The 72089-nt window shown below is 40.9% G+C and overlaps 2 protein-coding genes across 2 annotated transcripts in view; both read right to left on the bottom strand.

The window, feature by feature from the left end:
- Positions 1-16280: 16280 nt before the first annotated feature.
- LOC308700867 (E3 ubiquitin-protein ligase TRIM35-like) lies at positions 16281-44926 on the bottom strand. The gene is made up of 15 exons (XM_081382724.1): positions 44313-44926; positions 43591-43686; positions 43249-43479; positions 43109-43131; positions 42909-43027; positions 42345-42612; positions 41321-41486; positions 30140-30228; positions 29825-29888; positions 29406-29542; positions 29254-29325; positions 22603-22696; positions 21963-22006; positions 19921-20117; positions 16281-17316 (listed from the first exon to the last, which is right to left on the bottom strand). Exons 1-15 carry the CDS (start codon positions 44706-44708, stop codon positions 17189-17191), a joined length of 2124 nt encoding a protein of 707 aa, XP_081238850.1. The 5' UTR covers positions 44709-44926; the 3' UTR covers positions 16281-17188.
- A 26482-nt stretch (positions 44927-71408) lies between these two features.
- The window catches only part of LOC308700872 (E3 ubiquitin-protein ligase TRIM35-like), a 5828-nt gene continuing 5147 nt past the window's right edge, over positions 71409-72089 (bottom strand). The window contains exon 6 of the mRNA XM_081382731.1: positions 71409-72089. This exon is cut by the window's right edge and continues 1725 nt beyond it. The gene's annotated coding sequence lies outside the window, so the exon portion shown is untranslated.

Below are 72089 nucleotides of genomic sequence, written 5' to 3'. Positions count from 1 at the left end.
AGTGCCAAAACACTCCAGCCCGAAGTGCCTTAATGACTACCGCCCTGTAGCACTCACACCCATCGTAATGAAGTGCTTTGAGCGGCTGGTCCTGGCACACCTAAAAGACTCTCTACCATCCACACTGGACTCACACCAGTTTGCCTACCGTAGCAATAGGAGCACAGAGGATGCAGTCTCCATGGCACTGCACTCTGTGCTCACACATCTGGACAATAAGAACACTTATGCACGCATGCTGTTTGTTGACTTCAGCTCAGCATTCAACACTGTCATCCCAACTAAGTTAATAGCCAAACTTGGAGACCTGGGCTTCAACACCTCCATGTGCAACTGGATTTTGGACTTCTTGACCAACAGACCCCAGAATGTTCGATCAGGCTCCAACTGCTCCACATCCATCACACTCAACACTGGTGTACCACAGGGCTGTGTGCTAAGCCCGTTCCTCTACTCCCTCTTCACCTCCGACTGCAAGCCTGTGTACGGATCTAATTCCATCGTCAAGTTTGCGGACGACACTACGGTGATTGGTCTCATCAGCAACAACGATGAGACTGCCTATAGGGAGGAGATCAAGCACCTGGCCACATGGTGCACCGAAAATAACCAGCTCCTCAACACCACCAAAACGAAGGAGCTCATCGTGGACTTCAGGAAAGTGTCAAGAGGCACACACGACACCATCCACATCAATGGAATGGCTGTTGAGCGTGTCTCCAGTTTCAAGTTCCTGGGGATCCACATCTCGGCGGACATGACCTGGACAACCAACACCTCCAGCCTGGTCAAGAAGGCTCACCAGCGCCTTTTCTTCCTGAGGACACTGAGGAAGAATCAGCTTTCCTCCACTATCCTGGTGAACTTCTATCGCTGTGCAATAGAAAGCATCCTGACCAACTGTGCTACAGTGTGGTATGGGAGCTGTTCTGTTGCAGAGCGCAAGGCACTGCAGCGGGTGGTGAAAACCGCCCAGCGCATCACTGGGACTCCACTACCTGCCATCGAGCACATCCAGAGGAAACGCTGTCTGCATCGAGCTCGCAGCATCCTTAAGGACTCCTCTCACCCAGCCCACAGACTGTTTTCTCTCCTGCCCTCCGGCAGGCGTTTCAGGTGCCTCCGGACCAGGACCAGCAGACTAAAGAACAGTTTTTTCCCCAGAGCTGTCTCTTTATTAAACTCTAACCCTCATTGATCCCACTCCCCTCATATACTGATTGACTCTCCTCTCCCTCCTCACACCTGCCTCCATTTTGTTATTGCAATACTATAATGTTCATTTGCACTGCTGACTGTTATTACAGTAACAACTGTTTACATATGCATCTTGCACTACTACCTTGACTGGAATATGCTCAATTTGCACTGCCGACTGTTTATTTACAGTACCGACTGTTTATATATACATTGCAATATCGTACCTTAACTGTAATATGCAATTACTTTCCACTGCACTTTCACTCGGATAGCTTCTGTCCAAACTTTATTTGCACTACTTTAAATCCATTGTTATACTGCTCATTAGCCTAACTTATACATATATCTATTTGTTAAATTCTGTTTATAGTAATAGCCATCTGTATATTATGCTCACATTCTGTTTATAGTAACAGCCATCTGTATATATATTCATAGTACATATCTATCTGTAAAATTCTGTTTATAGTAACAGCCATCTGTATATTATATTCAGTACATATCTATCTGTAAACATTCTGTTTATAGTAATAGCCATCTGTATATTATTATATTCAGTACATATCTAGCTGTAAACTCTGTTCACAGTAATAGTTATCTGTATATTATATTCATAGGACAATCTATCTGTAAATTTTTGTTTATAATAGTATTCAACTCTATATTTATTCAGTACATATCCATGTTCTGCACTTATGGAACCACTGTATATCCTGCACTTGCTGCTATTGCACTTCTGGTTAGACCTAAACTGCATTTCGTTGCCTTGTACCTGTACTTGTGTAATGACAATAAAGTTGAATCTAATCTAATCTAATACGCATGTGCACGCCATCAGCGTTCTCACAGGTTTGCGTTTTTGAAGTTTGTGCTGAAATAACTTAAGAATTTTCGGTAACGCTTTAGATTACAGCCCGGAAAGTACTGCGTAATTAAAATGAAAGTACAGTGTAACTTTCGGTAATTACAGTGTACCTATAAAGTACTTACGTGTAAGTATAGGGGAATAATATGTAAAGTCTTGGGAATAAAGGTGTAACAACCAGGAAAATACTGCGTAATTAAAACGAAATTACAGTGTAACTTTCGGTAATTACAGTGTACCTATAAAGTACTTACGTGTAAGTATAGGGGAATAATTTGTAAAGTCTTGGGAATAAAGGTGTAACAACCAGGAAAATACTGCGTAATTAAAACGAAATTACAGTGTAACTTTCGGTAATTACAGTGTACCTATAAAGTGCGTACGTGTAAGTATAGGGGAATAATATGTAAAGTTTTGGGAATAAAGGGGTAACAACCAGGAAAATAACTAATTATTTAGGCAAATTATTTAGACTGTAAGTATTCCATGTAGTTACAGGGTAAGTATGACATTGCGGGCTGTAAATTAAAGTGGTGTTTCTTACCCTCTTGTTTCATGTAGTTACAGGGTAAGTATGACATTGCGGGCTGTAAATTAAAGTGGTGCTTCTTACCCTCTTGTTTCATGTAGTTACGGGGTAAGTATGACATTGCGGGCTGTAAATTAAAGTGGTGCTTCTTACCCTCTTGTTTCATGTAGTTACGGGGTAAGTATGACATTGCGGGCTGTAAATTAAAGTGGTGCTTCTTACCCTCTTGTTCCATGTAGTTACGGGGTAAGTATGACATTGCGGGCTGTAAATTAAAGTGGTGCTTCTTACCCTCTTGTTTCATGTAGTTACAGGGTAAGTTTGACATTGCGGGCTGTAAATTAAAGTGGTGCTTCTTACCCTCTTGTTTCATGTAGTTACGGGGTAAGTATGACATTGCGGGCTGTAGCCTAAATTAAAGTGGTGCTTCTTACCCTCTTGTTTCATGTAGTTACAGGGTAAGTACAATAAAAACACATACACAATCTGATATCACTCGGAAAACTTTATTTGAAAAACAACTTATTTCAAAACGAATTTACAGCACTTTGTTTCTCTTGCTTGGTTTCCTCCTCCTCTTGTTCCTCTTCTTCTTTTTCTTTCTTTCCACTGATGAATCTTAAGAAGGAATCCCATGACATGTCTCTTGCTATTCTGTATTATGTGTTAAAAGAAAATACAGTACAGAAATGTCCTCACCATTTACTCATCTTTTACCCTCATGTCATCCGAGATGTATACGAATTTCCTTCTTCAGATTAACACAAACAAAAGTTTTTAGAAAAATAAATAATCTCTGTAAATGCATATAATGCAAGCTCATGTGTTCCTAAAAGTTGACAACAGCACATACAACAATAACTAGAGTAATCCATACGACCCCAATAGATGAATCAATGTCTTCTGAAGTGAAACAATAAGCGTTTGTAAGAAAAATACCAAATATTTTAAATTTTTAAACTGTAGACTATCGCTTCCGACCAACTGTCACCTGCGCGTTCATGAGAGGGTTGAGTAAGTTTACGCTTGACAATTTAAAGCGTGACGTAAGCGCACCGAAAAACCGAATGTCGAATTATTATTATTTTTTTAATGTTTTCATTATTGCTCACAACAAAATACAAACAATAACAGATAATAATAATGAAAAACAAACCATGCAGAAGAACAGACACCAGTTCTCGCGCAAGTTTCACATCATACTCCCGCGAGAATGCAATGAACGCTTAAATTCAAGCCGGCCATTCAAGCCGACCCTATGAAGCCGACTCTCATGCACTCGCTGGTGATAGTTGGTCGGTAGCGAAAAGATGAGTAAATTATGAGAACATTTCTGGGTGCACTGTATTTTCTTTTAATACATAATACATCATAGAAAAAGACTCCTTCTTAAGATTAGACTAATCAGTGGAACGATAGAAAAAGAAGAGGAGGACCAAGAGGGACAAAAAAGGACAAAACATGCTACTTTCTGTCAGGACTTTAGTATTTGAAATGAAAAGTTGATTTTAAAAAAATAATAAAGAATAAGAAGTGTAATAATTATGTTGTAAATCTGTTTTGAAATAAGTTGTTTTTCAAATAAAGGTTTTCCAAGTGATGTCAGATTGTGTGTGTACATGTGTTTTTATTGTACTTACCCTGTAACTACATGAAACAAGAGGGTAAGAAGCACCACTTTAATTTACAGCCCGCAATGTCATACTTACCCTGTAACTACATGAAACAAGAGGGTAAGAAGCACTACTTTAATTTACAGCCCGCAATGTCATACTTACCCTGTAACTACATGGAACAAGAGTATATTTTCCCAGCATTTAAAAAAAAAAAAAAGTTGCAATAGTTTTACTTGCCTTGAAACTTAATCAGTGCACCTTTGCAATAATAACAAATTAGCCTACTTTATAAATGCACTGATATGTACCCCGTAATTTAAAAAAAGCCTTTATGTATTTTTATACACTATTATTACAAAAAGGTGCAGTGTATGTACTCGCTAAATTGCTCCCAAAAGTAAGATTCTAAAATACTTAGTCTAAATAATTTGCCTAAATAATTTGTTATTTTCCTGGTTGTTACCCCTTTATTCACAAAACTTAACATATTATTCCCCTATACTTACACGTACATACTTTATAGGTACACTGTAATTACCGAAAGTTACACTGTAATTTCGTTTTAATTACGCAGTATTTTCCTGGTTGTTACACCTTTATTCCCAAGACTTTACATATTGTTCCCCTATACTTACACGTAAGTACTTTATAGGTACACTGTAATTACCGAAAGTTATACTGTACTTTCATTTTAATTACGCAGTACTTTCCGGGCTGTAATCTAAAGCGTTACCGAATTTTCTGTTAAAACGGTGTCGTGTTAGCGACTAAGTAAATAACTAATGATCGTTGCGACGGAAGTGAATCAATCAAAACTAACTTTAGCTGGACAATAACTTTATTCTAGAGCTGCTATAAAGCCAAAACAATCTCTGTTACTTTAACTGTAAAGCCACTTTGGAACAATCTACATTGTTAAAAGCGCTATATAAATGAAGATGACTTAACTTGACTAGTTGATCTGTCAATGCCACATTAAGAGTGGCAAAACAGTAAGGCCTATTTATTTAATTTCTTAATAAAACTTACAAAATCTGTTGTTAACAAGAAATATGGATTTTGTTTTTTGATTTCCAGTTCATGAAAATGGTTTTCATGGCGAAAGCAAGCGCGACTAGCAGAGTTTTACTGTTAAGGTGATTCAGGTTGATTGTGGAGGTGTCTCCAAGCAGACAGAGAGATGGGGACATTGGGATGCAGCAGCCAAAGAAGGTAGAGAGGGTCCCAGTAATCTTTTCCCAGAACTGTTTTATAGGAGTACAGTGCCAAAGTGCATGAATATATGTGTCCGGGCAGTTCTGAGTGCAGTGGGGACAGATGTCTGAAGTGGAGTCCATATGAAATAATTTGCGTCCAGTAAGGTGAGTCCTGTGGATAGTTTTGTATTGTATTAGCTGCAGGTTAGTGTTTTTGGTCATGAGAAATGTATTTTTGCAGACTTGGGTCCAGAAATTGGCATCGATGGGAATAGATAGATCCGATTCCCATTTGTCAATGGGAAGACTTATGGTGATGTCTGTTTGCGTCACAGTTCTGTAGATTTTGGATAGTAGTTTTTTTGAGGATGGTATACTGATTAGCTGCGAGATAGGTGTGGCAAGTTCTAAGTTGACCATTGGAGTGTTGGTGGTTGTTCTAATTGCTGATGTAATTGCTGATTTAATCTGTAGGTAATGTAGGAAGTGTTGGTGTGCCAAATTTCTGGACCAAGTCCGCAAATGTGGAGAAAATGCCATTGAGAAAAATATGTTGCAGATGAGTAATGCCTCTGTCTTTCCAGGTGTGAAAGTTGACTGTTTTGTTGTTGCAAGTGAAATCGGGGTTATTCCAAATTGGGGTGAGTTACGAAGGTGAAAGCTTTGTGTTAGTAATGTTGTGGAATTTCCACCAGGCTGTCAGACTAGAGCTAATTTGTAGTCACTTTGAAACAGGGATGTTTTTTAATTGTCGGGGTAAGGAAGGGCAGGTCTGAGATCTGGAAGTTATTGCAGATATTTTGTTCTAAGTCTAACCAGGTGATATCAGTCCATCTTTGTACATACTGAAGATGATTTGCCAAACAGTATAAAGCGAAATTTGGTGGTTCTTTGGTTTTTAAAGGGTGGATAATTTTTCCAGTAGAATTTTGTGATTGCTGAGTTTTGAGATTTAAACCAAGAAGTGGTTGGTTGTATTGGGGTCATTGAGAAGAGATAGTTTACTTTGGGTAATATTGTCTTTCTTTGCAAATAGTAAGTTTCCTTCATTAAGGCACAAACATCCCCCCTGTCAGCTCCACTTTTTCCATATTGCTGGTACAAAGTCTCTAAAGTTAGTCTTTTTTCCTCAAGTACATCATCAGAATTTGCAAGCGGAGGCTCAGGCTGCCATTGTGCACATCCGTATGTGGCTGTTGGCTCTCTGCATTGCATTCTCTCAGGTGTGTCAGATACTCCCCTGATCCGCCGCCTGCGTGTTAAAGTATTATCTCTATTGATGTGTTCTACACAGGTTTTTATTTGTTTCAAGAGGGAGTAGTACCGTATTTCATTTTTTTCTTGAGCATCATCAAAATCAGAAAAGCTCTGTGGATACTGTTTGACAATTTTGAGAGCAACAGCAAGGCACTGTGCTTTGCTTGGATTCTTTTCATGTTTCCTAATTTCATCAACAATGATGCGAATCATTTTGCGGCGATCAGGGGGGAGTGGTCTCTTTCCATTTGTTACTGCAATGCGTAATTCGCTCGGCATTTGGTTCCAAGGAACCTGATATGACTCAGGCCAAGTAACTGCTGTGGTCGAAGAAAGGCTTGGTGGGCTAATTGTGTCTAAGGTGACAGTGGAGGAAGGCGGAGTTGTTGTTGGAGGGACATCACTAGATATATTGTGTTCTCCAGCTAATAGAAAAAGAAAATACATCATCAACAAGTCAGTTTTATGTAACTGTGCTAATATATCTGTTATCAGAAAAATAACTATTTACAGTGTAACAAAAAATATACTTTATACATATACAGAATGTCAAAATAACCTCTGTTAAAGCTGTCTAGCAGTTTGCGAATCTGGATGGGCGGGAGTAAATCAGACAGGTCCACTCCAGGCGCCCCCTCTACATACTTTAGATCATCTGTGCTCTCCACACCCCAGCTAATAAGTCTCTGCATCAACTGTTCCTTCTTTTCTTCAAGAAGACCAGGAAGCGCTTTGGAAATTACGTTTTTTACTTCCTCCCCGACAGTTGCAGACATCATTCTAGAGAAGGGAAAGAGTGGTGAAGAGCAAGCACTGACAGGCCACACAATTTGTACATGGGCAAGGGATAATAGTCTAATAGGTTTTCTTGGCTGACACAACACAGCCTTTTTGCAGGTTTCTCGGAAATGCAATGAAGGCCCTGATCAATGAGAGTTGAAGAGTTATATATTTCTGTGATGAAGTTGACGTAATCTCCTTGAATGAGAATGGCTTTTATTTTGCCAAATACAATTCCATCATCAATTTGATCCAGCACAAGAAACTTTTTTTTTTTTTTTTTGTATTTAGTCCCTTTCACTTTTGCCTCATGTGAAATTAGTGTGTTTGCCTGACAGTTAAGGTGTGAAACAGCTTCTCTAATATCGTCATTATAATCGGATGGGCAAAAAATCTGTTCCTTTTTCAACAACAACATGGGGTGGGAACAGACTACCAGCACTTAAGTAAGCTTGAAATAGCTGATGCCTTTCAGCAAGAGTAGAGCAAATTTTCTTGAAATTGTGCAACTTTCTTGAACACTGCTTAAAATATGTGTTTGCTTTCAAATCTGAGGGTCCAGAGACGAATGAGTAGCACAAACTGGACTGTTAGTTCTGGATAATGGGTAACATAATGGTGTTTTGGCCTCAGAGGATGGTCAGGAAATAGTTTCTTTCGAAAATACATCTTTTGTAGTCCTCAATCATTACCTTTAAGTAGGTGATCTAGTAGAGGTCCAGAAGTAATGGCAGGTGCACAGATGAACTCTACCATCTGTCGGAGCTGCAAAACAAGTTTCCACACATCATTGTCAGCTGGGTCCCTTATTTTATCTCCTATTAACACCGGTAGCAATCTCAGGAAACACCAGTTCTGAACAGCATGCCCTCCAAGTTTCTCACTCCCACAATTTATCTCACATGGCTTATCATGTGCATCATTGCCTAGGTATCTAAATTGATTTACCCTTCTATTCAGTTCCACATATGTAAACTGTTTCTCAACTCTGATCAGATGTTTAATGCACAGAGCCAAATCATAGGACAACACCTTCAAAAAGATCATGTCCAATGCATGGAGGCAACCCATACACAAAAGAAATATATTTGAAATATATTCCTTTTGTGTATGGGAAGCCAGGCTGGCACACATGGTAATGTGATAAGTCATTGAACAGTGAGTCAAATTTGACCCCTTTTTTAAGATGCAAATCTTCTGCTTGGATATTACCTTTATATGAATGCACAGTCCTGCTTGGCCCCTTGGCCAGTGGGTCTGCCACAAATGTTGGTCGATCGATTTCACAAAATCTGCAAAAGAAGGAACTGGTGCTGAAATTTTCAACAAAACCTCCAATACCATGTGAGCCAAGATTATCTCCAGCAATGGCACACACAATTGCTTTCCTGATCTCACCACTGGGCATTTGGATGCCACTCACCTCAAGGTCTTTAAGATCCTTTACCAACTGCCCCATCACCAAATCATGTCCGAAAAACTTGAAATCTTGCTCTCTGCAAAGAAGAACAAGTTGCATATGGTCAGTGTTTGACCGATTATGAGGCAAAATGTCTCCTAAAGTGAGATAGACTGCCAGCACTTTGTGTTTTTTCTTTCCTGAACCTAATGGATTAACTACTTCAAATGAATCCTGATAGAGAATCAAGCCCAAGGACATGGGATCTGACTTAAACAAAGCATTTTCTGCAACTACGTTTCCAACCCAAATGTCCTTAAAAACATTGCTGTTGTGAACTTGCAAATGGGTGTTGCTGTGTTGCTCTTGCATGGACTCACTCTTGAAAAGACTAGCAAGTGTTTTTTTTATTGGAATGTATTGGGCAAAACATTAATTTCCTGCTTCATTGTTCCCTAAACAAATGGGAACTGGCTCAATGTACTGTAGTTGAAGCTCTCTTTAAACACGGTTTTCCTCCTCTGATCTGTTTTCAATATCCGAGTGTTGCAAGGGTGGAGAAGATCACCCACTTTAATCTCATCTACCACTCTTTCTATGTCCGTCTCAGCGACTCCAGGTAGAATCAATTTTTCTTTTAGTTTATTCAGCAAATTTGACAGGTTCATGTCATGTGTCTCCTGGAATCCTTCAATGACCGTTTGAATAACAGACGCAGGAAGCAATAACTTTGCCTGCAACTTAAGGTAAAATAGGGCCAGATTTTTTAGAAACATCTCATCATCTACATGTTCTGGGCAAATCTCATCTACAGGCATTTGATTTGAGTTAGCAGCCTCACACCTGTCCTCAGAATGGACCATGGACTCCAGAGAGCTTCCTTGGCTTGCACCTGTTATCTGATCAATGGTTTCAATTAGACTGTGCTCTGTCTTTCTTTTACGACATCTTGATAAATGAGATGTAAACATTGACAAGACAGTATATGTCTTTTTGCACGGTTTAAATGAACAAGTTACTGCTGTGCCCTCTTTCAAATGGGTTTTTAGATGTGAAAAAAAAAAAAAAAACAGTCAAATCCTCACAATGCACAGAACAGCATTCAATGTGACAGGTCAAATAAGTAGCGTTACTGCAGAGTTGCCACAGCTACAGGTTGTCTCTCATTATGATACCGGTATGATTGTGATTTAAATGCATTAAAGCTTTTGAACACCAAACTGCAGTTAGCTATTCCACACTTAAAAGTTGCATTTGGCAAATATCTGTGTAATTTCATGTGCCTTACATAAGACATAACGGTCTCAAATTCATGTGAGCAAAACTGACAGATCATCTTGAAACTTATTATTTTGGATGCTAACTATCCTTAATTTCCACACTCAGAAAACAATGCTATCTGGAGTCAGACATTAAAATGCAATGGATAGAAGGAGCAAGGTGTGAAAAAAGTGCGCGCAAGCGCTCAAAAAAAGTGCGCGAAAAAAAATGTGTGGGACTTTAAATGCATTTTAAACAGTTAAATGCTCTACACAACATGCATCCTTGCTTATTATGTCTAAACATTACACTAAAATGTGTTTTACATGCTAATTGGCACTATACCTGATATAATTTCCAACTGACGCACACAAAAACAAATCTCACACTTAAGTCAAAGACTAAATTACTGTTTCAAGTCACTACAGCCAAAAATGCAACATGTACATTTTACATTTTAAATTCCTTGCTGAATGTAAGACAGGGCGGGATCAGCCAGCGGCGGCTTCACGCACATGATGCGCGATTCATTTGCAGTCAGGACACAGAGCGGTGAACATCTCCGCGCTCTGGAGTAAGAACAATGTGCGGTTTCACGTCAAAAAGTCTCTAAAAGTCTCCAATAACACCAGTAAAAGTCGTTAGATTTGTCGCTAGTCGCTTTTTTGAAAATGTGTCGCTAGAGGGGTCTGAATACTCGCTAAATATAGCGACAAAGGCGCTAAGTTGGCAACACTGCAACTGAGACCAGATTAGACATTAGAGCCAGATTCAGAAGCGCAATAAAAAAATAATGAAAAGAAAAACATTCTACAATGACAATAAGTCAATAAGTCAAGTTATAAGCATGATCAGTTCATTTGTTCATGTGTCACCACTGGTAAAATGCCTTGTGCACCCTGTGCAAAAAAAAAAAAAAACATTTGCCAGACGATAAAACAAACACAAATATCTGTAAATCTAAAAAGCATATTATATTATAAATCAACTAACGTTATACAATACACTAACATTACCTGGCTGAAGATAACAAAGGCATACAAATCCACACCTAGCTGGTTAAGTAAACCGCTTGGAACAGCGCCATTCTCCGCATTTTCATTTCTGAGCCCATGTTAACAGACAACTGTCTGCCATAAAATAATCACGACGAACTGTGCTAATCAACACGAAGTTCCTGTGAATACCCACTAGCATGGCCGTAGCCAGCTATGAGGTCACCGAGGTCCGGACCTCGGTCATTTTTTTATATTCAAAAATAAAATTTCAAGCTCTCTGAATGATTAATTAGCCGTTTAAACCGCGTCATATGTGTGTTTGCAATTTATGTCGCTGCGAGAAGGTAGATCAGTGAACGGGGCTTGAGAGCGTGTTGTGAGCATAGACTGTAAAAAATGCGGCAGAGCGCTTTATGTCACTTTATTATAATTTATAAATAAAGCGCAAAAGAAACTACAAGCATGATGCAACAGCATCGTAGTTGATGTCAATTTGAAAGTCATGAAATGACCAAAAAGTGCCAATAAACTTTTTTTTCTTTTACATTTCCGATAATGGCGCGTATAATTTGCACTAAGTGCCTGTCTTTTTAGCAAAAAAGGCATCCACAACTAAATAGCTACAGTTGCACGGGTCGTTGGGCGTGCGTGAGGTGCTTGAAACTAAGTAGCTTTTGACGCGTTCGACTCGAGTTCGAATCCGCCTTTTGCCGAACTCGCTCTTCTCCCTCTTCTCCCTTTTCCCAATACACATGAGATGTAAAATGTATAGCCTAACATAAAGGTCTCTAGCGTTATATTTTGCCAACGAACTAATATCGAAACCGTGATATGGTTTTGTGCTTTATAAAACAGCACAAGACTTTAAGTATCCTATATAGGCATTATGTTTGTGCTGCGTGATTTAAAGAAAAGTGCGCACTTTGCTCACGCGATCAAAGGGTTTATTTCTTGCAAGTGAAGACATTAGGACAAAAGTATTGTAATTTTCCTATAGTGTAATGTAAAATATACTTTTGAAATATTCATTTTCATTTATTAGGCTATATGGATTTTATGTCATAGGAATAATTATAGAAATCATTATTATATTATTATACTAATTGTTTGGCATACTAAAACACCAGTTATAATGTAATGTAGACTGAAACTCTATATCATAACTAAAAAATATGTTTGAGCCCCCTTTAATGTCCAGGTACAAGTCAATGTTTTTTATTTGTGCACAGTTCATGGGTTGAAGCCCGTTGAAGCTCTTAATTTTGAGCTCTCAAAGAGCACCAGATTGATGCATTTAACCTTAAAATGTACAAAATTACATTACAGCTTTTTTTTAAATATGATACTATCTTTCTTGCTGGCAAATGAAATTAATAAAGAAAACGAACAAAAGTATTAATTCGGAATATTTCATATTTATTTTAATCTGAATGATGTGATGATATTGGGGGGGTTATAGTAGCTGGATCTGATTTTTGAGGGGGTCATGACCCCGTAACCCCCGTGCAAATTACGCGCATGATCACAGACATTCGCATTCGGACGGGATTAGATTTCTCTGAGGACCGCCGAGTTTGACGAAAAACAGTAGGTAATTTGCTCTGGAATTTTTACAGAGGTCGTGTGTGAAAAAGACAGACATGGCAGATTCGGACAGGATTAAAATCTTAAAGTACGTCTGTGAAACAGAAATTTCTCTAACGTCCCCCTGTGAAACTAGTCCCGTCCGAATAGGGCTTAAGCCATATTAATGAAAAATGCTAAATCCCTGTGTAAAAAGCAGTAAGCAAAACCTTGTTTTTGGACTTTTGACCACAGCAAGTCCCATTGTAGAGTTTGATGAAATGCTCCTTAGTTGCACTGTCATCTTCTCAAGCCATGCAGCTCTGAAAATGTTGAGAAGCACTTCAACAACATCCAGACTTTGTTGACCACCATTGGGGAATCAGCTGTTGATGACAGCAGCATTGCTCCTGAGGACCTTGAGGTACACAATAAACATGACAAATGTCTTTAAATTATGTCTTCTGCTAACCTGATTAAAATCACTCATGTAAACATGTAAAATTTCATATTTTAGGACACCTTCAGTCAGACGTTTTTTCACAGACATTTCATGGAGATCATAGGCACTGCACCCCTTGATAAAAAAGAGGATCCAAATGTGTCCTACAGTGAGACATTCATCTCCACTTTGGCTGCCTACTTCTTGCCTCATGCAGCTCTTTGGACAGCATGATGCTGGGTCAGTTACACTTTTTTGTAATTGAACGAGTCACTCAGAGAAAGACTTAAACATATCTTTGGTTACTACAATAATGTAGGTGTAAAGTTGTACTTGACATGATTATATTAATAAGAATGTTTGTCAGATGTCTGTAGTACTTTTGGCCCATAGCCAGGCATGGACATAGTCAGCCCATCAAATGCTTGCTCCAAGGCAAATATGAAAATCTACTAATCACGGTCACAGTAAATTTGTTATGCAAATGAATTTTTCAAGGGGTGTGGATCTTGTCAGTTTTGGTCTCATTACCTTTCCTCTTCACCATCAGGATAAATTTCAGCTTTGTACAGAATGTATCTATCCAGTGTTACCCATTGTGCGGCAAACTTTTAGCCATCACAGATGCACAGTGGCAATACTGTAGGGGTGTAACAATTAATTGTGCAATTATTATGCTCAGTTTCTCAATAAATTACGGTCAAATGCTGCCACATCCAAAAGCCAGAGGGCGCTCTCATGCATAAACTCAAAATATGCAGTTGTTTTTCTACAAATTTTCAGACAAAATTAAAAGCACAGGTTTTAAATGTGTGAATTATGTTATACCTATGCCACCTTTAGTTAAGATGGGTAGCACTTATCATCAGTTTAATTTTTCATCCGAAAAACGAAAAGTTGGACATTGAAAAATTGGATTCAGTTTTTCTGTTTTCCTGCTGTTGCAGCTCACTTGAAAAGAATGGTGAGGAGGATCACTGAGCCACTAGATGGTTACCCATGCTTATTTAAAAAGTTAATTACTTTGTGGATTTACAGTACATGTACAAGTGATGCTTGCTGAAAAATGTATGCTGTATTTTAATGTCTTAAAATGAATGCTAATTGTGGCTTTATATTCATTAAGGTGCTGCACAGCAGTCAAAACTTTCTGCGTCAGAGGCCGAAATAAAGAAATACATGGGCAGCTATCTCCGGTCTGCTCCTGATAGATATGGGGGTATGGGACGGCAAAAGGGGAAATCGGCCATTGAGGTCTGTTCAGACTCTGAATATGTAGAATGCACCTATTGTTTATCTATGTTTCTGTTCATTAATTTGTTTATCTACGAAACAAATTACAAAACTGGTTTTATTTTAATTTAACTTGCTCTTTGTTTTTAAAGGTCTTGAGAGCTTTGATGTAAAAACCTGTAATATGTAAAATGTTGTCGTGATGACACAATGTAATGCAATTATTTTCATCAATTAAGATTTATATCAGATTAAAATTGATATATAAAATTCTGATATAAACCAGTGGATTTAATAAAACACATCTTGCATTTAATACTGTTTTGTCATTATTCTTGTGGTCTAGAATAGGACATCAATGTGTTAAAAAATCTTTTAAAAAATGCAAATCAAATGAATGTCAAAACTTGACGTCAATTTAATGTCAAGTTTTGACATCGATTTGATTTGCATTTTTGACCAATTCTTTGATGACTGTGTTTGACATCAATTTTATATCTATTTGACATCAATTGCCCGCCGGCGCTGGGCATGCTCGGGAGATTTTTCAGCCTTTTAAAAGAACCAATTCTGAGGTGTGGTCATATTTTGGCTTTAACAAAAGTCCTGAGGGAAACTTAATCGAGGATGGTCACCCTGTCTGCAGAACATGCAAAAGAAAAAGTCGCTGCAATAGGGGGAAACTGCATAGTTGTCTTGTGTGACAAATGTCTCTCCCAGAAGTCCTCAGTTGGAATGTTCGAGTACTGTCATACCACAAGCGATTTATAAATTATGCTAACCCATACTGGAATCTATCCAGTCTATCATAGGATGAGAAGATATTTTAATCGACCAGGGTACTCCATAGGCTTTCAGCGCAGATCTCAATCTTAGATTCAAAAAGAAGGAAAATCCTGGAAGAGAGAATTCATCCTTTAGAATCTGAAAGGACTTAAGTCCATAATCACTGTACAGATCTTTCAGGGTATAAACCCCAAATTTAACCCAGCATTTGGAAACAAAGGGTTTGTTACCCGTACAGAGATTACTATTATACCAAATGGGGTTAGAGTCACAGTAGGAATCTAAAGCTCCCATGATCTTTTCTGCCACTCTCCAGGTTTTGATAGAATGGCATATAATTGGACCAAACTTTTCCAGAACTTTCTTAGGTATTCCAGTAAAAGGTAAATCCTGTAGACGCAATGGGTTAATAATTTTAGTTTCTAAGGCCCGCCATGGCAAAGGGGAGTCAACATCAATCCAAGTCCTAAGTGGTCTCATTTGGTATGGCAAATAATAGGACCAAAAATCTGGTAGCGATAAGCCTCCATGAGGTTTTAGCCTGCATGGGCATAGATTTGAGACGAATTCTAGGCTGTTTATAATTCCATAAGAATTTTATTACTGCTGTACGAAGCTCGATCTTTAAAGTAACCAATAGGTGGTGCCAGAGGTAAAGTTTAAAATAAAAAGCTCAGCCTCGGAAGAAGTTCCCATGCCAGACTCTTGTTGCTGCATTTCTTTCAATATCTAGCCCACCTTATGCATGAAATTCATAGTGTTTATAATAAAACACTAAAATTAATACTCAAAAACACTTTTACAAGTAGTGCTGTCAAATCGATTAATCGCATTAGACACAAACTTTTATGTTAGATGCGATTAATCACTATTAATCAATTTGACAGCACTAATGTGTGTATATATAGGCCTACACACATACATATATACACATATTTACAAACTTATGTTAGATGCGATTAATCACGATTAATCGATTTTACAGCACTGTGTGAGTGTATGTATATATAGTACACTAATGTGAGTCTGTAGGCTATATACAGTATGTATACATAAACACACACACACATATTTACAAACTTATGATTTGTAAATTAATGATTAATCGATTTGACAGCACTATTTCAAAGTAATGCAAAACAGGTAAAACATTTTAATCATTTTAATCAATCGTTTTATTTAATATTTTCATACACAATAGAAATACGTCTCTCATCTCGTATTGCAACCCTGTATCCATGCCTGAAAATCCAAGAGTGAAATCCAAGTTGTTAATATCTAAATAAAATGTATTTAAGGCACAGGCGGTACACCAACGGTAATAAAATACTCCTGCGTTTAATACCAGAAAACCCACAACGGTGAGATGCAAGCATTACATTTTTCGTATAAAAAATAAAATCTGGGCCTGGGTATTTGCAATAGTGACCCAACGGGCTAGAACTGACTTACTCTGATGTGTGCATGAGCCAGCCCGAACAGAAACAAAACACAACACATTAGTAATAATGCCTTGATATAATGCCTAACAGTCTTTTGGTCTGGTATGCAAGAATCAGTTGAGATGCCACTCTTTTATATGTTCTTTCTGCTTCTCGTTTACGTGCCACACCTCGCACCTTAACCTTTTCAGATGTGTAGTTCAAGAACTTGTCTCTTAGTTTCCTGTATTTCAAAAACAAGGCACAATAAAATGATAAAAGGAGGAATTGTAAAGCACCTTTGGTTAAAGGGAGGTACTTTTGTTAAAATTAAAAAGCTAAACATCCAATTATTATTCATGTTTGCTTACAGCTAGCAAAACAACAGCAAAAAAAAAAAAAAAAAAAACATTAGTCCAAGTCAGTAAAAAAAGAGCCTTTTTTTTCTTCTTCCGGAAACGAGCCAATGATATGAGCAGGACGATGCAGTGTGTGAAGGCTCTGCAGATGAACATGCAACCTCCTCTATTATAGGGTCTGTGGTGGAGTGTGTACTATTTTCGTTTTCGGCAAGCTGGTGAAGAAACAAACACAGTGTCACAGATGTCTGAGGCAGATCGAGTGTGCGAGTGTTTGGGACGGTCTACTGGACGAGCTTAGCGTCAAGCCGGAGCCAGTGCAGGCCTTGCCGTGTGAAGCACACCAGTTCAGTCATGCTACTGGTGTTGAAGATCAGCGCGCCCATCGCCTTGTCCAGGTCACAGAAGAACTCTGTGCAGAATACCAAACACAAGAGAAGAAGAACACACAATTATGTGATCTTCTCGTTACAATTTTATGTAGCCAATAAAACAGGCTTGCGCTGCACATGTTGCACTGAACTGTATTTTCCTTTTTTGAAGTAATTACAATCATATTTCAAGCAATTCAAAACCATCATGGTGAACAGTGCGAATCTGAAGTGTCTCAGCTGAAGGAAATAATACATTATTTATCGTCTTCAATATATTGGCTAAACTTTCTTATCGGGTTGATAATGATAAAATTAAAAATGAACATACTGTATATCAGTCTTGTAGGGCCATTAAAAACAAATATTCCATCCGGACATTGCTTTTGCCCACTTCTGCATGTGAATTAATTTGGATATAGTCAGGGGTGCACATAACTTTCTGGTCTGGTTCTCGCAGGAGCTCCTGGAGATGCTGCTTGGACTCACACTTCACACTTATCCTACAAGATGTAGTTATCACTTTCCTCCTAACTGCTCACCTCTTATTTTCTCTCCAACATTATTTTGTCACGTGTTCAACAATTTTTTTTTACATTTGATTAACATTAATGACACAGGCAGCAGCAGGAATATTAGGCTGTTGTCACTTTAAGAGCGAATGCATCCGTTTTTTTTCCCAACTGTTCACTTATGACATAACCGAGAGAATACTTGCCGATACCGGTATTTAGATGGGTATTTTGACATGATTTTCTGTGTATGTGTCAATTTAAAACAACTTTGATGAAAGGTTTTGATCCACTTCAAATGTTGACTACAGTGTATATATGTGTATATATATATCAATCACTTTACATGAATATAAAACATGTACAGTAGTGTAAAAAAAGGATGTCCGGCCTAGGAACGGTAATGAAATGGCTCATTCTAAGGTAATAAAAACATAACGGTCGATTATGTAAGGTCTTTACACCACTGAAAACATAGTTATGTACTGTATATGATATTGCATTTCTGTCAACAGATCCTCCTAAATATTACACAATGCACCTTTAACTCTGCACAGCTTTTCTGCAGTCGTTCTGTTTCCAGCTTTTGAAATAGTACATTTAGTACTTTTTCTTGTACTAGGATGTATAGTACATCCTACTTTACCCCCATGCATGCAGTACACTCAAAAGCACACACGTCTGTGTGCACATCCGGTATTTAGACGGCTATTTTGACATCATTTTGTGTGTATGTGTCCGTTTAAGCACAAGGAAACGCAAAAGAGGAATCAATTTGGTGTTCGAGCTCTATCTGAAACACGCCTCTCTCTTTCGTTTGAGAGAGAATCGTTTGAATGTGTAAATTGCCATGACAAAACATGTCCAAATGATACATTTTCACTCTATGATGGTTAAATTTAGCAGTTAATCTGCGAATCACATGTGTGCCGAACCGTGGGGCAGCTGGTTCGTACGGATCACGGATCAACTGCAATCTGTTGCATCTCTGATAATTAATGAGAACACACCTGTTATGTGCACCCCTGGATATAATATACATTTTCAACTTTATATAGATAGCTGTGCAGTAATACAGTTAACATTTTTGCAATGATAAAAATTAGATTTGCTATATAGTATTTGCTATATTGCTTTTAGTGAGTGTACTGCATGTATGGGGGTAAAGTAGGATGTACTATACATCCTAGTACTAGAAAAAGTACTAAATGTACTATTTCAAAAGCTTGAAACAGAACGACTGCAGAAAAGCTGTGCAGAGTTAAAGGTGCATTGTGTAATATTTAGGAGGATCTGTTGACAGAAATGCAATATCATATACAGTACATAACTATGTTTTCAGTGCTGTATAAAGACCTTACATAATGAACCGTTATGTTTTTATTACCTTAGAATGAGCCATTTCTATCTACACACACCGCGGGTCTCCTTACATCGACATTTTTCTACAGTGGCCCTAAATGGACAAACGCGTTTCATCACTATGTTGTTCTTCATGTTAAGAAGCTAGCTAAAGTCAGAGAATAAAACACTGACACAATGATGTACAAGTAACAATACTATTCGTAATAACATATCGTTTTACTGAATAATTAAGTAAACCTAATTTCTTACTTTATCTTTGTAAAGAAACCTCATTGCTTAACTGGCTACTCTCTGCTGTCTCAGACGACGACATCACTTCCTGTTGGACATCGTAACTTCTGTTGGGTGCAATTCGTAACCTCACCACTAGATGCTGCTAAAAATTACACACTGCACCTTTAACTCACTCATTTCTCACTAAGGGTTCATGCGTTTATCTTGACTTCTTCTCTACAGTGTGCTTTGTATTAATATTGTGCATTTCCAAAACAGCAACATAGTGTCGTCCCAGATCCGGCCCACATCTGGTACACGTTGAATCCACACAGATCTGGGCCGACACTATGTTGCTGTCTGTGTTGTTTCGCATACTCATTGTGCAGTATTTCTCATGCTCTCTTTATTAGCGTCTGGCAGCTGAAGAGTCAGTATTGCGGTTCAAGCAGTTGACATGGGAATATCAGGCTCTTCAGAGAGCATATGCCCTGTTACAGGAGCAGAAAGGAGGGCTTGAGTTTGAGGCAGGTGTTTGGAGAAGGGCATCAGTACCTCTCTGATCTTTGGCAAGCTCCTCAGCCTGGTCCCACACCTCGGTAGCGTAGAGGAAGTTTGAGGTGACCTGCACGTAGCTGGCGGCCATCTGGTGTATGCGTTGAGGGATGGTGACGGAGGAGCTGGAGGAGAAGCTGCCCGCGCTGCCCGAAGAGAGCCTGTGGGAGACCGGAGAAGGCATGCCTGCGCTCTTACTGGAGGACACACACACACACACACACACACACACACACACACACACACACACACACACACACACACACACACACACACACACACACACACATACACACACACACACACACACACACACACACAGAGAGAGTTTAGAGTTTTCACATTATTTAGTAAATGTTTTTTTAGTAAATTTTTAAGTTACGGGCCATTCAGAACTAGCCAAAAAAAGAAGAAGCAATAAACCAGATTAACTAAATCACAGCTATATATATATATATATATATATATATATATATATATATATATATATATATATATAAAATGTTAAATATAAAATACATTAATTTCTTATTCTAACAAAATCCTGTCATCCAGCATCTCCTCCCTTCCTCTTTCATCCTCATCCTTTTCACTAAAAATGTGTTTTAGGTGGACAGATCAATACAGTACAAACAACATGTAGGATGTTGGAAAATAACAATGTATTTTCTGTTAACCAAATGCTTTTTAATCTTCGCTATTGCTTCAATGCAAATAAACGAGCGCACCATTATTTGTTGCGTAGTGACGTGTGTTCAAGTGAGCCAGATATAAGCAGATTTGTCTTACACAAACTTCCAGCAAAGTGAGTAAACATAATAAGTAACACGCCAAATTGGCTAGTGATTTGACAGCGTTACCCTCCACAGTTAATATGTACCTGCATTTGGTGGGTGTTAATTTCAAACCCTGTGTGCATGTATTCTTATCGGATGAAAAAAAGTTATGATGCACATTTTTAGAATTGATGCATATCTTGTCGTTTCAATCCAGAGTAGTGACCATAAGTAGTGACAGGTTGTAAAAACACATCATCGGGGAAGAGAAGAAATGTAATTTGATTAAAGATTATGAACTTTGCTTTGATTTTTATCAACCCGTTGACATTATTTTGTCTTGTTTTGAGAATAAAATGCTAAACAAACAAACAACAACAACAACAACAAAAACATTTACATTTAAAAAAAAATTAAAGGATGTTTACATATTTTACTGGAAAATGTTTTGAATTTTTAACCATCTTTTTGCCATCACTGGATTATTTAAATGCTCCATCAGTGTAAAATTTTAAAAGCAATCCATGTAGTAATTCAATTAATACGAGGTCATTACACTGAGTTGTAGAGTATAGTTTGAGATGAAGTATACCATTTCAAACCACCAAACCATGTCAACTACCATATCATTTCATAAACTTCATTAATAGTCAAAACAAAAATTATTCAGACACCTTCAACATTTCTCACATTATCACAGTTTATTCGCTATAGTTTAGAAAATGGTAATAAAATATGATTATTTTGTCCATCCACTGGTTTTGTCCATCCTTCTGTTAGACTGTCTCACAGATGAATTATGTTGAATATCTGTCAGCTGTTAAATTTAACTACTCAATTAGATAATACCAATTTAGGTCAACCAATTACCAAGCAATGCTTCATTTTGTTCAGTCTGTGGTGTAAAAAAGTCACGTTAGCAATTAAAGAAAAAACACTTTAGCAAAACATGGTCAGGTCAAAGTGTCTGAATAATTTTTGGTCCCAATTTTTTTTATACATTTTATTGGTAGTCACTGTATGAAGAATCTTCTGGTATAATATGTCATAGTTTACTGAACCCACTAGTCAAAAAATATCAAAAATTATATCTGGTGTCTGAATAATTTTAGGTTTGACTGTATGTGTGATCCAGTATATAAAAAATGGAGAGATGTAACCTATTGGTGCATTTTTGTAACTAGAATGGTTTTAAACATGCGGTTGTCAGGGTGTTTCTCCAATGTTTCTCCATTTACAATATATAAAACAATAAAAGGAACTTACTTTGCTACTCCAGGAGACGGAGCTTGGGTATAACTCAACGAATTCTGGAAAAAACAGAGTAATAGAGTAATGAATACTTTTGTATATGTTACGTTCTTCTGTTTAAAGAAACATTAACATGAATTTGGCATCTCCAAAATAAACTACATCTTTCCTGTGTTTTTGTAATTGAGTCATACTGGTAATTTCAAACCTACACAACAGTCAAAAAGTTTGGGGTCAGTAAGATTGTTTTATGAAAAAAATGAATGCTTTTATTCAGCAAGGACACATTAGATTGATCAGTAAGTGACAGGTTAAGACATTCATTATGATTTCTATTTCAAATAAATGCTTTCTATTCATTGAAGAATCCTACTTTTTTTCAATCACAGTTTCCACAAAAATATGAAGCAGCACAACTGTTTTCAACATTGATAATAATCATAAATTTGTCAGGATATTACAAATAATTTCTGAAGGAAAATGTGACACTGAAGACTGGAGTAATGATGCTGAAAATTCAGCTTTGATCACAGGAATAAATGACAGTTTAAAATATATATAAAAAGCAAACTTACTTTAAACTGTATTTTCAATATTACTGTTTTATTGTTTTTCATGGAATAAACACATAAGAAAGAACAGAAAATCATGTTACCTTCAAGTGTTCAGTGAGTGTTTTAGAGTATTTCAGTGCACTTTCTTTCCGTAGCTTGAAAAGCCTCAAATACAGGAGCGCTTGGCACCTCAGACTGCAGAGACACACACAGATCCATCGGTTACATTAGCCACAGCTTTACCAAATACTGAGTACACAGTAACAGCTTTAACACCATTGACCTTACTGATGAAGATAGAGTCAAATAATGGTTGATATCAAACACTCATAATACATTTAACACCATTCTGCTGGAAATAGAACATTTTATTTATTGTGAAAGATTGCATTGATTGTTTTCAGAGCCATTAAGTTTAATAATGATTGTTAAAGTACACTAGCAGTGTTGGGGGTAACACATTAAGAAGTAACTCATTACTTGTAATGTACGACAAACTATCTGAGCTACTTTTTCAAATTAGTAACACAAGTTACTTTGTTTCCCCGTGTATTGACTGACAGCTCTCCTGTCCTAATGTTGAGAGAAAGCGTAAGTGCAGAGGCGTTGAGTTTGTGTGTGTGAACATTATGATTACTGTAGATCTAGACTAAATGTGAATATGCATTTACTCATCTCACTTGCACAAAAACCATAGGCGTAAGTTGCGGGTGGGACATGTCCCCACCACTTTTTGCTAAGGTCGATATTGTCCCCACCACTTTTGAAACATCTCGTGAAACGAATGTACCAATACAAATAAATAAAACATCTCCAGTTAACAAGCAGAGTATTAATTTCGTTCGAGGCATTCATAAGAGGCGATCTAGCGCTGAAATGTGTTGTTTTTGAAATCAAGTGATCAAAGTGCTCGTTGCCTCTGCGATCAGTGGCACGTATACTGTGTTCCCTTTCAATCGTTCACATTCGACGTAGTCGATGTTGACTGAATGGGATAACGCTAGGGAACCTGTCATCTTCGAGTACTATTGAACGAGCCAATGCAATTGGCATGCGTGATTCGCATCACACACTCCGCCCCTCGGCGCGGGTATAAATACGGAAGTGGATGCACGCACTAGTTGCTTTTGCTTCGGAGCCGATCATCTCAGAAAAGTATTGTTGTATACAAGTCTTCTAGGAAGACTCTCCCAGTCGCTGGTGGTTCTACAGCGCTAGTGCAGCGGCAATCGCGAGCTTTGAGCTCTCAACAGCTGTTTTAACAGCATCAAATTTCTGTGTTTGTTGATGGCTGGTTAGAGGGCGGAAAAATTAGTGGTTCACTGTTTCAGTTCACTGTTCAGTGTTGGCGCTGTCATTCCCCTGTGTGCTCCGGCACTGGTGATGGGTCCCATTTCCTGAAAGAGAAACACGGGTGCGTTTACGTATTTTTCAAGATGCCATTCCACCCGTGCGTATCTGGATGCGATCGTTCCCTGTCCCCCCAAATGGACGGTCACAATAGTATTATCACGTGTTTGTAGAATGTATATGTATATATGTGTGTATATATATGTATAATATATATGTGTATATAATGTATGTGTATATATGCAGCACGTTGAAGCAGCTTTTCTGGATAGTTTGTGTTCTCATTGCGAGGATATGACTATCGCGGTGTTGAGATCGAGACTCGCCTTCATGCGTGAAGGTGAAGTCCCCATTACCACGCCCCGCTATGGCGCCGTGTGGGATGGGTGATAAGAGGATCATAGTGAGGCTTCCCCGTCCGGTAACCAATCCCTGTGGGCCCCTCACTCCTCTATCACATCACAGCCGGTGGAGCCCCCCGTTGAGCATGCTGGTCCCTCTGTAATGGACCGATCAGCCGTTTCATTCGGGGCCTCTCCAGAGGATAGGATGCCGATTGCAGCATCGGAGGGTGAGCTGACCTCTGAAATGATGACTTGGCTGCGTTATCTCCTTCTGGGAGTGTAATGTTGCCCAAGCCAGATCCAGAAACATCAGCTATGCTGAATCGGGCCGCCTAGGCTGTCAGGCTTGAGTGCAATCCTCCAACGTGTCCTGAACAGTCTCGGTTGGATGATTGGTATGTCGGAATGGGCCGCGCTGGTTCTCAGCTCGCCGCCCCAGTGCATTTCTTTCCCAAAGTGCATGGAGAGGTTACCAGGTCGTAGACGGCACCTTTCTCTGCCAGAAACTGCCTGAATAAGCTTTTCCCCCCTCACTACCCTTGACGGAGGAGCGGTGAAGGGTTGCGAGGCTGTCCCTCCAATAGAGCGGTCTGGCGCGACACAGGTGCACCTGTGTCCAGCAGCCGCAGCTTTTTGGACGGGGCTCCTCGTTTCACCACTAAAGCCTGTGAGTTCTCACCAATTGTGATGGGCAGAGCTTACAAGGCCTGTGGGCAGCATAGAGCCGGCCGCAGGAGGGACGCAAGCCAGCCATTCCCTCCAGCCGATATGAAGTCTGGCTTCCATGAGCTCGTACTTTATTGTACCCTAAATGTGTGGTGGGTTATGACCATCTTGTCAACTGATCTGATCTGTGTCAACTGAAACGGGCCCTTTTCGAAAGTCTCCGTTTACTTGCTAAACACAGAGATTCATTTTCAAAAATGCCCCGTCCCCAAGCTTGGTCTGCAGTATTTGACCTGAAAGACATGTACTTCAGATCTCTATCCTTCCGCTCCACAGGCCTCTTGTGTTCTTGCGTTCGAAGGTACAAAGTATCAGTACATGGTCCTACCCTTCGAGTGCTCCATAGCCAGTTGGGTCTTCAGGTCAACTGGGAAAGAGTAAACTCACCCAAGGGTTGAGGACCTCTTTTCTAGTATGGAGATGGTCTCGGTCCAGCGTATCTCACAGATAGAGGTGTGTCAGCTCAGTGCTATTCAAGAAGTGAGAAAGGGTCCCACTGAAACTTTTTCAGAGGCTCCTGGGGCATATGGCAGACGCAGCCACACGACTTCCTCCATATGAAGACCGCTTCAGCACTGGCTTCACGGCCGAGTCCCGAGGTGACCATGGCAGAGCGACATGCTCCATGTGATAAACACCCTGGCCTGTTGCCAAACCCTCAGCCCGTAAAAAGACCTTTCGTTTCTCCAGGCCAGTGGCTCCTAGAATGAGTGCCCACTAATACCGGCTGAGGGGCCACGTATAAAGGGCATGCAGTAACAGAGGTCTGGGCGCCCTCCGACTGCATTGGCATCTACTGCCTCGAGTTGCTTACAGTTTCCTAGCTTTGAGACACCGTTGCACAGCGAGCATGTACTGGTCTGAAAAGACAACATTGCGACCGTCGAGCTACGCTCCCCTCGCATGTTGCAACTCGGCCGCCACCTCCTCCTTTGAGTCAGAAGCTTCTAAGGTTGCTTCATTCCACTTATTACTGCTGGCCTGCTCAATCATGCCGCTGACAAGCCTCACGACAGCCTCTGGTCCAGATAGAGTGGAGCTGGCCTGCTGTTTGGGACCAATTCGGGGCCGCACAGCTACGTCTGTTGCCCCTCCGGACTCGTCCCTCCACCTGTTGTTTCTTCTCCTGTCTGAGTGGATATCCCTCGACACAGAAAAAACTCTGGCCACAGCTGGCCCTGGGGCCCCCGCAGAAATGCGTTCCCCAGTGAGCCTTCTTGCACTACGGTGCTAAAATCAGGAAGAGATGGAGCAGGTCCTGATAGTTGCCCCTTATTGGTCCAACCGACCTCTCCTCTCTACAGCCTTCCTGACTCATTCCTCTAAGTACATTCTCAGGGATGGGGCATGATGGCACTCACGCCTAGACCTTGGAGAGTTCCAGGACTGGATCTAAAAAGAACGGGATGCGGAGGTTCTAGTTACTACTGCAATCATTGTTTATGCCGTAGAGACCATCACTTCTGTGAGAGCACCTCTCAAAAAAGAGGCTCGCTCCCCCTTAGAAGTGGAACCTATTTGTTGAATTGAGTCTTCTCTCCGTGAGGAGATCCCGAAGGTGTTCGATCACTTCAGTGCTTCCTTCCTGCTACCGGTTGGAGTGAGGGCTGTGTCTCCTCTACCTCAAAATGTTGTGGCCTCTGTATTGATGCTCATCATGATGCAGTAAATACAAATCCGTGGGAAGTGCGACTTGATTGTCAGGTTCCTGAGGCAAGGAGAAAAAAAAATACCTCTTTGCGTCCCTCTTTACCCTCTTGGGACTTATCTCTGGTGCTCCTCCTAAGCAAGGGTATTGCTGCTTCCTAGGCGTTGACACAGAGTGCCTCGCTGAACAGATGTTAAATAGAGTTGGGGGCTGGGCGACACCTATACACGTTCGCTAGAGAACTAGCCTATGTGTCGAACTGTTGCCTCCTGTGGGCTCCCTTCACATGAAGCCAGTTTCACTGTAAGCACAGTTCGAATTCTCGGCTTGCTGTGCCATATGGACTGGATATGTGCGCAATTCTTGCTCCAGTGAGTTCCCCTTATTAGCCGAACCCTGTCAAGTTCCTGCATACCCTTCGGCAACGGACATGGCGGAACGTCCGAAGCCAGGCCTATCACTCGTATGCACTGGTGGAACCTGTGTTAGGCTAGGACCATATGTTGTGACCCCTATGGCGATCACATATGTGTATTCTTCCACGGTACGGCTCCCTGCAGCGAGCCTGTGTCGACTCTGCCGTCACTGTTCAGTTGATCCTCCACCCTGTTATAGGCTGGAGTCATCCCAGTGACATTCCGTATGTTGTACTGCCAGTCATCCGCTCAGTCCATATGTGTATTTTCCACGTCACCTCCCTTCGGGCAGGATGTGGTTTCCGCAGCATCCCTTCCTTCCATTGATAGAGTACGCTTTCCCAGTGGTCCTGTGGAACAGCAGTTGACTTCCCTGGCCTAAGCCTTGCCCTTCTCCACCTCAAAATTGCGGGGGGGGTCAGGAGGCTTTCGTCCAGGCACTGGAAGGTGGCAGCTCTAGTTGCGCTTTCCATAGTAGATCCCATTCAGTCGACGTTGACTACGTCGAATGTGAACGACTGAAAGGGAACGTCTCAGTTGCGTATGCAACCCTCGTTCCCTGAGGGAGGGAACGGAGACGTAGTCCCTTAGCCACTATAGCTGGACCACCGCTGACTCCGAGTTACTCTCAGCTCCTCAGCGAAAAGTAATTAGTGCGTGCATCCACTTCCGTACCCATGCCGTGGGGGCGGAGTGTGTGATGCGAATCACGCACGGCAATTGTATTGGCTCGTTCAATAGTACTCAAAGATGACAGACTTCCTAGCGTGATCCCATTCAGTCAACGTCGACTACATCTCCGTTCACTCCTTCAGGGAACGAGGGTTGCATACGCAACCGAGACATTCTCTTGTGACTCGCGCATAGTCGTCACTAGGTTCAATCCGTTGTGGAGACTCTCTATTCGTTCCGGTGAAATTACAAAACAAAATGCACACAAAACACACAAGTGTCTCTGCCTGATATACAACCACTGATAAACATAATCGGTTTTGATGAGAAAAAACAAACTTATACGAGTGCGGATTAGAACCCAGAACCTCTGACACGCTTGGAAAAAGTTCTGCCACTGGACCATTTAAATACACGCTTAAAAAAAGTCGAATCTAGGTATTTATTCACGTGAAAATTCTCGCCACTAACAACATATATTAGACCTCATTAAACGACAATTTAAACCCAATGTACTATTTAAATCGATTGCTGGACATCGTAATGTTATTGTACGCGATGTTCTTTTCTATCTTTTCTATGATCGCGGTTCTCTGTTCCTCTTTTAAAATTAATGCGCTGTCGATATCTTTTATTACAGACGCGATGGCGGAATCAACACATTATGTTTAATAAACAAAGTTCAGGAGGAGCACATTCAAATAATCAATCCAATCAACCGTCTACAGTCTACACTATCAGCATGAGAGGAAGCATATATTTATTCACTCTATCAACTCACCTAACATTCCTTGACAGTTTTCAGCATCCCTGCACTCACTCTCGGCTTATTCTTCCACAGCCAGGAATGCGGGGGAATACTTTGGGTTCGGGCCAAATACCGAGCCCGAAGCCTCTCCTCGGACAGCACGGCAAATATGCATTTATTCTATCTGACTTATTTGTAAGCGTGAACTCGTGAAATCTCAATTCTTCAGCGGCAGTCATTTGAATTCAACCCAAGCGCTCGTTGATGACGTCGATGATTACGTTACCGTTGCTCATCTGTCCATCATCGTATAAAGCCCGCCCTGACAATTTGATTGGTCCGAACTATTTTTGTTCGGGCATAATAGCTCCTCAATGGAACGAGTCCAGACCGAACTTCCCGACCTAAAAATTTTGTGGGCGGGGCTAAGTTCGGCTGGCATCCAGGCTAATATATATATATATATAAATGAACTAAATTAATAACTTTCTTACAACAAAAATGAAACATCGCTGAACTTACTTAAGCTGGACTATAATGCTATTTTCTTCTAGAAACAAACTTTGTTGCATTATTTTCCTGTTATCACTGTAAAGCTGCTTTGAAACAATCTGTATTATAAAAAGCGCTATAAAAAAATCTTGACATGATCCATGCGTAAATGTACTAAAATAAAGTATTACCAAACATTGATTCAGTTCTCATGACCATGCACTTCAATTGATTTAAACACAATCCAAAAGATGATTCAAGAGAGTCAACAATGAAAACGATGATTTTCTCAACTGTGAACCTGTTGAAAACTGTTGACCCGAAACACGCAGAATCATTGTGTCTCCGCTACGTACCACAGCACTGCTAGCCTTTTGTCTGCAGATGTCGCATCCGGTGCCATGAAGCTCTTGAGCTTTATCGTGTACCTACCAAACATGCACATTTGTGAGCAAACTCAAGCATTATATGAAGAGATATGAAAGTATCTCAAATCCTCTATTCTTACTTGATGAGCTCTATGGTTTCGGCATACATGGGAAAGGGGGATTTGGCCTCCTGGGTGCTTTTCTCCAGGGCATTTCCACACGCGATGAACGACACCACAGCTTCCAGGTAATACACAGCCTTCTCAAACCTGTCCATCTGTGGAAAACACAACGCGTGTGAGGAGGAAAACAGATTCTAAATGGACACTATAACATAACATGTGATAATATGGGGCACACAAACTCAAAACAATTTTGCCATTGGTACAAACATCACTGACCCCGAGTTTTAAACACTGGCTCCGTGTAAAGAGAGAGCACCTGCATGCTGTGTCGCTCTCAATGGAGGACTAACACAAAAGGTCCGGGGTCACAGAAATATCAAGCAGATTAACTAACACAGATGTGACAACCGTAGGCCAGTAAAACTAACCCTCACCAGAGCATCCGCGTTGTGTTTCAGTTCCTTCGCCTCTTGAAGGTAATGATCAGCAGAATGAATCCTGCAATTCAGATGGAGGATTGGCTGTTATTACACCCACAAAAATCCCAACAAATCACAAGAGAACATTAATGATGCTTAAACGTCCCACTATATGAATCGAGATATATATATATAGTTGCTTCTTACAATAATAAAACTAAACTTACAATAAAAAATATAACAAAAACTCAGATAAACATGGTAGCTTTAAAATCACAGTAGAATCAAGGAATTAATTAATTAGTCAGACAAATGATCAAGACTTCATACCTGTCCTCAAACAGGAGTTGGGATCTGGATTTGGAGCCATCAGAGATGTGAAGCACTGTGACAGGATTTTCCGTTTTAGAGCTCTTCTCCTGGTTTTAAAAAGAAATGACATTGAGAAATTAGAAAATGAAAATCCTTCAAGACAAACTTTAATGTTGGACTTCACTGAAATAAACTCTATACAAGAACATGAACCATGTTTAGTGAGTCTTGTGTTCTGAAACTTGACTTTCACGGCACAGCGACAACTTAGACAGAATCTTACAGTGCAAGTTAGACGATGTGCCGGTACTTCTTTTGAATACGTAACTCCTTCGTGACCATTAAAAAAAGTACATTCATACTATATAGAATGTAATCCGGATGCATTACATTTGCCATGTTTTCACTAGTCATGTTTCAGTTCAAAGTTACAAATTTAACTTTTCACAAAAATGGAATACCCTATTGCATAAAACATTAGCGAATAAAGCACCTTTTCCATCCCATGTGTTTAAGAGAAATTTGGCACAAAATATCTGTACTAAAAATTAAAGTTGCTGCATTGGTACATCATAAATGAGTTGCATCTCAAAGCACACAGGTGAAACGCCATAAACACAGTTATGTTCTCTTGCGTTTGAAGAGAACATCCTCTTTTGAGTCAGTCACGTGAGCTTTTTGTTGCGCATCAAGGGATTTAAATGTGTTTAAATCGTATTTTATGTACGTCTTATTTTCAGGTTTTGCCTCAATTGAGTGCAATAGATTATGCACATTTTTAGAATTGATGGCCTTCTTGCCGTTTCCACCCAGCAATGATTTCAATGCGATAACCCAAAATTGCATAAAATAGGTGGATGGAAATATAGTCATGTGACCTATCAGCTGTGTCACTTCACTGCCATTCATAAACCCTCTCCCGTGGCCTCATGGGATAGTAAAGTATGTGGCCCGAGGTATAAGTACAGCATGTTTATAATGCATGTTAAAACAGGGTATGGCCCCTTTAAGAGATCACCGATCTCTGCTCGCGAGATTTTCTGTTTGCATGTGTGTGAACAGAGCAGCCATTTCGTGATAATCTGATGTAGCAGCCGAGTGCAATGTCGTGGTGTTGGCATCGGGAAGATTCATTATGAAGTGATGCTGTCTTTCTGGGTAAATATTACTGTAAAACCTTTCTTTGATATCCGAGGGAACCAGAGACCTGTTTGTGTAAACTTTTGATGTGCAATTCTCTGTAGATGAGATCGGATCGTGTGTGATCCACGTGAACCTCGTGTCAGGTGATAGTGGAAATTTCCAGTGTAAGTTCAGTATTTTTCTATTCTTGTGTTAGTAACTGGAATGATACAAATGCTATCAGTGCTGCTAAAACTCTTGTTTTAATGTTTAACAATATGTGTTCATGTGAGAAAGATGGTTAATGTGAGAGCAAAGATGAGATGACTTTAGTGTGTTTCTTTTATCTCTTCTTTGTACCATAGCACTACCGTATTCTTTACAGTGTTATTATCTAATTTTTTTTTTTACCATTTGTGTATAAAGATTCAGGATTTTTGTGAAGTGAGAAAGATTTAAGTGTTCTTTTGGACTTTGTCTATACAGCCTGATCAAATAGGAGATATTTTTGGTCATGTACACTCCAAAGTAATTTATTTGGATGTGTTTGTTTCGTACTGGTTTTCAACCAGTGTTCCTCTGTTGGTAATCAAAGTGTTTTTTTTTTTTTTTTTTATTTTGTTACCTTGGAACCAGTGAAACATCACATTTTTTATTAGTAGTATTTTTGTAAGTCTCCAGTGTCATTGCACTGTGTAACTTTTTGAGTAATAATTCGAATTTAGTAGTTTTTCTTATTTTTTTTTTCTTGGATTTTATTGCCTTTTATTTATTTATTTTTGCTCAGCTGTGTTCCCACCGACCGCTGTAACTTCTTTTAAGAAAATCAACAGCAGTCAGATAAAACCCCTATACAAACAAATTAATCTGTGCCGTGTGTGTTTCTTTTTCCTGACCACCCGGTTACATTTTTGGTACCAGGAGTGGGGTCATCTGACGATCGGGAGCAGTATAGAGTTGAGCGTATTTTTGTTTTTTTAAATACGGTAGTGGCTGGTACTTGAGTTGCAGGACTCGCAGTCGGAGTGGTCAACTGTGCAGTGTTCGTCCAGCTGCTGGAGACGTCGGCCGAGGGTTTTGAGGCCAAGGGACGGGTAGCTGGAGGAAGAGGAGACATCGCTGTCTGCTGCTGAACTATAAGTGTGGCTGCGGATTGGGAGCCAATGACGGGTCTTCTGCAGAAGAAGAAGAAGAAAGTGTTATACACCATTACAGACAGCATATCCTTTGAACCGAGAAACAAAGCATTTAACAAGGACTTTGCGCTGGTGAAAGGACGGTGAAAAGACTTAAAATTTCATCAAAATGTTACAGCCAGAGGAAGAGGCTGCGGGAGTACATGGGGTGGCTATTGCAGGGGAAGCGGGTAGTGTGCAAGAACAGATACAAGAGCTCAGTAGAAAGCATGCTGAAGCTATGGCAGCTATTGCCAACCTGAGTAGAGAACCAACTAGGTCCTATGTGTATGTGCCCAGAGAACGTCACATTCAGCCCTTTAGTGGCGAACTTGGCAAAGATGGTAGAAATGTGGATGAGTTTATTGAAGAGGTGGAAAGAGTACTGCTTGTAAGAAACCAGACACCTGAAGATCAAGCTGATTTTGTTCTTTCCCTGCTAAAAGGTGCTGCTGTAGAAGAGGTTAGGTTAAGGCAAGGAGGGCAGCCTCCACGAACAGAGGACATCTTCTTGTATTTGAGAGCGGCCTTTAGAGAAAAACGTAGTCCGGCCCAGCTATTACAGACATTCTATACTCGCAAACAGCTGGAGGGTGAAGACCTCCGTACATACTCTCATGCCCTTTCACAGATATTGAATACTGTTTTAAAGCAGTCTCCTAATGCCATTGCCAATGCTAATGTTGCTCTACGAGACCAGTTCATTGAGGGAGTCAGGGATGTAGCACTCCGAAGGGAACTTCGTAAGTTGGTAAGGGACAAGCCACAGTGCACTTTGGTTGAAGTCAGGGATGAAGCATTAATGTGGTCTCTTGAAGATACCAAATTACGTGCTAGTAAGGTAGCCAGTAATTGTAGTGTAAGCTCTGAGACTACAGAAGCTCAGTGTGCGGCTATGGTGATGCCTGTAGCAAGCCCTGTTACTCTTGATGATGTTCTGAAAGTAGTAGCAGAGCAGGGCAAAGCCATAGGGGAGTTAACTCAAGCTGTTCAGAGGCTGACTCTACACTGCCCTAAACCAGAATCCTTAAATCGTCCTAAATCTACAATGCAGCCCAGATTTTCTGATGACGGCCAACCTATTTGCTTCAAATGTAATGGTGTCGGGCACATAGCGAGAAATTGTGTGAGAAAAAACAAACCAGCTGTCAAGGACGATGAGTCATCCTCCTTACAGCAGGGAAATGCACACCCTCGGTCGCTATGAGCCAGGCGATGCGAGGGCAAGCTATTGGCTCAACTTACCTTGACTCAAATCGTGATCGATTACTCCGACATGCTGTGGGAAGGTGTCCAGTAGTTGACCTGAAAATTGGAAGTGTGAATGTGTCATGTCTACTTGACACGGGGAGCCAAGTCAGTACAATTTCTGAGCACTTCTTTAAAGAGCACTTGGCAGGTGAAGATAAGGATATGCTTCCCACATCCGGGATCCAGTGCATATTCCTGCTTGGTCAATGTCGACTTTGATAGTCAAAGGAAGGGGGAGTAGTTGTTCAGGCGGCTATTCCAACCTGTTGTTGGAACCAGGGAAGTTTCCCCTCCCTCAGGATTTGATAGTGGTACCTTCTCTTGTTTCCACTACAACATCGTTATTTCCAATACGAGTTGTGAATCTCTCCACAGAGGATATATGGCTGCAGCCTCGTACCAGGCTAGGTATCCTCTCTCCTGTTGAATCCTTGCGTTCTGGAGAGGGTTGTGAAGTAAAGTTTCAGCGGGTTGAGGCTGGGGTGGAGGAGATTACAGTAAGCACAGAAGAGAGGCAAGTGGTGACAGAGGGCTTACCAGACTTCCTTAATAGGTTGTGTTTGGGTGGAACTGCCGAGCAGCAGGCTGAGCTTGAAGCTTTGTTACTGAGGTATGTGGATGTGTTTGCATTAAGTGATGAGGAATTAGGCTTTTCTGACAAAGTACAACACGAGATCCATTTGGTAGATGATGTACCGATAACACAGCCCTACCGTCGCATTCCACCAACCCAGTATAGTGAAGTCAGGGAGCATATTACTAAGCTGCTCCAGAAGGGGGTAATTAAGCCTAGTAGTAGTGCTTATGCGTCACCCATAGTACTTGTACGGAAAACTGATGGGAACTTGAGATTGTGCGTGGACTACAGGCAATTAAACGCGAAAAGACAAAGCGAGATGCTTTCCCCTTGCCTCGCATCGATGAGAGTTTTGATGCGTTGCAAGGTGCGAAATTCTTTTCAACCATTGATTTGGCTAGCGGATACCATCAGATAGCCGTGAGGGAGCAAGACCAACCAAAAACTGCGTTCACCACCCCGTTTGGCATATTCGAATACTCCCGTATGCCCTTTGGGGTCTGTAACGGACCGTCCACATTCCAACGCCTCATGCAATCCATAATGGGAGATTTGATATTTCAGACTATACTGGTCTATTTGGATGATATTCTGGTTTATGCATCCACTTTCCAGGAACATCTAAAGAGGCTGGAAGTGGTTTTCAGTAGGTTAAGGGAGGCTGGACTCAAAGTTAAGCCTGACAAGTGTAGTTTTCTCCAAGAGCAGGTAAAGTTCCTGGGTCATCAGATCTCTGCTCAGGGGATTGGAACTGATCCAGGAAAGGTAGAGGCTGTGAGGAAATGGAAGACGCCAAGTACAGTGAAAGAACTAAGGTCCTTTTTAGGATTCTGTAGTTATTACAGGAAATTTATTGAAGGGTTTTCCAAAATTGCAGGTCCTCTTCATGACCTGGTGAACTTTTGTCTGAGGCAACAGAGTATGGTGAAGAGACCTGAGTTTTGTTCACTTTGGACAGAGGAGTGTTGCACAGCCTTCGAACTGTTAAAGGAGAATCTTACTACAGCCCCAGTCTTAGGCTTTGCAGATTTCTCTCTTCCATTCGTAGTTGAGACGGATGCTAGCAAGGAAGGTTTAGGTGCTGTCCTTTACCAACAGCAAGGTGACTCTAGGAGAGTGATCGCCTATGCAAGTCGTCGGCTACGTAATGCGGAGAAAAATGATAGGCATTATAGTAGTATGAAGCTTGAACTGCTAGCTCTCAAGTGGGCTGTCTCAGAAAAATTTAGTGGGTACCTGTTGGGTGCGAGATTTGTGGTCATCACGGATAACAACCCGTTGTGTCATCTGAAGACAGCGAAGTTGGGTGCCATCGAGCAAAGATGGGTGGCTCAATTAGCTGTTTTTGATTTTGAGGTCAAGTACCGCCCTGGACGGCATAATGTCGCAGCAGACGCCCTCTCGAGGCACCCGTTGGCAGGGGAGCCTGACCGTCCTGAAGAGTTGGATGACTGTGTTGCCATTTGTAACGTGGTTAACAAGGGTACACTTTTAGACCCTGAGTTGTTGATGGTGGGTGACCAGTGCTGTAAGGTTAGACAGATCCGTGCACAGGAGGGTAGTCCCGGGAAAAGTGACATCCATGAATGTATGTTTGCTCTTCCAGGTTACACCAAGGTTCAGTTAAAAGAATTTCAGCTAAGTGACCCTGTTTTGGGCTCCTTCAATGAGTTTTGGGGTAGTCAGAGAAAGCCCACGAATCTAGAGAGAAGCAGCCTACCTAGGCCTGTGTTGTCACTGCTGAAACAGTGGAAATATATCCAAGTGATGGACGGGCTGTATTACAGGGTAGTGAATGACCTTCGCTTGGGTGAGTGCAAACAGTTGCTTCTGCCAGCCTGTTTAAAAGAACAAGTCCTGAGCAATGTCCATGATAAGATGGGACATCAAGGCATTGAGTGTACACTCGACCTGTTGAGACAACGTTGTTTCTGGGTCGGCATGTACAAGGATGTCGAGAGTTGGATTAAAAGGTGTCACAGGTGCATTTTAACCAAAATGCCACAGCCGCGAATCCGCCCGCCTATGAAGCCATTTTTAGCATCTAGACCGCTGGAGGTGGTGGCCGTGGATTATACTGTGCTTGAACCTGCCACGGATGGTCGCGAAAATGTGTTGATTGTCACCGATGTATTCACTAAATTTACACAGGCGTTCCCCACCAGGGACCAGAGAGCTGATACTACGGCGAAGATATTGCTGAAGGAGTGGTTCATGAAATACGGGGTGCCAGAGCGGTTGCATTCTGATCAGGGAAGGAATTTCGAGAGTGAGGTGGTGGCTGAGTTATGTCGCTTGTATGGAGTAAAGAAAACACGTACAACCCCTTACCATCCGCAAGGCAACGCTCAGTGTGAGCGGTTTAACAGAACGCTCCACAAGTTGTTAAGAACGCTTTCTCCAGAAAAGAAAAGGCGTTGGCCAGAACACCTTCCTGAGCTGATCTATGCATATAATGTAACCCCACATGCTACAACTGGGTACTCACCTTATTTCTTGTTATTTGGTGTAGAACCACGTCTTCCAGTAGATGCTCTCCTGGGTGAGGAACATCCTGTAAATAGAGGGCAAGATTGGTTAGTGATTCACCAGAGCCGACTCAGGGAAGCTCATGAAAAGGCAAGGGCATTTGCAGAGCAGAAAGCGGCAGAGAGATTGGCTCCCTTTAACCCTCAGAGGTCGGAGATCACGCCGGCGTGATCTGCTCGCTTTTTTCCTTATGAGTTGAATTGAGACCCAAAATACTCTTTTGACTTTGATTTTACAAAACAAGTTTCATACATCAATCGATTCTGTTAAATGTGTATTATTTTTGTGTATACTCACAATAAAAACAAAGTGTTGTGCTTTTTGCCAAATAAAGAAAAATAAACGTGATGCGAGTTCTGCCTTCTATCTGCCAGTGTCGTCCATTCTAAAACGCGTCCGAAAATGAACAATAACTCAGCGAATACTCAGTCAAACAGGCAAACAGACACAGGCATGAAGCTTGAATTCTCTTCTCTTAAATGAAGTAATTTATATAAAAAACAAATATTCTCATGTTGTGAAAACTGTATTAAAAGAGAGCGATTCCAGTCGACCTCATTAGAGCTAATTCAAATGTAATGTGACTCCGCCCACGGAGAGCGTGCACTATTCAAACGCAAATGAATGAGGCAATCCAAGCAAACCTGTGAACGCCCACATATCAGTTTATTCAGATCATTACTTTAACACCGTCTCAGCAGCGCTGTGAGCAATAACAATAATGAAAAAAGTACCTCAGAAGTGCGGGTATATCGAGGAGCGAGCTGAGGAATACTGTAAGTTTTTTTTTCTTCTCACGTGAATCGGGTTTCTGTTTTTGATGAATGAACGGCAGAGATGCGCGCTGTTTACCACAGCTCACAAAAAGACAGTTTAAATTTAAATCGCGTGTGTGAATGAATGAGGATGTTTTAGCAAACTGTATTACTATGAGTAAAAATCGACTGAAATATGTTGAAATAAAATGTAGGCTATTTGTACGTATTTGTACGTAGCAATACGTATTAAAATGCAATTTTATATGCCCTAATATTTCATAAAAACAACGTTACAGTCAGGCGAAATATGAAAGACAACATTTTGTTGACTAGATTTGAGTACAGTTTTTACTGTAGAATATACTGCCACATAAGCTTTTGATGAAAAAAGTAGCCTACCTCAGAAGTGCGGGTATATCGAGGAGCGAGCTGAGGAATACTGTAAGTTTTTTTTTCTTCTCACGTGAATCGGGTTTCTGTTTTTGATGAATGAACGGCAGAGATGCGCTGTTTACCACAGCTCGCAAAAAGACAGTTTAAATTTAAATCGCGTATGTGAATGAATGATGTTTTAGCAAACTGTATTACTATACTGAGATGAGTAAAAATCGACTGAAATATGTTGAAATAAAATGTAGGCTATTTGTATAAGCAATACGTATTAAACTGCAAATTAACATTTATATGCCCTAATATTTCATAAAAACAACGTTACAGTCAGGCGAAATATGAAAGACAACATTTTGTTGACTAGATTTGAGTACAGTTTTTACTGTAGAATATACTGAATATATATATCAAATAAGCTTTTGTTTAGCAATTTTTATATATATATATATAAAATAAAGTCATCAACTAAGATGTTAGCTGTTCCAATTTTGGCTATATTCAAACTAATGAATACATAGATAGGCCTAAAATGTAGGCCTATAATCTTTTTTTTTTTTACAAAGAAAGAGTACACTTGAAATATTGTTGAAATTTTAATTATTGTTGTAATTGTAACCTTTTTAATAAAATAGCAAAACATATTTACAAGATAGATGTAAGCAAAATCTTAAATGGTCAATATAAGTCTTCTTCTAATTTTTTGTCCTTGCATTGTGGCTCAGTCAGTCAGAGTCACACCTGAATGAATGGCTAATTATGCAGAGTCATTATGCATAATGGGTGGGACATTTTGTATTACAAGGTGTAAACCACTCCTCGTTCACGCCCACTCGCATAATGGCTTTCCAAGCAAAACCTGTTTTACATCAATTTAAATCAATGTATTGTTTTATCTGAACGATAAAGCAAGACTATTTTCACATAATTTTGAAGCCAGAACTCGAAGGAAGAACATCCATTTCTCAAAAGTCTTATTCATGCATATTTATTATGAGTTTTGAGGTCTTCTTTCAGCAACTTTCATTTTTAATTTTTTCAATAACCACGCATAAGCATTATTCTCTTAAAAATAAAAAAATATACATGCATGGCCATTAACATGTTTATAAATAACTGAAAAAAGCACAAATGTCAGAGCATGTCAGAACACCTCCAGTGCCCAGAAAACACCTCAGACTCCAGAGGGTTAATGACAAGGTTTACTGTCCATCTGTTGGTGTTGGGCAGATGGTGTACTTGCGCCACCGCCCTGTAGGTAGACACAAGATACAGGATTCCTGGGCTCCAGTTGTGTACCGGGTAGTAGAGGTACAAGGTACCACATATACGGTTGAGCCTGTAGAGGGAGGTCCTCAAAAACGGGTCCACAGAGTTGATTTGCGACCGTGCGAGAGACCTGTGGTTGAAACAGCAGAGGCAGTGAGTAGAGTGACAGCTCCAGTAGCTGAGTTTCCCTCTGATTCAGTGGAAGCTGAACCTGTTGATCCAGAGTGTGTAATACTGGAAGAGGTTACTTTGCCTCACATAGAAGAGACGAGAGATGTGGAATTGGAAGTATCTGGGTCAGCAGAGGAAGCTTTAGCAGTGGGACCTGATGGTGTTTTGGAGAATGAGGGACAGCTACCCTTGGAGTTAGAGCACACGGGGGAAGAGGGTATTGTTCTTGTTGCAGATAGACCTGTGCCAAGGAAACCGGTCCCTGCACCAAGAAGGACTAGCCGTGTCAATGCTGGTGTGCATCCAAACCCATTTAATGAACCCAGGTCGGTTTGTAATTCTGTTTCGATCAGCCCTGAAGTCTTTTCCCAGGTTTTGACCAGCCTTGGTAGTGTTTTTTTTAGGGAAGCAGTAAATGAGGTCAGGAACCAGCACTGAATGTCATTGAGGACAATGATGGGTTTTAGCAGGGGAGAATGTGGCCCGAGGTATAAGTACAGCATGTTTATAATGCATGTTAAAACAGGGTATGGCCCCTTTAAGAGATCACCGATCTCTGCTCGCGAGATTTTCTGTTTGCATGTGTGTGAACAGAGCAGCCATTTCGTGATAATCTGATGTAGCAGCCGAGTGCAATGTCGTGGTGTTGGCATCGGGAAGATTCATTATGAAGTGATGCTGTCTTTCTGGGTAAATATTACTGTAAAACCTTTCTTTGATATCCGAGGGAACCAGAGACCTGTTTGTGTAAACTTTTGATGTGCAATTCTCTGTAGATGAGATCGGATCGTGTGTGATCCACGTGAACCTCGTGTCAGGTGATAGTGGAAATTTCCAGTGTAAGTTCAGTATTTTTCTATTCTTGTGTTAGTAACTGGAATGATACAAATGCTATCAGTGCTGCTAAAACTCTTGTTTTAATGTTTAACAATATGTGTTCATGTGAGAAAGATGGTTAATGTGAGAGCAAAGATGAGATGACTTTTGTGTGTTTCTTTTATCTCTTCTTTGTACCATAGCACTACCGTATTCTTTACAGTGTTATTATCTAATTTTTTTTTTTACCATTTGTGTATAAAGATTCAGGATTTTTGTGAAGTGAGAAAGATTCAAGTGTTCTTTTGGACTAAATAGGAGATATTTTTGGTCATGTACACTCCAAAGTAATTTATTTGGATGTGTTTGTTTCGTACTGGTTTTCAACCAGTGTTCCTCTGTTGGTAATCAAAGTGTTTTTTTGTTTTTTTATTTTGTTACCTTGGAACCAGTGAAACATCACATTTTTTATTAGTAGTATTTTTGTAAGTCTCCAGTGTCATTGCACTGTGTAACTTTTTGAGTAATAATTCGAATTTAGTAGTTTTTCTTATTTTTTTTTTCTTGGATTTTATTGCCTTTTATTTATTTATTTTTGCTCAGCTGTGTTCCCACCGACCGCTGTAACTTCTTTTAAGAAAATCAACAGCAGTCAGATAAAACCCCTATACAAACAAATTAATCTGTGCTGTGTGTGTTTCTTTTTCCTGACCACCCGGTTACAAGTATATCAGATGCACACTTCAGAATCTTTATTATTTATTTTGATTGTTAGCTATGGGGAAACTGAAAGTCAAGTGACAGGACAGAAGCTGTGAAGCTTTATATATGCAAAACAAAGGTGGCATTAATGCATTTACACAGGAATTGCATTTGCAGAATATAAAACCATGAATGAATGAAAAATATGAAATTTTCCTTTGAGGCTTCGAAGTCTCATTTCAAGGCTTCAAGGCTTTTTATATTCTGCAAATGCAATCCCTGGGTAAATCACTGCATAATTGTACTGTACACAATACAGGGTGTGTAACGTAAAAGGTGGAGATGGTAAACCGTGTGTGTGAAGCGATAAGCCTCTGGAACAGCCTGAGGTTTTCTCACGTTCATCATGCCAGTGTCTGTGTGTGTAAAAAGGCAAACGCACCTTGCGTTGTTTGGAGCCGCTTTTGCTGCTGTCTTTGCTGCTGGTAACCGAGGTGGAGGACTGGCTCAACGTGCGCTTGCGTGGGTGCTCAGGTTTAGCTGTCGGCTGCGTGATGGAAGAAGAGGGTGCAGACTCCTTGTCTCTATCCTGAGCGCGCTTAGACGAGCTGCAGAAAAGAGTTGGGGATATCATGATTAATCAACAGCTCAGGAGGAGGAAAAATTACAATCTGATCTCAATAATGTGAAAAGTTACCGGTCTGCAGATCAATTATACACAACAGGGTTTTTCACAACAGGTTATCATTGTTCTACTTCTAAACCCCGCTTTTAACCCAGAGTAAAGGAGTGTTTCACGCTAGCAGTAGCTGAGTTTACATGGACCCTAATAACTACTACAGGGTTTGTACAGATACTGTAAAATGAAATTCCAGGACTTTCAAGGACTTTTCAAGCGCTACTTTTTTGTTTTAAAGGAATACAATAAGAGGTCTCACTTATTAAACAATATCTTTATTAGCTTCAAATTCTAAAAAAAGGTAAACAGATAAATAAAAATAAACCAATAAAACAAAATGGTAAAAATAAAGTGCAACAGATGCAATGACTGCGGTAACTTTAATCATCAAAAGGATATTATGACAAAGATATCCATTTCCTTATTCAATATGATTTTTTTTTCTCATGAATATATGATTGACCTGGGATATGAGGATTATATGAGGATTATTATGCTCAAAGTCATGCAAAAACAGCTCTATATCAATATTTTGTGTAAAAAGATTGTTTTATCGATAAAATTTAACACTAATTTCACATATTGTCTTTCAATAATTAAAGCACTTTTCAAGTACCTTTTCATAAATATGGCTGTTTTCAAGGGTTTTTCAGGATTTAAATGTCAAAAAGTTCAATTCGAGTACTTCAAGCACTTTAAGCACCTTGTACGAACCCTGCTACTAGCACAGTCAGAAACACATTGCTCTGGGGATTCTGAGGTGTATTCGCTGTTCTTGTACACATACCAGACATTAGACTTAGAGAAATCCTCTCCCTTCCTTTGGTTTGATGCTGTGGTTATTCCAAGACCCCAGTATGTATTGTCTCCAACCTCCACATCCCAGCAGTGTGTTCCTGAGTTAAAGCCCTCAGATCCCAGGACACATGGATACCCGTCAAACCTCTCTGGATTATCTGTAAGTGTTTTATATACATCACTGTCCGACACACTGGTCAGATCAGCAGAGAGTGTGAGACGAGGATCTGCTGTGTTTGGATCCAGAGTCAACGGAGCTGCAAAGAGAATAACATCAGATTACAGGATGAAATATGATGTATTAGAAATGTAAATGTTAAACACTTAAAGACTTTGTTAAAAGAAATCATAAAGCATGCTATCATCACAATGGTCTCTCAGTTACTGTCAGAATGGATTGAGGCTTCAGGTTTAATATCAGTATTCAATAAACACTATTGTATCCTAATACATTAACATAGACCATGAGGAATAGACTTTTCATTATGAGTTCGCTGTATGATCTAGTAAGATTCACTTGGAAATTATTAAATATATTTCTATCAACACTCACTGTGTTGGACAGTTTCCAGCATCTTCTTCCAGACTCTGAACGGCAGGTTACCCAGATAACTCGACACATGAATCAAAGCTCCAGAACTCATCCGTGGATCCGGCTGTGAGATCTGGACTCTGAGGAACATTCAGGAGTCAGAACTGCAGTGAATTTGAGTTCAGATCCACTGAGAGAAGAGATATGAGCAGCTCACTCACCTTTCCATCGTGACTTTATAGTTCTGGAAAATATAGAGTTTGAAAACATTTTAATATCTTATCAAACACTCTCAGTGTCAATGAGTCTCTCTATACAAGTTGTTTTATGCACAGAGAATGAAGCCAGATTGATTTGTCACCTTTAGAAACGAGACGTCATTGTCTTTCATCATCTCCTCCATGTCTCTGATTGTGTGTGAAAGAGCTGAGATGTGTGTGTTCATCTCCTCCAGCTTCTCCTTCATCCTCTGCTTCTTCTGCTCCTCTTCCTCTCTCAGTGCAGTGATTGTAGCTTCTTCTTCGTCTCTGAGAAACTGATGAAGCTTCTCAAACTCTTCTTTAATCTGACGCTCTGTGTGCTCAGCTTGAGACTGAAATCAAATCACATTCACTTCAGTCAGCGCTGTATGAACACACACTCCACTAATGTCAATAATAAACTCTGTGTGTGAATGTTGAGTATTAACTCTTTATATCCTCACCTTGATGAGTTTGATTGTTTTATCACACTTTTTCTTCATTTCTTCTCCATGTTTGAGCTTGTTTTGTAAGGACGTCAGTGCTGTATTAAATTCCTCCTACAGGTTAAGATGAAAATCTGTGAAACTTATTCAGCTATAAGAGGTTTAAACATTGTATGTTTGGATGTTTTTATTGTTATATTATTTATATGTTGAATGGGTCATTCTCATGGAAACAGTTGAGTCTCAAAATTGCAGGACAAATATATTTTTTAATTATTTAATTTGGAAAGGATGAACATCAAGAAATCATGTTTTTACCAAACAAATGTGTTTTTTTCAATGGCCAATTCTTAATTATTATATCCATGCAGTTGTATATTTGAGGTTGTGTAAATACAAATACAGAAAGAGAAAGAATGTTAGTATCACTTTTTGGTGCGTCTTGTAATACATCAGATATTAATAAAAAACTACTTTTCCTTACATGATATCAACATGCCATATCGATTTTTTCAAAACATGTTTTGTCCCAATGCTGTTACATTCAAGAAGATTTGAACATCAGAGCAGTCGAAGCTTAATGCAGAATTTTATATAAGTAGTAAATCATAGAGATTTGGTCTAAGCAAAAATAAATACTGGTCTATTGTATACTGTATATATTGATTGCATACACAAATAATACTGTTTCTATGTTTAGCACTGTATTCAGCATATGAAATCAGAGACATATGTCTTACCTTGTGAGATGAAAGCACTTCACTGATGGGTCTGAATGCGTGATTGGTGTGTTTCTCTGAGTCTCTGCACACTAAACACACCGGCTGTTTGTCCTCCAGACAGAAGAGTTTGAGTTTCTCACTGTGTAAACTGCAGATCTCCTCAGATCCTGATGATCGTTTCTCATTTCCCTCCTTTATCAATGAATCACACAAGTTTTTTAACACAAGATTAACTGGTGGATCATCTCTTGAGGATCTTCTCCTGCAGAGAGGACACTCCTGAGTTTCCTTAGTTTTCCAGAACTGTTGTAGACACTCTTTACAAAAACTGTGACTACAGGACAGAAGAACAGGAGTCTTGAAGATTTCACAGCAAACAGGACAAGAAAGCTCTTCCACAGATTCTGAATCCATTTCCTCGTCTTGTAAAAGATCCAATGATCTACAATTTACTTTCACTTTCTGAACTTTGGTTTAAAGAGTAAATAACCATTACAATCAAAATCTAATCTGGTTTCATTCAGAAATAAACAAAAATGCTATAATATAATGTGTCCTCCTCTGTTCTTCACAACACTGACTCGTTTTAGCTTTCAGTAAAAATGAAAGGCAGAAATAATGACTCACTTCCTGGTTGGTTTTGTAAGAGGGTGGAGTTTCTGAAGACAGACTGGATGTATAGTTTTATCTTTATTTTATTTGTGCTTTCAAGCATATTCTGGAAACAAAGAACTGAATAAAGAATCAAGTCTGTAACATAAAAAAAAATAATAATAATTTACTAATATAAAACAAAAAAAGTTTACTAAAATATATATTTAGGCATATTTATGAATCACTTTTGAGTTCATGGGTTAATGAATTTATGAGTATTTCTGTCTGCTCTTTGTCTGTCCATTTTTAACTTCTTTAAAGGATTTTAGGGCACCTTTCACTGAAATATTCCAGATAGTGCCTTCATTTAATCTTAAATAAGTTTTTGTGACTATGGATATTCTACCCTGTTATTTTTGTGAGCTCTTGGCCTATTATTTGGTTTGAGGCCTATCTTCATGCTGCAGCCCAGGGATCTGCTGCAGTTTGGCTCGTCTTCAGCCAAGATCTGTGACAGGGGTTCTTGAAACAGGATTTACAGCAAGATAACATCTATCTCCAGCTGCATTGTGGTTTGCTTCCAGCGCACACTAAAGCCTATGCTATCTGGCTACAGCTATTCTGAGAGGTTCTCGGCCTACATGGACCTGCTGCAGTGTGGCTTGTCTTCAGCCTAGATCTGTGGCAGGGGTTTTTGAATCAAGATTTACATCAAGATAACAACACAGAGATCCATCTCTAGCTGCATTGTGGCTTGTTTCCAGCACACATTGAAGCCTGTGCTACACTGCTAAAGCTTCTGAATCATGTTTTTTCTTCATAAAAAATCTACTGGTTTTCTGGATTTTGTCACTCGCCTTTTTGCTGCATGTACAGTATCAGGCTTGCTGGTAAACGCACTCTGGGGTCTGCCACAGCATTTCACTGTCGGGGAACATTAGACTTCATTCTACAATTGAGAGATGTCCCATCCCATTGGATTACTAAATCTGTTGGACCTTCTGCCACCCAGTTATTTCGAACCCTTCCATATTTTTCATTTATGCTGCTGCAGGAACTGTTTGACTCTAACTTGTTACTGGCTTTGCCCTTTGTAAAAGACAAACAATGGCTTTGTTCTGGTGTTGCTCTTAGACGCATGTTAATTATTCTCATGTTATTTATCTCTGGTAATGTTCATCCAAATCCTGGGCCAGCTAACTCAGTTACTGCTCAGCTGTCATTTGGTGAATTTTGTGACCGTAAATCATTGGGTTTTTTACATGTAAATATCTGCAGTCTGTTCAATTCTAAGCATTTTCACACTTTAAAAACATTGGTGCACACATCTAATCCTGATGTTCTTGCTATCTCTGAATCCTGTCTTTAAAAAGAGAACAATGATCTTGACATCTTCATACCAGGCTATAATGTGTTTCATCAGAACTGAGCTACCAGGGGTGGTGGTGTAGCTATGCATGTTAAAGATCATCTGCAATGTACTGTTGGTCTGTCTAAGTCAGTTCTTAAACTACTTGAACTAGGCCTACCAGTACAAAAGCTTAGGCTTTCAACTACTTTCTCTCTCTCTCTGTTTTTGTTTGCTAAAGAGCACCTTCAGCTCCAGCCTCTGCACTCAGATTTTAGTCAACTCCTAGCTTCATACATATCCTCTGAGTTTGTCCTTATGGGTGATCTAAACATATGACCAATCCCCCAGATACAGTTTTGAAACGGTTTGATGCTCTAATCCTTACTCAAATTATATCTGAGCCCACCAGACCTAATCCTAAATCTTCCTCATCATCCACTCTGATTGACCTCCTTTTGAATAACACCCCATCTAATTATTAAGCCGGAGTTTTCAGTCAAATAAGTGATCGCTGCGCTATTGCATTTATACGCTCTGGCCTCTCATTCAAAAGGCCCCCAGTAATTGTAACCAAGCGCTCTCTGAAAAACCTTGGCATGCAAGCTTTTCTCCAAGATGTTGTGGCTATATGTCCTGGGACAGAATTAATTCCTTACCCTCCTTGGAAGAGGCATGGTCTTTTTTTCAAAAACACTTTCAGTCTGATTATGATTAAGCATGCCCCTTTGAAAAAATTTTGAATCAAAAATCAATATAGTCCCTGGTTTTCCATCCAGGATCCCATGTTCTTAAAAGCAGCAGCCCGCATTATTGCCGCTCCTGTCACAAGACTATTTAACATGTCCCTACAGCTCTCTGAGTTCCCTATTGATTGGAAATCATGCCATAATTTTTCCCCTCTTCAAAGGGGGTTCTGAATCTGACCCAAATTGTTTTCGCCCAATTTCCATCCTACCATCCCTTGCCAAAGTTCTGGAGAAGCTCATCCAAAAACAGTTAAATGATTTCCTGGATAAAAATCATACATTATTTGACATGCAATCTGGTTTTCGGATGGGACATGGGTGCATAACAGCCACCACAAAGGTCCTTGATGATGTAATTACAGCATTAGACAGTAAGCAAGAAAAAAAAAAGGCAAATCAAACTACTTCAACAGTGCTATGACTGATTCTGCTGGTGATCAAGTTAAATTCTGGAAAACCGTTAACTCACTGAAACGGGGAAATTCTGTTGTTTCTCTGCCGAAGCAAATTACATCAGACGCCGGTATTTTAAGTGGGAAAATGATATGTGATGCTTTTAACAAACATTTTATTTCTGCAGGGTTTTTATTTAAACAAAAATGTGGCCAATATGACCTTGGCCAGGTAAATTACTTTTCACCCTGTTCACTAAACTTAGCTCCCCATGAAAAACAGGAAAATAATAACCAGTTTTTTTTTAGTTTTTTAGGTGCTGATAACTTAGATCCTTACTTACTAAAGTCTGCAGCACACATCATTGCTGGTTCTGTGACTCATATCTTCAATTTATCATTAATTACAGGAATTATCCCAAAGGTGTGGAAAGCAGCTTTTGTTTTGCCTTTACATAAGGGAGGTGACAGTAGCAATCTGGATAACTACCGACCTATATCTAGGCTCCCTGTCTTGCAAAAATCCTTGAGTCTTTAATTAACAAACAGTTACAATCATTTCTCTCTGAAAATAATTTGCTTAGTATCAATCAGTCCGGTTTTAGACCTAAACACAGCACCACCACAGCCACAATGCTTGTTGTGAATGATATTGCTAATGCATTAGATGAGGGAAAGCACTGTGCTGCATTGTTTATAGATCTGTCAAAAGTTTTTGACACTGTAGACCATGATATACTTTTGAGTAATCTCTCATTTATCGGGCTGGGTCCTGATGCCTGCAGATGGTTCTCTAACTACCTGATAGATAGAACTCAAGCCGTCATGGTTGATGGGGTTAAGCCAGAGCCATTAGCATTACTAAAAGGGGTGCCTCAAGGTTCAATAATTGGTCCATTGTTGTTTTCATTGTATATAAACAGTATTGGTGATGGTATCAGAAAATGTCAAATCCATTTTTATGCAGATGATACTGTGTTGTACGCTACTGCCCCATCAGCAGAGCAAGCTTTAACGAAGTTGGAGTCTGATTTTAAGATTTTACAGAGATCTCTTTTAAAACTTAAATTGGTTTTAAATGCTAAGAAAACAAATTTTATGTTTTTTTCTAAGTCAAAACTTTCCTTAAAAAATACTTTTGTACTTACTAGCCTGGATGGTACTCCAATTGAACAGGTCTCCGAATATAAATATCTAGGTGTATGGTTAGATGATAGGCTTTCTTTTAAAAAGCATATTACTGAACTTAGTAAAAAGCTAAAAATCAAAATGGGGTTCCTTTATAGAAACAGGGCTTGTTTGTATCATAGAAGACAAATTATTCAGGCCACTTTTATGTCTGTCCTAGATTATGGTGACATCATATGCACGCTTCAACTGCCACATTAAAACCTCTGGATGCTATATATAATTGTGCAATTAGGTTTATCACTGGTGATAACTATAAAACTCATCACTGTATTTTATACCAACATGTGGGATGGACCTCTCTTGCTGTGAGACGTGAGAAACATGCTCTCCTTTTTATTTACAAAGCTCTTCTTTTAAAATTACCTCCTTACATATCTTCTTTGCTTTTTATTAGACATACAAATATTTTAACAAGATCCCACAGGTGGATTACAATAAAGACCCCATCAATCTCAACAGATCTACCAACACTGGGTAGGTCTGCATTTAGTTATTTTGCCCCCTATATATGGAACAAATTGCAGATCAAACTTCAGATAAACAATCTTGTGTCCCTGGTCCATTTTAAAAATGTATTGGAGGATTTATATGATGTTTCATGTGTTTGTGATTGTTTTGGTGATTTGGATGTCTTCATTGTGTATGTATTTTTATTGTGTGACATTGTATATGTTTACATGTTTCACAGGGCTCAGCTGAAAAAGAGATCTTGGTCTCAGTCTGGTTCTCCTGTTAAACGTACAGTATGGAATTTTTCGCCACTAGGGGTCGCTAACCTCTTTACAATAACAAAGGCATAGTTTGATGACGCAACATTTGCTAAGAATTATGGATCTTGTCGTCAACGTCAAGCCGACCGATCTAATAATGTTTATGGATAACTGAATACATCAATGTTTTTATCATGACTGTGATATGAAGCAATTCGGGATTGCTAAGAGACAGCTATCAGCTCCACACGCGACGCGAGCTCCCGCGGATATAAAAGGAATATGGACATTTCATTCTACCGAACTACACGCAAGTGCAGAATTACTACTCACAGGTCAGTTTATTAGACAAATTAAACTTGTGAGGTAACGCAGCGCTGTTTCACTTGGTCTAACATTGAACTAGCACACTAAACTGCATTTTAATTTGTTGAAATGTATGTGTTAGTCTGTCTGTATGAGACTAGCAGTAAGCTAGATCAACATTAGAATAACATACAGATCATATTCTAACATTTTATCATTGTTGAACTATATAACATTGATTAGTTTTATGTAAATGTGCTCACCTGTTTAATAAAGTACATGTAGGAGCGGTCGAAGTCTCGGACGTGGAGCTCTCGTTTATATACTGTCTATGGAAGCTCTCGTTATCTCGAAAACACCGCGCTGAATTGATTCTCATTTTAGTTCTCTTTTTTATCCAAAATTTGCTTCAGATGCAGAAAAGGTCTGTTGTGTCACTGACTGGAAATTCTAAATGCGCTTTGAAAGCCAGCTACCTCGTAGCCAGACGAGTGGCACAGACTAAGACAGCATTCACGATAGCGGAGGAGTTGGTTTTACCTGCCGCTGTGGATATGTGCCGTGAGATGATCGGAGAGGCTGCTGCAAAAAAGCTGCTAACCATCCCACTCTCAAACGACACTGTTAGTCACTGTATCACGGACATGGCCACAGACATACAGCATCAGTTGCTAGAAAGAATAAAAGCAGCCCATTTTTCTCTTTGCAACTAGACAAGTCTACTGATGTCACAAATGCTGCACTGCTACTGGTTTTTGTTCACTATCGCTGGTACAGTAGTTTGCACGAAGACATACTGTTTTGTGGAGAGCTACCCACACGGACTACGGCTCAGGAATGTTTCCGCTGCATGGATAATTACTTCAAAGAGAACAGCCTAGACTGGCAGAACTGTGTTGGGGTGTGCAGCGATGGTGCCACGTCAATGACAGGCAGGAATCACGGTGTCATCAGGCAGATTGTGCCCCAAAAGCTAAATGGACCCACTGTTTTCTTCACCGTGAAAGCCTTGCGGCAAAAAATAATGTCACCAAAGTTACATGAGGTGATGGATGTAAGTGTGAAAACCATAAACTTCATTAAAAATAATGCTGTGAACTCCAGATGTTTTGCCAAACTTTGTGAAGGCTTGGAAGCAGATCATGTCCAGCTGCTCTATCACAGTGAGGTGAGATGGCTCTCAAGAGGACTGGTCCTCAAGCGTTTGTTTGAACTGAGGAATGAGGTCCTATCTTTTCTCACTGAAAGAAATTCTCCTTTTGCACATTATTATGCCAATGCACAGTTCACAGCTAAACTTGCCTAACTCTGTGACATTTTTTCACAGAGTTAAACCAGCTGAATATCTCACTTCGAGGGAGAAATAGCAACATATTTTTTGTTGCAGATAAAGTTCAAGCTTTTAAAGAGGAAACTTGCTTTGTGGATTAAGAGGGCTCAGGAAAAAAGGATGGACATGTTTCCCCATTTGACTGACATTTTGGAAAACTCCCCCCAGGTGAAGATTAGTGACTTAGTCTCACAGCACCTCTCACTTTCCTGAGGATCCCAAAGAGGGACACATGTGGATTGTGGACCCATTTTCTGTGGATCCCACTAAAAATTATGTTGCTGTGCCGCCCTCACATCTGGAATCCCAGCTTCTGGAAGTAGCCACTGACAGTACTTTAAATTTGCAGTGGGGCAAACTGGATCTGGGCTCCTTCTGGATTGCTGTCTCAAAAGAGTACCCATGTCTAGCACTGAGGGCTGTGAAACTACTCCTCACATTCACAACTACATACCTGTGTGAATCAGGATTCTCCATTGTGGCCACAACTAAGACCAAGGCCTGAAACAGACTCAAAGCAACACTGGAGGCTACTCTGAGAGTGAGCCTTTCCCCCATTCCACCCAGGCTGGATCTGATAATGTCTGTGAAGCAGGCCCAAGTGTCTCATTAAGAGGGGAACATAAATAGGGAGTTGAAGTTTGTTCAAATTGGACTGTTGTGACTGTTATTGTTCATTTATAACAGATATGAAGAGCAACTTCAGGTTCTGCCATGCAAAAATGTAGACTGCTGAAACAATTAAATTATTTTGCAGATTATAAAGCTATATTTTTTCATTTGCACTTTATTTCAATTTTCATTTGCAACCTATTTATTTAATTTGAAAAATATTATTTTGAATTTATTCATTTTAGCAACACATTTTATTGTTTTTATTTTATTTATTTTTATTTATATACATTTTCTATTTTTTTTGTAAGTAAAATTTGTCAAATCTAACTGATTTTTGTGTTAATATGCCTGACTTGAGCCTTTAAATTTGTTCTTGATGCAGATTGATTTGTTCCATGAATTGTTGTGTGTTTGGCATCTTGTTGTATGTGCAGGTTTACATACACATGAATAATAAACTGTTAAACTGCAAGTGGATTTCATTTAGTTATTGAATACAAATCAAACCAAGGGTGAGATCAATAAACCAATACAGTGCTAATATTTGAATGGGCCCTGGGCCACTTTTTACTGTAAAATGTGGGCCCCGACATCAAAATGTTATGAACCCCTGCTCTAGAGTATGTCAAAACATATAAATACCTAGGCATCTGGTTGGATTCATCCCTGTCATTCATTACACACATCAATAACCTTCAAACAAAAGCCAGAGCTAGACTAGCTTTTCTTTTCTGCATTAAAGCTTCCTTTACTCATGCTACCAAATGCATCCTCGTTAAGATGACAGTACTGCCAATTTTGGACTATGGCGATATTATCTACAGAATGGCACCAAATAGTCCAGTCATTTTAAGCCAAAATGGAGGTCAACCTTGAACAAGTTGCAACAGAAGCAAACTCGACTGATTTGGTATCCTCAATATGTCCTGAGTAAGAAAAAACAAAGTCCAGAAGAATCCTATTAGGGGAAAGTTTCGGAAAAGACCCAAATATAGCCTATTCATACACCTATTAATTTTTTTTTCACATGAATAGGGTAAAATTTTTAACCTTTAAATATCATCATGACATTTACTGAGTTGATTACTTACATCAAGACAAACAAAAAATGTATTACAAGTTTTTTTTTAATTGTTTGTTAACATGGACAAATGGTGCATAATCTAATGTGCTAATTTGCATAACTACCACAACAGATGTAAACATTGGCTCAGAAGCTGGCATATCTGGCAGACATATTTTCTACTCTGAATGAAATTAATTTAGACTCAGTCTGCATGGTCTTAGTACCACCGTTTTCAACACCCAGTACAAAGCTGAAGCACTTATTAAAAAGCTTATTTTCTGGGCCAACTGGATAAATAAAAACTCCACCGAGTGCTTTCCTCTTCTATCTGAATGTTTGCAATCCCGGGAATCTGTGCTAAGTGATTGCGTCAAAGGCCTCATAATTGAACATCTCAACCAGCTCAGCCAAAATCTGCGGACTTACTCCCCCCCATGGACCAATCTCAGATATGGATTCTGAATCCTTTTGATGTCACTCCTCCAATCCCACATCTCTCATTTCAAGAGCAAGAAAAGTTACTTCTTTCAGTTATCATCTGATGGGAGACACAACATACTTTTTAAAAATAAGTCACTGGTGGATTTCTGGGCTTCAGCAATGGTGGAGTATCCAAGATTGTCAAAGCAAACACTTAAAGTGTTGATGCCCTTTGCAACCACATACTTGTGCGAGGCAGGCTTTTCTGAACTGACATTGTTGAAAACAAAACATCAACAAAAAGTAGATGCCAAGAATGATCTGAGAGTAAAACTGTCATCCATTACCGATTTTTGATGATCTGTGTGCAAACATGCAGGCCCATCCATCTCACACAATAAAAAAGGTAATAGTCATTTTACAGTGAATATTTGTAATTAGTTATTGCAATTTAAAATGTGAAGTTTAACCAGAGTAAGGTGTTGGGGGGTGCTTGACAGGTGTCAAACACTAGAAAAGGGTGCATTCTGCAAAAAGTTTGGGAACCGCTGATCTAGGTGTTAGATGCAGAATTCCTCCATCTGCTGGTCAGAGGAAAGCTTACGGTTTTAGAAAAAATAGGTTTTATATTTTATAACCCATAACTCCTATAGCTTTGCTTAATGGTGTAAGTTAAGTTATTTAAACGACAGCTCCTCCTTATTTTTCACTTTATCTTTTCAGATACAAATACCGTTCATTTTCAAAAAAATTGTCTTTTCAAATTTACATTTTGTTAAAACTACTAGTTAAAACTATTAAGGCTATTGTGGCCTAAATGTTACCGAGCGAAACTGACTTGATCAGAAGATAGTAGCCTAATGACAAAGGGACGAAAAAATGGGTGAGTTCGTTTTTGCTTATTTCAAATATATTTCACTGTGGCTGTTTTGAATAATGTTTAGTGCTTCTTTGTTAATTAATATGATTGTTATCATTCGTTTCCTGAGAATATGACTACAGATCATATTTGAATACATTCAACTTCATTGTCATTATGCAAAGCAGGCTACATGTAGTTTGCAGAGTATAGCAACATATACAGTTGGTTATAGAGCAATATTAAACAGGTCAGCAGTGCCGCTACTAGCCATTTTGGTGCCCTAAGCATAATTATGATGCCCCCCACCCCGACCCCGAGAAAAAAAATGTTTGTTTTTGCCAGTTTAACTTTTTATTACCAAACTCAATACCAATAACACAATAGCAGCATTACAGTGTAAAACTTAAGAACACTAAAAAGAGAAAGTAAAATCTTCACAGCTTTGCTGACTTTGTAAACATATGTAGAATAGTATGGGGCGCCGTTTGTAAAGCGACTCACGCTGAAAATAACAGCAACATTTTGTCACATTTAGCTTCAAACAATGTTTAAAAAACTGGTATGAATTTTTGACGGTCACTTTTTTACCACATTTACAACAATATTTGTCAACTTAGAGATATTTTAAATAGTTAAATCTAAATATTAAATGTTACACCTAAATGTTAAATGTTAAATCTAAATGCTAAATATAAATCTGAATGGTAAATCTAAATCTAAATGTTAAATCTAAATTAGGGTGACCACCTGCTAATAAGCCCAAGGGGGGACAAGGGGTATGTTTCTGAGGGACAATGTGGGACACTGCTGGCGCGGCAGTGCCCCACTGGCAGACTAGCCTGTTTTATACTTCTGCGTCGAACTGCCGCCGTAGCTACGTCGTAGGCTGTGTGTAGCGCGCGTACCCTACGGCGTACCCTGACGTGCACCTCTCCAAAAATGTAACAACGCGTCAATTCTACGCGGACACAAGCGCGGTGATTGGTCTGCCAGAACCCCTCCCTCGGGGTTTTACATGCTCCCTAGGTGCGCGTCAACGCGGACAACGACACAGAAGTATAAATTAAAACCAACACGTTGCCTACGGCGTATAGGCTCCGGCGTAGGTCCGACGCAGAAGTATAATGAGGCCTTCACTGATAGTGGTTAACAAATTTCAAGCACATACCACCTTGCATAGTATTAATAATGCCCTATTCTCCCAAACGTGTAATTTTTGATGTATGCTCATGAATAAGCCAACCAATGTGTATTTTTTTTCTAAATAAAGACTCATAATATTTTGAACATTCAATGAATTGACAGATGTACTTCCACTTAAGATTTACTATTTAATTATTTATTTTTCATTACAATTTATTTACTTTAAATAAATTAATAAATTATAATATAAATGTATAGGATTAACAGGAATTGTAGTTGCTCAACACCACAGGAACAGTTAAAAAAAAGTATTTAAAAAAAATTGAACGATTGACCTCGTATTCCCCTCCCTCCATGTCCGATTGAGAAGGACGTTTTGCAAAGGTCACAAAAAAGCCCTCTCGGTATCCCCCTCAACACCTTTTTAAGCCACAAATATTCATTTCCCCATTCTTGTTTCTTGTACTCACACCTTCTCTTTTTAATTGATGATGCCGTTGCCTCTCAGACTCAGTCTCTTTCTCGAATTTTTCGAATTGGAAAGCGCGCATCTAAAAGTTCCTTCCTTCCAAGTGTGTCTGGTATGCGCGCGTGCGTGCGCTGTCATGACAACAACGAAAAAGTTGACAACAACCTAGTCAGCAGTTCAACTGAGGGGTTTGTGTGACAACAATAGCGTGCTGAAATGTCAAGTAATGTTCGTTTGTCTGCTTGGGGCTCGAGTATATAGAGCGACCAACTTTTTTTTGAGCAAGCATAGATTATGCGTGACACGGTCTCAATTTGCGTGACGCGTGAATTGGGCTTCAAACGCTGTGCGCGCACGCGCTACGCGGGACGGGTGGTCACCCTAATCTAGATGTTAAATATAAATATAAATGTTAAATCTAAATATTAAATCTAAATCTAAATGTTAAATCTAAATGTTAAATGTTAAATCTAAATCTAAATGTTAAATCTAAATATTAAATCTAAATCTAAATGTTAAATCTAAATGTTAAATCTAAATCTAAATGTTAAATCTAAATCTAAATCTAACTGTTGAATTTAAATCTAAATGTTAAATCTAAATCTAAATGTTGAATCTAAATGTTTCGGGTGAAACTAAATATTTAACTAATATGCAAATTCAAAATGCCGGTAACAGGAAGTGCCAAAATAAAAGCTTGAGGTGGTCAGTGTGTGTTTATAGAATGGTTTATAGTGTCAAATAACAAATAAAAACCATCTCATCCGTGGAAATGGACTCTTAGACATGGATTATCGTGATAATAACTACCTAAAATAATAAACACGTTTGGAGAAACTTTATTTGAAGAGTAGGCTAGTGTCACTTTTATGAAAAGTGCGGGACTTATGACCTGTAGCCATAATAGCCAGCCACTAGGGGGCTCACTTTGACTGAATGTCATGTCATTACTCTCATCACGAAACTCTACAGTTTCTCCAAACGTGTTTATTATTTTAGGTAGTTATTATCGTTATATTATAGTTATTATTATGAGATGGTTTTTATCCGTTATTTGACACTATAAACCACGCTATAAACACACACTGATCACCTCGAGCTTTTATTTTGGCACTTACGCTTACCGGCATTTTGAATTTGCATATTAGTTTAATATTTAGTTTCACCCGAAACATTTAGATTCAACATTTAGATTTAGATTTAACATTTAAGTTTAGATTTAACATTTAGATTTAACATTTAGATTTAACATTTAGATTTAGATTTAACATTTAGATTTAACATTTAGATTTAGATTTAATATTTAGATTTAACATTTAAGTTTAGATTTAACATTTAGATTTAACATTTAGATTTAACATTTAGATTTAACATTTAGATTTAGATTTAACATTTAGATTTAACATTTAGATTTAGATTTAATATTTAGATTTAACATTTAGATTTAGATTTAACATTTAACATTTAGATTTAACATTTAGATTTAGATTTAACATTTAGATTTAACATTTATATTTATATTTAACATTTAGATTTAACATTTATATTTATATTTATATTTAACATTTATATTTATATTTAGCATTTAGATTTAATATTTAACATTTGGGTGTAACATTTAATATTTAGATTTAACTATTTAAAATATCTCTAAGTTGACAAATATTGTTTTAAATGTGGTAAAAAGTGACCGTCAAAAATTCATACCAGTTTTTTAAACATTGTTTGAAGCTAAATGTGACAAAATGTTGCTGTTATTTTCAGCGCGAGCCTCTTTACAAACGGCGCCCCATAAACGCGCGTATCTGAGGAACAGCCACAGGATTTTTTTTACTGTTTGTGAGGTAAAATGTTTTCAGTTTTGTTTGAATTCATTTATATCACATCTGGGACCCCCACTGGAGCTACCGCTGGGCTGCGGATCTGACATATCACGGTACTGTTTGAATAGACTCTGCTGCATGCCGGAGTGTTTTTGTGTGTAACACAATGTTGCATCAGGTTAGAAAGCGAATGCGAATGGTCATTTACTGTGTCTGTCAGATGTCTGCTTCACTTCTGAGTGGCTTGTCGTACGGTGCTCGGCGGAGCGAGTGTATTCAGTTCATTCACGCTCGCTCTGTTCGCGTCAGTGGAAAAAAGCGCTAATGCACAGTCACAAACTGTTTTGAAATATAACGGCCAAACGGAAAGATTTTTCGGCCGATGTCGATATCTAAAAAATTCCAAATATCGGCCGATATATCGGCCTCGGCGAGATATCGGTAGACCACTAGAACTAATTACTGTGATTTAATTCAGCAGTTTACCCATCTACAATACTAGGTTGACCTAGAGTATGGTAAGTAAACATTTTTTTTTTGTTTTCTGTTTCTCAAAGGATATACTCTTTTGCAGGCAGGTTGTGAAGGAGTCTCCCCGTCACTCTCTTCAGGATCATCAGTTTCTCCAGCCTCTTCTCTGGATGATGACACATCATCTTCTCCCCATCCTGCTCCTTGTTTATGTTCAACCTCTGGTTCTGCATCGTTCAGCATCACTGTGTCTTCTGAATGAGGTTCTGGAGGTTCTCTGACGCTCTGATTCTCCTTTTTGACTGGCACTCCAACCAGGCATTTCCAATCATCCTCACCATCTGAACTGTCACAGAATGTTTGATTTTGCTGTGTCGATGTTTTTTCAGTCTTGGCTTTTTTCTTGTTTTCTTTTTTAGGTCTTCCAGGTAAACATCCTCTCTCTGCAGGTAATAGTCACACGGTAACAATAGGTTCCTGTGTAGTATTCTTGTTTTCCCTTTGCCTTGTTCAGGTCGAACTTCATATACCGGACTATCCTGGTACTTCCTCTTGGTGACGACATAAACTTGTTCTTGCCAAAATGATCGAAGCTTCCACCGAACATGATATCAATGGGCAGTCTGGAAGTACGGCCAAACAGGAGACAATAGGGAGCAAACCCTGTTGCCTCACTTTTCGTACAGTTGTATGCATTCACAACTTTTGCAAGTGACGTCTTCCAGTCGGCTTTAGCGGTTTCTGTTAAGGTCCTCAGCATTGCTAGCAAAGTTAGATTAAACCGCTCAACTTGACCGTTGCCCTGCGAGTGATACAGTGTCGTGTGGCAGCCTTGCACGCCACTGTACTCTTGCAGCTTTGAAAACAGCTTGTTATCAAACTCCCTGCCTTGGTCGTGATGCAGTTTTGTCGGGAACCCAAACTTCAAAACAAAGTCCCCGAAAACCTTCTCAGCCGCTGTCTTGGCGCTCTTGTTTCTGCATGCATACGCCTGTGCGAATCGTGTAAAGTGGTCCATCACAACTAAAATGTATTCATAAGCTCCCTTACTCTTCTCTAGGTGCAGAAAATCAATAGAGACCAGATCAAATGGGCAAGTGGTGGTGATGTTTACCAGAGGAGCTCGGGTCAGTTTGTTTGGACGCTTGCTTCTCAAGCAACTACAAACACGCGTGACATAGTGTTCCACTTCCTTTTGCATGTGGGGCCAATAAAACCGATCTCTGAGTAAGAGTTCAGAACCCTTTCTGCTCCCAGGTGGCCCATGTCTTGATACAACTCCTTATAAACGAGCTCATGGTATGTCCTAGGCAATACCAACTGATGACGAGTTGCTGTTTTCCGAAACAAGAGACCATGTTCATCCAGGTATAATTTTGCTCTTTCCCTCATCAGTCCCTGAACCTCTCTACCCTGACTTCTGTTCACAGGCCGCGGTTTCATTTTCATTTGTAACAGTTTCTCTGATTTCAGGGTCTTCCTCTTGGGCTTTTCTCAGTACCTCCTTGGGGATCTCTGCAACTGAAGTGAACAGCTCCTCATCCTGTTCTCCCAACAACGCAGTTTCAATTGTAAGTGGACACAACCACGGCCCTCTCTCCTGACTCTGTACTACCGCTGACTGAGATAAGCTGACCATGACTTCAGGGTGCACTTCTTCTGAACAGGTTTTCACTTCATGGCCAAGAACTCCAACTTTCCTGAGTGAAGATGGTAGTTTTTCTCAGGAGGGGTTAGGGTTCTTGATCCGTACGCTATTACCACTAACTTGCCTCTTTGCCTTTGATAAAGCACCGCACCAAGGCCTTCCTGTGAAGCGTCGCAATGGAGTACAAAAGGTTCATCCAGATCTGGATATCCCGGATATCCAGTTCATCTAGATCCGGATATCCCACCGGGTAGTAGGAGAGAAATCCTAACAACTTTCTCACCTAACCAACTGTCTTGGGTCCAGTGCTTGGACAGGAGCAACGTCAGCCGGGACCATTGTGTACCCATCTTTTGTCACCAGCCTCCCTAGAACCTGATTTCGGAACACTTCACATTTTCGAGGCGTTAGTTTGACACCATGATTTTGATAACACTGCAGCACTTTTCTAATGTCCTGAAGATGATCATCAAATGTTTTAGAATGAACTAAGTTATCATCCAAATATGGTTGACATACCTCATCACGCAATTCTCTCAGGCACTCCTCCATGCTCCTTTGGAATTCAGCAGGTGCATTTGACAATCCGAAAGGGACCCTCACCCATTCATATAGTCCCCACGGTGTAATGAACGCAGTGAGAGGTCGGCTGGATTCCTCTACAAAACCCTGGTGATAGGCTTTGCCTTGATCAAGGACTGAAAACCAGGTGTTGCCTGCCAAGCTGTCGAGCATGTCCTGTATGCGGGGAATATGGTGTCTATCTGGAATGGATTTCTTGTTTAACTCCCGATAGTCACAACAGAGGTGGAGAGTTCCATCTTTCTTACGCACACAGACTACTGGTGAAGAATATGGTGACTTAGATTTAGTAATCCACCCCTTATTTAACAGATCCTCCAGGTATTCTTTAACCTCTCTGCGAAGTGGCTTCGGGACGGACATGTATGTGTGCTTCACGAATGTGGTATTATGGAGGCGGATTTTTAGCTGGAGAGATGGAATACATCCTACATCGCTGTCATCAGCAAAAGCACCACTCTCCACCATTAAAAGCTGCTTCACTTTCTGCTGCTGTTCAGGTTTTAAGTGATTAACGCATACAGGAGGGTCCCATAGGTTTTCTTTTTGAACTGTTAACGTTGTATTTGCGATTTCTGGAGATTGGCTGACTTGTTTACCGCCTTTTTGGAACAGGCTTTGGCTGGTGTGTGCAACAGTCGCACATGCAACCTCTTTCTGAGCGGTCACCGGTCTCACCTCGGCAGGGTAGATGGCTTTTACTCGCTGTATATGGCACAGAACTGCCTGTGGAGGCAGGTCAATGTCATGAGTATCATTGATCACAGGAATACAGATGCGTGAACAGGTCTCTCTCTTAAGGCAAACAATGTTTTCCTCCACCCTCAATCCATCTGGCCACTTCGCGCACTCATCCGGTCCAAAAAGAGCATCTTGATCAGATAGCAAAGGGCCCGTTTTAATGCAACATTTGACAGCTCTAGCCTGTTGGGCAGGAATTTTTGTTACTGACCTTCTTACTTTCACTACTCCATCATTGAACCCTTCGTCTTGGCTTCTCACTAAGTTCAGCAAAACCTCTGCTTTCTTGCAATCACAGGACAGTGCAGTACTCATAGCTTTGGTCTTCACATTAGTAGGTCGCTCTACACCACTGTTCAGCAGGTACTCAATGACAATGTATCCAATGATGGGCTCCTCTGCCACCTCATCGTCACCACATACCAATACCGGTACCTCCAATTCCAACGGTGTGGCTTTGTCTGTTCCCAGCTTGAATGTCACTTCGACCCAGCTTTCGAACGGGATCACTGTTTGATTCACTGCTCGACCGGTGAGGGTTCCTGGACCTAGGATCTCTTCAAGGCCGCATAGGGTTGTGTGTGGGAGATGTTCTTTTCTCCACTTTTCATTCATGAGACAGACTTGTGAGCCAGTATCCCATAGCGCTTTCGTTGCTACACCATCAAAGAAACAGTTCACCATACATTTTTCTCCGACCAAATTCAATAACTGTGCATTATGTTTGGTGGACAGTTGATTAGTAGTTGTGTAGTAGTGGATTAGTAGTGGATCTGATATGCTGCAGGGGGCTCTCCTTTCGCTTTGCTGCTTCCTGATCTTCCAGCTGCTTAATGCTGTCAAACAGGATTTCCTGTTGATGTTCTGGCCCCAACGATGATGTTGTTATGTTGAATAAGTTGTTACTCCATACTGCTAGCTGAGTGTCCTCTTTCTGTTCTTCCTGCAGGTGGTCCCCTGCACCCTCTGGAAAGATGTCCACTTTGCCCACATTTAAAACAATGATCACATTGGTCACCTCTACCATGTTCTTGACACCCACGGCATCCACGCTTCCTTTCTCGAGGCTGCATGGGACGGTAAGTGTTCATCACTTTCCTCATTTCTCCGATCTCCTCTCTCAACTGTTTGACGACCTCATAGAGCTCAGAGTCTTTCTTGTCCATGACCTGTGGGGTTTTCAAAGCTTTTACTTGTGTGTGTGTGGACTGTTCTTTTCCCCCAACAGCATGACCCATTCTCTCTTGACTTTGACATAGTTCTATTGGAATCTGTGACTTTAATTTCTTGGATGTTGGCATTTTTCTTGAACTTTTGCTGTCGTTCCCACTCAAGACTCGCAGCTTCGTTCATAGCTGTGATGAGAACCTCACCTGTGGTTGTAAGATCATTAAGGCAGATTTTAAGCTGATAATTAATGTGATCGTTCGATAACCCTGTTCCTAGTGCGCGCAGGAATCTTCTCTGTATGAGATCAGGGCTGTACGGTTCTTCTCCATCCGGTTCTCGAACAGCGGCTAAAAGTCTTTCCTTCAACTCAATGGCACGAAATAGGAAGTTTTGTGGTGACTCACGGCCCTTTTGAGTGATATTTATCAGTCGATGATACAGGTCTGTTGAGCTTTCTTCCTTATAATGGCCTTTCAGAATTGTGCGCAGCTGAGAAAGGGTTAAATCTGTCTTGATCTCCAGCATATCACGCAGGCTCATACCTGGACTAACTGCTCTTATCACCGCATCAATTATCCCAGACTCTCTGTGTCCCTTGTTCACTCCAGCATCAATTTGGTGCATCAAGTTGTTGTATGACAGCTTATCTTTCTGACCCCTTTCTCCAATTTGGCCATTAATCTTAAAATCACGCCGGATGGTGACTTCAGGATCTGCATGATGATGTTGGGAAAACACAGGGGGACTTGACACATCAGGAACTTTCAAACTCAGGCATAGGATTTCGTTTTTTAACACATTTGTTGACAACTCAAACTGATGCTGCAATTCTGTGTACTGTCTCTTTAAATGCGTGAGCTCCGCCGAATTTCTGTCTGCGTCACCACTGCCATCTTGTATGGATTTATTTTCCACTTTTTGCAGAACGAGTCCGATACCGATACTTTGATTTTTGGTACTCGCCGATACCGATACCATAACCGATACCTGAATTTACACTGCATTTGTAATTTTTAAATGTATTAGTTGATAAACCAAAAGAATATACATCATATTAGTTGGCTTAATTTGTTCATCAAATTCAAATGTTCAAATGTTTGTCAAAACCAGTGAAATATCAATTATTTAATCCAATCTTGATACTACAACAAAAACTACCATCCTAATTAATGTGAATTTAAAACAAGTAAGCAGTCAGTGACAAAATAAGAACAAACAATCGAATTAGAAATAGGACAAATAAATAAAATAGAACAAAGAAAGGCTACAAATGAAATAAACAGTGTTTTTAGAGTTTTTCGGGAAGATCTAACAGGTACAGAAATTTGAATAAAGTAATCAAATGTGAAAAAAAGCATATTCATTACTGAATAAATTATAGATAGATATTTTTGTAAAGTTGAAAAGGGTAGCCTATTTAGTCAAGAGCAGTGAGTAATTTCTTTGTCCTTTGTGTGATTAACATTAAAACACAGAAGCAGGTTTATTAAACTGCTGCCCCTTTAAGACCGAACACACGGACCGCATTTGAACATGCTACGTTCATTTGAGATATAATCGACTTTGTTTACTAGCCTATAGGATACTCGCCAAGACGGGCGTTTTTACCTAATTTTGTGTGAATTCGTCAGTACAAGTGCAAGACAATTTAATTCAGTATTCGCGCGCTGAGATGCTGGTTTGCGGGGCGCGCGCTTTGGATGTTTGCGTTCATGGAACTTCTTGACCTGCACACGTCCTGTAATAATGTAGGGAACCACTCGTTATACTTAAATCAGCTAACAGTTCACGTTTTACTCTACTTAAACGATTTAGTTTTCATCCAAATAACGTGCTGAGTGAACGATCGGCAATCAAGAGCATTCAACAGAAGTGCTCTCTCTCTCTCTCTCTCTCTCTCTCTCTCTCTCTCTCTCTCTCTCTCTCTTTGGTCAGTTAACGTTAATAAGCTACATGCCTCGTTTTCTTTTCTTTGCCATTGACATCCGATTGAACAAACTTTCCACTGATGTCTGTTTAAAGGGATGTGCTCGACCAGCTCACGTGTCTGTGTCGTTGCGCACTTAATCCACTGCGCGTTTTTCTCTTATCAGCTCGCGCACCACAGCTATGTTACTATACACACGCACCTTGTACGAACCCTGTGAAATGAGCCCAAACCACCTACATTATACTTTCTTATGCCTCAGTTCACCTCCACAAAGCACTCACGGCGGCCAGTTTCGTTTTGCAAAATGTACGTGGTATCGGTGCGTGGTATCGTCGAATTTTTATGAGTACGAGTATATAAGGACAGTATCGGCCCGATCCCCAATGCCAGTATCGGTATCGGGCCATCCCTAGTTACAGTCGTAACCTGAGACGTTCCCTTTCGAGGGAACTCGAACTGCGTCGAATGACACTTTGGGGGAACGAGTACCCACTATGCCACGACGAGCCCTGGATGTCCTAGTGTGAAGCTGCGCACAGGCACACTTAGGACGAGAGCACGAGGGTGCCAGGTGTCGATGGAATGTCCAGGCTGTAAAATCAAATAAAAGTGTGAGGGGTGGCCCATCCTGCTGCATCGCAGACTTCTTGGATCGGGGCCCCTGAGATGAGGGCTGTAGAGGACGCCATGCCTCTGGTAGAGTGAGGCCTCACGGCCAGAGGTGAAGGCAAATTGCGCACCTGGCCATAGATATAGCATGGACAATCCAGTTGCTAATGGTTTGTTTAGAAGCAGGAAGCCCTTTCTTGGGCCGAAACACACTAACAACTGGTCTGACTTCCGCCATGAGGAGGACCTCTGGATATATATTCTGAGAGCTCTGAGAGGGCAGAGCAGGTGAAGTCTCTCCTCATCTGCCATCACGTGAGGTGGAGGATGAAAAGCCTGCAGAACCGTAGGCCGTGGCACATTAGATGGCACTTTGGGCAAATAGCCTGGCCTAGGATGTAGGATGGCCTTGATGTTGCCTGGAGCAAACTCCAGGCACCCGTTAGATATAGAGAGCGCCTGGAGATCTCCTACCCTCCTCAGAGAAGTAATGGCCAACAAAAAAAACAACTTTAGGGAAAGGTTCTTGGCCTCAGCCGACTCATGTGGTTCGAAGGGGGCCTCAACCAACCCTTCGAGAACCACCGCCAGGTCCCATGTGGGAACCCTGGTACGAGCCACAGGTCTCATCCTCCAAGCCCCATGGAGGAAAAACCACCAAAAAAAAACACCTTTAGGGAAAGGTTCTTGGCCTCAGCCGACTCCAGTGGTTCGAAGGGGGCCTCAACCAACACTTCGAGAACCACCGCCAGGTCCCATGTGGGAACCCTGGTACGAGCCGCAGGTCTCATCCTCCAAGCCCCACGGAGGAAACGTACAACCAACTGCTGTCTCCCCAGAGGCCCATCCCTCAGAGGAGCGTGGAAAGCCGAAATGGCAGCCACATACACCTTGAGAGTGGACGGGGTAAGACTAGCCGAGAAGCGATCTTGGAGGAACTCCAGCACTGAAGCCACTGGGCAGTTAACTGGGTCCACCTCACGCTCTCTGCACCATCCGGTGAAAACATTCCATTTTAGGCCGTACAATTTTCTCGTGGAGGGAGCTCTAGAGCTGAGTATGGTCTCCACTACTCCTGCTGACAGGCCGGCCTCTCGGTACTGTGCCCCCTCAGGGGCCAGACCCACAGTTTCCATAGTTCGGGCCGAGGGTGAAATATTGAGCCCTCTGCCTGAGTCAGCAGGTCCCTCCTGATGGGAAGCTCCCATGGAGGGCCGTCCAGGAGTAATATTATGTCTAAGAACCATACTCGGGCCGGCCACAACGGGGCTACCAATAATAGACTGATCCCGTCGTGACGAACCCTCTCCAGAACTCCCGGAAACAGAGCAATCGGGGGAAATGCATACAGACGCAGCCTCGGCCACGTCTGTACCATGGCATCCAACCCCAGCGGGGCTGGATGGGTGAGGGAGAACCACAGACAGTGAGTCGTCACACGAGACGCGAATAGATCCACCTCCACTGAGCCGAACCTCTGACATATTGACTCCACCACCTCGGGATGGAGTCTCCATTCCCCGGGCTTCAGCCCCTGCCTCGACAGGATGTCTGCTCCCTGATTCTGATTCCCTGGGATGTATGTTGCTTTGAGAGACAACAATTTCCCCTGGGACCACAGGAGGATCTGATGCGCCAGTCTGCATAGAGGGCGAGACCTCAGAATCCCTTGATGGTTTATATAGGCAACCACCGACATTTTGTCCGTCCACACAAGGACGTGATGACCCTTGAGGTCCGGCAGGAAGCTCCTCAGAGCTCGGAACACCACCAACATTTCCAGGCAGTTTATATGCCAGGAGGAATGATGGTCCTGCCATAACCCTCTCATAAAGCGGCCGTCCATGACCGCGCCCCAGCCCGTGAGGGAGGCGTCTGTCGAAACGGCTTTGCGGCGACATAACGATCCCAGCACAGGACCTTGGGACAGAAACCAAGCTTTCTTCCACATAGATAAGGAACGAAGGCATCTGCGCGTAACCCTGATCATGCGAAATGGGTTTCCCCTCGGGGAGAACCCCTTGGTTTTCAACCACCACTGCAGGGGCCTCATGTGCAGGAGATCAAATGGAATGATGTTGGATGCTGCTGCCATGAGACCTAACACTCTCTGAAAATGTTTTACATTGATGGCCTGGCCTAGCTTTATCCTGGTCACCGTGGCCAGGATGGATTCGATCCGTGCAGGAGACAATTGTGCCCGCATCGCAACCGAATCCCACACCACTCTCAGGAATGTGGTTCTCTGGGCTGGTGCCAACACGCTCTTTTTTGTGTTGAGTCTCAACCCCAGGCTCTGGATGTGGGCAAGGACGACATCTCAATGCCGAACTACCAGCTCTTGTGACTGGGCCAGGATCAGCCAGTCGTCGATATAATTGAGGACTCTGATACCCTGAAGCCTCAGCGGTGCTAGAGCTACGTCCATACATTTTGTAAATGTGCGAGGGGAGAGAGCTAGGCCGAACGGAAGAACCCGATATTGGTACGCTTCGCCCCCGAAAGCGAACCTCAGGAACCTCCTGTGAGATGGAAGGATGGAAATGTGGAAGTATGCGTCCTTCAGGTCTATCGTGACAAACCAATCCTCGGATTGAATTTGACTCACGATAATGGGAATAGTGAGCATCTTGAACCTGAATCTCCTCAGAGACCGATTCAAGTGCCTGAGATCTATTATCGGACGCAACCCCCCATCCTTCTTGGGAACTATGAAGTAGCGGCTGTAAAACCCAGACTCCCTGTCCGGAGGAGGAATACGTTCTATAGCCTCCTTTACCAGCAGAGAATTTACCTCTTGTTCCAATACCCAACTCTGCTCTGGGTCGACTACAGTCCAGACCACCCCGTTGAACTTTGGTGGGCGGGAACTAGGGTTGGGTACCGAGACCCGGTGCCAATAGGGAACCGGTTCCGACGTAAACGGTAGTAACGAGACCGAATAAGAACAAAACTTTCGGTGCCTGATTTCGGTGCCTGACGTTTTTTACCGCCCCCTATAAAACATCTCGCGGCACGAATGATCCAATAATAAAACATCTCCAGTAAACCAGCAGAGCGAGCATTAATTTAGTTCGTTTGTTAAAGAGGCGATCTAGCGCTGAAATGCGTTTTTTAAATCAAGTGATCAAAGTGCTCGTTGCCGCTGCGATCAGTGGCGCGGATACAGTGTTTTCTCTTGTGGCGCGCGCACACCGCACTGTCACTCGGACGCGCGCTTCGTTGCGGAGATCGATCTATTTATGAGGCGCCGTCTATATGATTATGTGCGCGGAGATTTTGTGTGTGTGTGTGTGTGTGTGTGTGTGTGTGTGTGTGTGTGTGTGTGCTCGCGTCTCAGATGAGTATGCGCGGAGAGTTCCGCGCGTCTCATGTGTGTAGAGTTTGCGTGTTTGTGCGTGAGCGACTTTAGATGTGATGTTGAGCATTTCATATTAGTTTGAGCATTCAGCAGTATACATGTATGACTGCTTAGTAGGCCTATGTGTATGCAAGGGTTTCATATGTGCGTGAATGAAGTTTGATTTAAAGGGATACTCCACTTTAAAATGAAAATTCTGTCATCATATACTCACCCTCATGTTGTTTCAATTCTTTATGAATTTCTTTCTTCTGCTGAACAGAAAGGAAGATATTTAGAATAATATCAGTAACCAGACAGTTTCTGGTCTCATTTACTTCCATAGTATTTTTTCTCCTACTAGCCTATGGAAGTCAATGAGACCAGAAACTGTCTGGTTACTGACATTCTTCTAAATATCTTCCTTTCTGTTCAGCAGAAGAAAGAAATTCATACAGGTTTGAAACAACATGAGGGTGAGTATATGATGACAGAATTTTCATTTTAAAGTGGAGTATCCCTTTAAGCCCTAGACGACGCCTATCTATTCATTCTGGTGAAATCACAAAATATAATGGACACAAAGTGTCCCTGCTTGATATACAACCACTGATGAGCATAATCATAAAAAAAAAAAAAAAAAAAAAAAATACGAATGCGGATTAGAACCCAAAACCTCTGACACGCCTGACTAAAGTTCAAGTTCAGCTGCCAGTGTTCCTCTTCGGATAAGTCTAATATTTTAATGCCAACTGCAAATCTTGCATATCAAGTATGAAGTATATCAATATCAAGTATATTTATATGAGGCTATACTGTGTGTGTTAAATATTTCTGCTCAGTGTCAGATATTTCTCTGTTTTGTAAAAGTCATAATATGAGAAGACAAAATTTTGATGTTAACTCAAGTGTTTTCGGCTACATCAGTAGCCTTTTAAACGGCACAGTTTTTAATTTAATCAGAAATCAGAAAATCTTTTTCAGAAAATCAAACACACACACACACACACACACACACACACAGAGGTATTATTTTTTTGATAAAGTGTGTGCGGTTTAGTTTTGTTAAGTACCTTTTCAAGAACCGTTTAAGCACCGGAACCGTTTGAAAAATACAGAGTAGGTACTGGTATCGGATAAAACCCAACCGATACCCAACCCTAGCGGGAACCAAACTGTGGTCTGTACCCATTTTGAATGGTGCGCAGAGCCCAAGGAGAAATATTCGTGAGATTTTTCCATGCATCGAAATACTGTACTAAGGCTGGCTTCGGGTATTAATCGGGATTCGTTCTTGGCCCCCTGAAGCGGATCTCCGTTCGACCGAAAACGATTCTCGATGTGCGGACGCGAGTGCTGCCTGGCCGCAAGCCTGTGGGGCGGACAGTGCAGGGCGCGTTCGCTGGAATCCGATGCGTCCCGAAGCGCCCTTGGCGGCGGGAAGTCGACATCGATTTCCTGCGGGCTCCGCGGAGGAGGCGACCTCGATCGCCCCCTTACGGGTGAGGCCGCCCGCAGAGGTCCTAGGCTAACTAGGACCTCTTTGTCGAAGCCTTTTTCGCCTGCAGGACGGCCCACAGGTCGAAGAAGCGGGGGCTCTAGAAGCGACGCTCTCCTTTTGCGCCTGTCTGTAGGCGGAGGAGCTGGCGGATGGCTGCGGCTGCCCGTTGGGGGCAGGGTTCTTAGGCTTGGAGCGGCGAGGGAGATATTGTCTGAAGGCTGCAGATTGTTTCTTCGCCTCCTGAAACCTGTCGACGACGGTGTTGACTGAGTCTCCGAACAGGCCAGAAGGCGAAATCGGGACATCAAGGAGGAAAGCCCTGTCTTTCTCCTTGATGCCCGATAGATTTAACCATAGGTGCCTCTCTGAGACCACCATTACCGCCATGGAACGGCCAATAGCACGGGCCGTCTCCTTGGTGACTCGGAGAGACAAATCTGCAGCCTTCCTCAACTCCGCAATATCTTCCGGAGTTGGACCCTCGCCCTCATCAATATCCTTAAGAAGGTCGGCCTGGTACGCTTGTAGTACTGCCATTGTATGCAGACTAGCACCAGCCCGACCCGCAGCCATATAAGCCCTGCCCACTAACGATGATGTTTCACGGCACGGTTTAGTGGGCAGCACCGGGGTTTTCAGGGATGATGCAGACTCGGGGGCTAAATAGGTGGCAAGCGGCTGTTCCACCCGAGGCATCATCCCATAACCGTTCTCTCGCCCCCCCCTCGTTGTGTAAATCGGGAAAGAACAGTAAACCCCGATGATGAGGTTGCTCTCTGTGCTGCAGGAAACGCTCGTCCAACTTGCTTTTAATAAGCGTTTCCTGCCTCTCATGTGGCCAACTGATATTAAGACGGGCCACTGCACGAGAGACAACCTCCACCAGCTCCTCATATGCGGGGATATGGGGTGGCGAATCATCCCCAAAATCCCCGCCTTCGATGCTGATCACGTCTACTTCCTCAGAAGCAGACAGCTCAAGCATCGGGCTCTCCACTCGCGCAGAAGAAGCCGCTGAGTGGGCTTCCGCGCGAGGCGGGAGAGCATCGGATCTGGAGGATGAATCCCGAGAGCGTGCCTCGGCAGTCTCGGGATCCCCCGCCAGATCCATTTGCGAGCCCCATGAAGAGCGTTGCCGCGCCGCCTCAGCGAACGCGGGTCCCGCACCACGAGGCTCGCGAGCCTGGCCATCATCATCGAAGATGGCCAGACGGGAACGCAGCACACGGATTGTTCATTTCTCACAATCCTCGCAAGCAGCCCCCTCGAGAGCTGCCCGCGCGTGCTGCGCTCCCAAACAGTGTACACACAGTTGGTGTGTGTCCCCACCCGTGATATAACGAGGGCAGGGATGCACACACCTCCTGTAACTGTTCTTACTCGCCATGCTTATAAATGTGCTTTGTGTTACTGATAGACAATCAACACCAAATAAGACGTACAAGAGACAGAGAGCGCTTTGCTGAAGAACAGAAAGCTATCTCTGTTGTGTGCCGGCGTCCTTTTGTAGCTTCCGCATATGCCGTCACACACTACGTCATGACGCAACACCAATCAGGATTGGTTTAGTTTCATTCATACTTCAGAGGCGCTACGCTGAGGGGCGTTTCCCCCAAAGTGTCATTCGACGCAGTTCAAGTTCCCTCGAAAGGGAACTCTAACAAATCTTCCACATGTTGACGGGCTACCTCGTCATCTTCCGTCTCTATAACATTCTCTACTGATTCACTTATTAATCTGATCAGCGAGTGCCTTTTGGTTTGTCCCTGCTCCACTGACAGTTACACATACACACACACCTCGTGCAGCTGATCGAGCCGCAGCCGGAGCAACGCAGCGCTCAGCTGATCTTGCAGTTGCTCAATGTCCATGCTCAGCGTCTTCGTAGACAACTCACTCAAAACGGCACCGCCGATCCCATCCTCGTCGCCAGTATTTTGTAGCACACTTGAAGGAATGAACAAGCGTGTGATTTGGTTGGGTTCTTTTATTCAGCCAGCGTCATTCGCAACAGCTCCGTACCACACGGTATAATATAACTCAATACTGATAGTCTCGTTAAACCTCACGTGAACTAACTTTTCTTTTCTCTTCTTGTTTTTTTCTCCAGTACTTTTCCTCTGGCTTACTGCCACCAACTGGACACCCATCACATAGCTGTATACTACAAATTGACATGCATGTACTGAATAATTAAATAACAATTATTAATAAAATAACTGAAATGACAAAAAACTATTACATGGGGGGGGGTCTAGCTTTTAACTAGACAATTTTACTTTTTATAACAATTATACTATTCTATCAAGGTATATTCTAGATTTCCCCACATGTCGGCAATGAACAGGGTGTTTACCATGTCTGCGCGGTGCGTGACTTGTGCCAGAGCTAGCATCGCTAATCATAGCTTACATTAACTTTTACTAGCAGTGATTTTAAATGGATTTCTCCAAATAGCATGCCAAACTTTACCTGTCGAGTAGAAACTTCGCGACTGAGGCATCAGTGGGAAGCACAACCTGTGCTTTTAGCGCACACCAGCATGTGAAATATTCTCCCAAAACACTCTGGTCTTGTTTCTTTCTTCAGAGGCATTTCTCTTCTTGTCATACAATTCTTGTCACTTTTTCTCTTGCGACTCTCAGACATTTTGAAAAAAGCCGGTGAGAACGGCGAGCTTCAATGAATGGCTGAAACCGTAGCTCACCACACATATACACCTGAAAGGGCGCATGTGCAGAAAGCAAAAACTACCTAGGGACGAGCACGTACGACGGCCTTACGT

Source organism: Scardinius erythrophthalmus (genome assembly GCF_964197995.2).
Source record: "Scardinius erythrophthalmus genome assembly, chromosome: 13".
NCBI classification, from domain to species: Eukaryota; Metazoa; Chordata; class Actinopteri; order Cypriniformes; family Leuciscidae; genus Scardinius; species Scardinius erythrophthalmus.
This window is presented reverse-complemented; position numbering and strand designations above follow the sequence as displayed.

Bases quoted from the DNA above. Each gene is read 5' to 3' on its own strand.
- LOC308700867 (XM_081382724.1), bottom strand. From the start codon at position 44,708: ATGGATTCAGAATCTGTGGAAGAGCTTTCTTGTCCTGTTTGCTGTGAA. The intron at 43,687-44,312 runs GTAAGACATATG...CTTAACCTGTAG, and splicing joins AAGTGCTTTCATCTCACAAG to GAGGAATTTAATACAGCACT. The intron at 29,543-29,824 runs GTGAGGGTTAGT...TGTTTTCCACAG, and splicing joins AACACAACGCGGATGCTCTG to ATGGACAGGTTTGAGAAGGC.